This window comes from Schistocerca piceifrons, chromosome 11 (genome assembly GCF_021461385.2).
Source record: "Schistocerca piceifrons isolate TAMUIC-IGC-003096 chromosome 11, iqSchPice1.1, whole genome shotgun sequence".
NCBI classification, from domain to species: domain Eukaryota; kingdom Metazoa; phylum Arthropoda; class Insecta; order Orthoptera; family Acrididae; genus Schistocerca; species Schistocerca piceifrons.
The window spans coordinates 67,315,741-67,387,829 of record NC_060148.1 but is presented as its reverse complement, the minus strand read 5'-3'; the positions used below and the strand labels follow the sequence as shown (position 1 = coordinate 67,387,829).

At 41.0% G+C, this 72,089-nt stretch overlaps 1 pseudogene; it reads left to right on the top strand.

The window, feature by feature from the left end:
* The first annotated feature begins 18,202 nt into the window (after nt 1–18,202).
* On the top strand, nt 18,203–46,360 carry LOC124719700 (annotated as a pseudogene).
* Nucleotides 46,361–72,089: the final 25,729 nt, after the last annotated feature.

Genomic DNA, 72,089 nt, shown 5'->3' with positions numbered 1-72,089 from the left:
CAGTTCAGTTCATGGCCCTTATCATCTACATGTAACTCTACACGAGTACTGTCAAACAGGGTGATTTCGGAGGGTTTTGTTGTTATTTCGATTGTAACTTTTGTATGTATTCTTAGATTAAATTGATTGTTATGGAAATGGTTGGGTATATGTGTAACGAATAAAATATCCCAGAACCAGAAAGTCTATGTGTAGGTATATTTATCTGAGGCAGTTAAATAAATTGTCCGAAGACACCCCATGGATTGGGGTGATTTTGGACACGTGTTTTTTAAATCTCTGTCCAAAATTACAGTATATAGAGGGTGAATTCGGACAGTTACTGCATTTTTAAAAATTCTACATGCTTTTTATTTGATTTTGGTGACGTTTTACACATTTTAAGGCAGCCCTTTGTTATGAATAAGTGATATGGAATGATATAATGAATTTTATATATTACAGATAAGTTTTTATTTTGCAAGAATTTAAATAAACAGTCTCCTTGTTCACTTCTGCATGAGCTCATTTAATATTTTCGCTTAAGTGAACAGAAAGATCTTCTGACTGTTGTTTGAGGAATAAATGCACCCATTCTCCTCCTGGCAAATTATTACAAAATTTCTTCTCCTTTCGGCCAGATTTATCAAGGTAGCCTTTAATTAAATATCTAATATCCAATTCAGTGAAGGGAAATCCCCAACGTGCAGCCCTCAAGATACCTTGCTTCAACATTTCTTCTTCTTCTTCTTCTTTATTTAGAACTGGCTGTCCTCCCATTTTTTTCGGATGTGCTTCCTGCACTTTATTTTGTAGGGTTGATTTAAGTATACCATACAAATCACATGCTTTTCTGTATGATAATTTACCACTCTGAATATCACGAACAGCTTTATCTAAAAGTTCTGGGTCATAATTACACCGTACTGTAGCACCTCTCCTGCCCTTATACGTTCTTGGCATTGCCCAAAATCACCCCACACAGTACACAGTTTTACAAAAACCGCTGTTATTTTATAACCTTGCACGAGAAACTCGACAAACTTGTACAGAAGTTGTCTCAATGCTGTTAGGTACTGAGTGCGTCGACAATTATGGTTGCAATAACTTCCCGCTTGGCGCAACAATAGAAAGTTTCCACTTTACAATAATGGATGGATTTTTAACACTGAGACTGTTCGTCAGTTATTCACCTAGGGAAACAATTGACGCAAAATAAAAGTTGTGGAAAGTGATAAATGCAATCTTGCACTTCAAACAACTAGTGAACAGACGTTAAAATAAGTAACTGTTTGTTTCTATGCAGTAGCAAAGCGCAAATAAGCCATACTGTCCGAATTCGCCCCCGTGTCCGAAATCACCTGGTTTGATGGTACTCTGCAAATCACACTTAAGTGCATGCAGAGGGTTAATTGAATGATAATTCTCTATTATTATAATCACAAACAGCACAGGGAAAAAATGAACACTTATATCTTTCTGCGTGTGCTCTGATTTTCCTTATTTTATTATGATTGTTTCTCCTTATGTAGGTCAACATAAACAAAATATTTTTGCATTCGGAGGAGAAAGTTGGTGTAAACAATCTCTTTAGTAGATCTGTTGCATCTTCTAAGTGTTCTGCCAATAAAAAGCAGTCTTTGGTTCGTCTTCCCCACAACATTTTCTATGTGTTCTTTCCAATTTAAGTTGTTCATAATTGTAATTCCTAGGTATTTAGTTGCATTTACAGCTTTTGGATATGGCTGATTTATGATGTAACTGAAGTTTAACAGATTCCTTTTAGCAGTCTTGTGGATGATCTAACACTTTTCATTATCTAGGGTCAATTACTGATATGAGAAACAACAGAAGGCACATAACACCACCTTGGGGAACATGAGAGATCACTTCTGTTTTACTTGATGACTTTCTATCAGTTACTATGAACTGTGACCTCTCTGACAGGAAATCACAAATCCAGTCACATAACTGAGATGATATTTCATAACCGCGCAATTTGATTACAACCTGCTTGTGAGGCAAGGTCGAAATCTAGATCTGCTGCAATAAATTTCGAGTTTTTTGCGATTGACTGCTGTCATTATTTCAATTTAAATCTTCAATGATTTATCGACAAAAGTTTACCAATACTTAAGTGGAACATGAAGACTCTGCATGGCAATATACACTGAAGCGCCAAAGAAACTGGTATGACCATGCATATTCAAATACAGAGGTATGTAAACAGGCAAAATATGGTGCTGCGGTCAGTAACACTTATATAAGATGACAAGTGTGTGGCTCAGTTTTTAGATCTGTTACTGCTGCTACAATGACAGGTTATCAAGATTTAAGTCAGTTTGAATGTAGTATTGTAGTCAACGCACAAAAAATGAGAGACAACATTTCCGAGGTAGCGATGAAATGGGAATTTTCCCATACGACCATTTCACGAGTGTACCGTGAATATCAGAAGTCCTGTAAAAATCAAATCTCTGACATTGCTGCAGCCAGTAAAAGATCCTTGAAGAACGGGGACAATGACGACTGAAGAGAATTGTTCAAAAGTGACAGAAGTGCAACCCTTCCGCAAATTGCTGCAGATTTAAATACTGTGACATCAACAAGTGTCAGCGTGTGAACCATTCAACAACACATAATTGATATGCGCCTTTGGAGCCAAAGGGCCATTCGTGAACCCTTGATGACTGCACAAAACAAAGCTTTATGCCTCACATGGGTCTGTCAATGCCGACATTGGCCTGTTGTTGATTGGAAATATGTTGCCTGGTCAGACGAGTCTTGTTTCAAATTGTATTGAGTGGAAGGACATGTAAGGGTATGGAGACAACCTCATGAATCCATGGACCCTGCATGTCAGCAGGGGACTGTTCGAGCTGGCGAAGGCTCTGTAATGGTGTGAGGAATGTGCAGTTGGAGTGATATGGAACTCTGACGCATCTAGATACGACTCTGACAGGTGACATGTATATAAGCATCCTGTCTGATCACCTGCATCCATTCATGTCCATTGTGCAGTCCAATGGGCTTGGGCAATTCCATCACAATGTGACACCCCAGAATTGCTACAGAGTGGCTCCAGCAACAGTCTTCTGTGTTTAAACACTTCCGCTGGCCGCCGAACTCCCCATACATGAATATTATTGAGCATATTTGGGATGCCTTCCAATGTGCTATTCAGCCTCATACACTTACAGATTTATGGACAGCCCTGCAGAATTCATGGTGCCATTTCCTTCCAGCACTACTTCAGACATTAGTCGAGTCCACGTCACATCGAGCTGCAGCACTTCTGCGTACTCACGGGGCCCTACATGATATTAGGCAGGTGTACCAGCTTTTTGGCTCTTCAGTGTAGATCTGTAGTCCCTGGCATCAGAATACTCTGAAAGAAACCTGATTGGTATACAATCTGGATCAGAAGTCTTGTTTTTCTTAAGGACATTTACTTCTAAGTTACTCATGTTGACAGCTGTTCTTGATTTCATTTCATCAAGGACATTCTGTGGCTTGAGATTCAGCTAAAGCTGCCAATACAATCTGACTATGAAGTATTACTACTACATACATGACATGGACTCTAAATTATATTGTTAGCCACAAATACCAATTGACCATTGCAGATCTACAAAATTGTGCTTTGTGCTTGGGGCCCATATAGAAATGAATATCCAAGAAATTGGTAAGACAGCTTTTTGTAACTGTTCATATTTATAGTGTGGGGCTACAGATATAGGTAAAGTTAGTTCACCATAAGATTAACAGATGTCTCAGGAGCATGCATATATGTTACAATCTCAAAATCGATGACAGTAGGCTTTACACCACTATGGTTCTCAGTGCCTCATATATAAGAAACAGGGATATGACAGAAAAGATCATTTGAAGCAAAAATGTCAAATAAACATAAGCTCTAAAATACATACCTTAAGACCTACAAGCACTTCTTGATAGTCAGTACTGCAAAACAAAGCTCTTCTTCTGCAAGCTTTTTGATTTCCATATTTTGGTAGAAGGTAGTATGGAACAAAACAAAAAATTTGCCTAGAAAACAAGGGCTCTTCAAAACACATACCTTAAGAGCTAAATTTTCTAGTAAACATGGGCTTTAAAATGTGTAGATTAAGAGCTATGAGCACGTCTTCAGTAGAAGAGGTGTGTTTCACAATAGAAAATATGAACAAGTGCTCAAAGCTGTTAAGGTATGCATTTTAGAGCCCATATGTACTACACCTTTTTGCTTGGAATGATCATTGCTCTCATATCCCTGAATATTGACTATTGCTCCTGGGACATATTCTATCGCTGTCTTTCTGGAACTTATCCCTGATGTGGTCCAGTTATAGTTTTAGGCTTTCTTTGTCGGAAATCACAAGAGCTCTTTGGACCAGCATGTTTAGCACTCCTTCTGTATCTGATGGGTGATGACAGCTAGAGGTGTAAAGGTGTGGGTTTTCTTCTGATAGACACTGTGTCCCAGGGTTCTGTACAATTCTCACCATATCGGAACATCCCAGAATGACGGCCCCATGGTGAACTGAATTTGGTTGTGAATACAGTTCAGGTGTTGCAAGAATATTTGAATTTCATTTCTCACATAAGGCCAAATGAGAAACATATCGCCAACAAATCTGTGAAAGACTATTTTAATGGTGCTGAATCTAGTGCCTTGTCCTCAAAGTCTTTCCGCTCCCGGGATTGGAATGACTCCTTACCCCCTCCCTTAAAACCCACATCCTTTCGTCTTTCCCTCTCCTTCCCTCTTTCCTGATGAAGCAACCTTGGGTTGCGAAAGCTTGAAATTTGTGTGTGTGTTTGTGTGTTTTTTAGTGTCTCCTATCAACATACCAATGCTTTCGTTTGGTAAGTTACAGCATCTTTGTTTTATATATATATATATTTTTTCTCCACAGTTTGATTCAGTACTTCCTCATTAGCAGTCTTCCGTAACACCACACCTCTAATGCTTCTATTCTGGTCTTGCGTGAACTGTTCGTCACCCATGTTTCACTTCTGTCCCTGAATACACTCCACACAAATATTTTCAGAAAATATGTCCCAATGCTTAAATTTATGTTCAGTGTTACAAAATTTAGCTTCTTCAGTAATTTATCTTCTTCAGAAATATTTTATTGCTACTGTCAGTCTGCATTTGATATATTCTCTGCTTCGGCCATTGTCAGTTATTTTGGTGCCCAAATAACAAAAACCAATCTTCTACTTCTAGTGTCTAATTTCCTAATGTAATTCGTTCAGAATCACCTGATATAATTCACCTAAATTATATTACATTTGTTTTACCATGTCGATGTTCATATTTAAACGTATTTCCAAGACACTGGCCATTACATTCTACTGCTCTTCCGTATCTTTTGTCATCTCTGACAGAAATATAATGTCACCGACAAAACTTAAAGATTTTATTTCTGCTTTTGAACTTTAATTCTCTTTCCAATTTGTTCTATGTCTCCTTTACTGCCTGCTCAATTTACAAATTGAATAACATCAAGAATAAGCTACAATCCTGTCCCACTCTGTTATCAACTATTGCTTCTGTTTCATGTCTTTCAAGCCTTATTAACTGCAGTATGGTTCCTGCATAGGCTGTAAATAACATTTTGCTCCCTGTATTTTATCCCTCCTACCTTCAGTATTGCAAAGAGTGTTGTTCAGTCAACATTTTCAAAACGTTTCTCTAAATTTACAAATGCCATAAAAGTAGGTTTGCCTTTTCATAAAATGTCTTTTAAGAAAATTTATAGGGTCAGTCTTAAGTATACTAAAGCAAAAAGAGGAAAGATAATTAGTTGCCTATTATGTTAGTAAAATTGTATGAGGTGCATTGTGACATCTAGGAGGCATTGCATTTGTCATGGTGCGTAGTTGTAGGCAGCATTTCTTTGTAACATGCCCAGATGGAGCGGATGGCACTCTGCAGTCAGGTATGAGGCACAGTGACAGTGGGGTATCAGGAAGTCAAGTGGTGCAGTGAACTTCAGGTGAGTAGTTCCTTATAAGTGTATGTTGAAATACAAGTCAGTGGAGGATTCTGCTCATTCATTTTTATCAGGTTCAGCAGGACCATTAGAGCCAGGGCTATTTTGCCCTGGAAAGAATCAGTTCATAGTTTACATAATTCTAATTACAAACAAAAGAAAGTAGACTTAACCCTCTAGTGGGTGCAGCTATGTGTAAAATGAGTCAACCACAAATAAAATTGTTCTGCACCATTCCAATGTTCTTTCACAATCGTGAGCCCATACCTATTCCTTCATTATTCCTTCAGCAAACAGTTATAAACTGTGTTATTATACATCCAAGTGAGCACAAGTAATATAAAATAAACAGCGAACTATGTGAGAAAAATTTATGATCTGTGCAAGAAAATGACACAGATCCCAAGCTGGCAGCACAATTCCACAAATAGGTAGTTGACTACAAGATAATTAGCAATTGAATAAGCAGTTGGCTGGGACCTGATGCAACTTCACTGTTTAATGCTTCGAGTGGAGCATTACTGTGGGGTAACAGCTGTCCATGGCAACAGTGTGATATAATGTCAGTGTATTTCAGGGTATTGTTTAATTAAACAGGGCTTCATCTCATATTACCTAAATTTATTTTATTGTTACAGTATAATGAAAAGGATAGTTGCTACTCACCATATAGCAGACAGCTGAGTAGTAGAAAGGCACAACAAAAAGACTGTCACAAAAATAGCTTTAGATCAACAAGGCTTTTGCAAAATTAGACGGCATATATGCACACACACACACTCATGAAAACGCAACTCACACACGCATGCCCACAGTCTCTGGCAGCTGAAGCCAGAAAATTAATTAAACTAAGATTAAACTGTGGTTTCACTCACTCATACCTGTTTACCTCAGTAACATAAAGACAGCCATTCTCTACATATGGATGAAGCGTGCCACACACCTGCTCAAGGGTTAATGAAACACAAAAAAAACTGGAGAAAGTGTATGAATGAATAACACATTACAGGCAAAAGTTGTCAACTATTGCGAGGAACACCTGTACAGCATAGAAGGAGAAAGTACAAGTCTTAAATTGAGGCCACTGCCATGTTGTCACTGTTTGCCATGATTTATGATGGAAATGAAAGGAGATGTGTCAGGTGTATCAACTGCTGATTCTATGCAGCCAACGAGAGAGAGCAACAGACAGATGACATGTTGCACAGCAAGAGATGAAGGAATAGTGTCACATTCTCATGTCAGTATGGATTCGAAATCTGCTTTGTGGCCGAGAAAAAAAACAGTGATCATATTAGGAAGAGATAACAAAACATTTGCAACAGCAAACAAAGTAATTGTATGACACATAAGATATAGCCAAAATAAGAACCAATAGGCTTGTGAGACATGCAAAATTTTTGATTACTGACTGTCTTCTGAACACTTATGTAGACTCTTCAGCAAATGTAGCTCAGATTTGTGTCTTAATATCACATTCATTGGATTCTAGGATTTTCAGCCAAATTATTAACTTATTCGAATTTAGGCCTTGAGGTACACAACTTATCAGTCTGTCACCACAACTTTCATTCTGAGAGAAAGCTTCTTCTCACGTGACACACAAATTGGCAGCTAAGAAGAGAATAGTTCACATTTCAGCACTAGAAATACATTGCCTATACAGCTCTCATTGGTTACTTGAAACTATCATTTCATTTGTTACACAAAACTGATGCACTGCCAAATTATGGACAGTAGAGAAACACCACCATGACTGACATAGATCCTGATCTAAATTTTAGGTGGAGCATGCCGCAAGAAAACCTTTCAACTGGGATTTTAATACTTGGGGTCTTATCACACTGTTTTCATATTTCTGGTGGAAACTAGTTGAAAATGAAACCTGCTAAAAAATAGTGCACACCTTTCTGTACAAAACTTCGGGGCGTGTTATCCAAGTGCAAATCGTTTTTCCACCTAGTTTTCATGGAATGAATGATGCAATCTCTTCTGAATGACTCAATATTATTAACAACAAATCCCACAATGGAATGTATGTACAGGTATGGCAAAGTTAGAATCCTGAGGCACCTGAAGAGTGGCCTACATGAAGTTCATGAACTGACAATGCTGCTCTGCCTGACTTCGTTTTTCTGGGTGAGTTGCCCAAAAATATAGAACCATATGAAATAATAAAGTTCCTTCCTTCATAAAACAGAAATCTCCATTTTCTCTAACATAGGCAAGTGTCTATCTTTCTCCTTTACATGTGATATTTAACTTTATTCAAATAGAACCAACGTTTTAATTCTCCTTTGTAAAAGTGCACCTATAGCAGTTTTATTACTTGGGTAGGAGTGTTCTTTAAATCATTTATTAAATATTCTACCAGTCTGCCATGTATATTTTGTACCATCTACACATCTACATCTACATGATTACTCTGCAATTCACATTTAAGTGCTTGGCAGAGGGTTCATCGAACCACAATCATACCATCCCTCTACCATTCCATTCCCGAACAGTGCACGGGAAAAACAAACATCTAAACCTTTCTGTTCGAGCTCTGATTTCTCTTATTTTATTTTGATGATCATTCCTACCTATGTAGGTTGGGCTCAACAAAATATTTTCGCATTCGGAAGAGAAAGTTGGTTTCGTAAATAGATCTCGCCGCGCCGAAAAACGTCCTTGCTTTAATGACTTCCATCCCAACTCGCATATCATATCTGCCACACTCTCTCCCCTATTACCTGATAATACAAAATGAGCTGCCCTTTTTTGCACCCTTTCGATGTCCTCCGTCAATCCTGCCTGGTAAGGATCCCACACCACGCAGCAATATTCTAACAGAGGACAAACGAGTGTAGTGTAAGCTGTCTCTTTAGTGGACTTGTTGCATCTTATAAGTGTCCTGCCAATGAAATGCAACCTTTGGCTCATGTTCCCCACAATATTATCTATGTGGTCTTTCCAACTGAAGTTGTTCGTAATTTTAACACCCAGGTACTTAGGTGAATTGACAGCCTTGAGAATTGTACTATTTATCGAGTAATCGAATTCCAACAGATTTCTTTTGGAACTCGTGTGGATCACCTCAGACTTTTCATTATTTAGCGTCAACTGCCACCTGCCACGCCATACAGCAGTCTTTTCTAAATCGCTTTGCAACTGATACTGGTCTTCGGATCACACGAACAGCATCATCTGTGAACAACCTAAGAGAACTGCTCAGATTGTCACCCAGGTCATTTATATAGATCAGGAACAGCAGAGGTCCCAGGACGCTTCCCTAGGGAACACCTGATATCACTTCAATTTTACTTGATGATTTGCCGTCTATTACTACGAACTGCGACCATCCTGACAGGAAATCACGAATCCAGTTGCACAACTGAGACGATACCCCATAGGCCAGCAGCTTGATTGGAAGTTGCTTGTGAGGAACGGTGTCAAAAGCTTTCCGGAAATCTAAAAATATGGAATCAACTTGAGATCCCCTGTCGATAGCGGCCATTACTTTGTGCGAATAAAGAGCTAGATGCATTGCACAACAACGATGTTTTCTGAAACCATGCTGATTACGTATCAATAGATCGTTCCCTTCGAGGTGATTCATAATGTTTGAATACAATATATGCTCCAAAACCCTACTGCAACCCGACGTCAATGATATAGGCCTGTAGTTCGATGGATTAATCCTACTACCCTTCTTAAACACTGGTGCAACCTGCGCAATTTTCCAATCTGTAGGTACAGATCTATCAGTGAGCGAGCGGTTGTATATGATTGCTAAGTAGGGAGCTATTGTATCAGCATAATCTGAAAGGAACCTAATTGGTATACAATCTGGACCTGAATACTTGCCCGTATCAAGTGATCTGAGTTGCTTCGCAACCCCTAAGGTATCTACTTCTAAGAAACTCATGCTAGCAGCTGTTCGTGTTTCAAATTCTGGAATATTCCATTTGTCTTCCCTGGTGAAGGAATTTCAGAAAACTGCGTTCAATAACTCCGCTTTAGCGGCACAGTCGTCGGTAACAGTACCATCGGCACTGAGCAGTGAAGGTACTGACTGGGTCTTGATGCTTGTATACTTTACATACAACCAGAATTTCTTCGGATTTTCTACCAAATTTTGAGACAATGTTTCATTGTGGAACCTATTAAAGGCATCTCGCATTGAAGTCCGTGCCAAATTTCGTGCATCTGTAAATTTTAGCCAATCTTTGGGATTTCGCGTTCTTATGAACTTTGCATGCTTTTTCCGTTGCCTATGCAACAGCGTTCGGACCACAGTAGTGGCATGAAAACTTATACCCTCCTGAGCATTTGTACTTCTCTATCATTGGTAATTCAAGTCACATTTGTGTTTTAATGTTATTTATTGTTCTGACGGTGATATTTGTACTATTGTTTCAAAACAGCTTTAGATTTTCAGACTTGCATCTATATATTTCATGTAGTAAATTTTACTTTCTCTGTTGATCTAGAGTTTGTGAAGTGCTGTCTTTTTTTCATAATTTTGTCATGTTGTTGTTGTGGTCTTCAGTCCTGAGACTGGTTTGATGCAGCTCTCCATGCTACTCTATCCTGTGCAAGCTTCTTCATCTCCCAGTACTTACTGCAACCCACATCCTTTTGAATCTGCTTAGTGTATTCATCTCTTGGTCTCTCTCTACGATTTCTACCCTCCACGCTGCCCTCCAATGCTAAATTTGTGGTCCCTTGATGCCTCAGAACATGTCCTACTAACTGGTCCCTTCTTCTTGTCAAGTTGTGCCACATACTCCTCTTATCCAAAGTTCTATTCAATACTTCATCATTAGTTATGTGATCTACCCATCTAATCTTCAGCATTCTTCTGTAGCACCACATTTCAAAAGCTTCTATTCTCTTCTTGTCTAAACTATTTATCGTCCATGTTTCGCTTCCATACATGGCTACACTCCATACAAATACTTTCAGAAACGACTTCCTGACACTTAAATCTATACTCTATGTTAACAAATTTCTCTTCTTCAGAAACGCTTTCCTTGCCATTGCCAGTCTACATTTTATATCTTCTCTACTTCGACCATCAGTTATTTTGCTCCCCAAATAGCAAAACTCCTTTACTACTTTAAGTGCCTCATTTCCTAATCTAATTCCCTCAGCATCACCCGACTTAATTAGACTACATTCCATTATCCTCGTTTTGCTTTTGTTGGTGTTCATCTTATATCCTCCTTTCAAGACACTGTCCATTCCATTCAACTGCTCTTCCAAGTCCTTTGCTGTCTCTGATAGAAAGACAATGTCATCAGCAAACCTCAAAGTTTTTATTTCTTCTCCATGGATTTTAATACCTACTCCAAATTTTTCTTTTGTTTCCTTTACTGCTTGCTCCATATACAGATTGAATAACATCGGGGAGAGGCTACAACCCTGTCTCACTCCCTTCCCAACCACTGCTTACCTTTCATGCCCCTCGACTCTTATAACTGCCATCTGGTTTCTGTGCAAATTGTAAATAGCCTTTCGCTCCCTGTATTTTACCCCTGACACCTTCAGAATTTGAAAGAGAGTATTCGATTCAACATTGTCAAAAGCTTTCTCTAGTCTACAAATGCTAGAAACATAGGTTTGCCTTTCCTTAATCTTTCTTCTAAGATAAGTCGTAAGGTCAGTATTTCCTCACGTGTTCCAACATTTCTACGGAATCCAAAATTATCTTCCCCGAGGTCGGCTTCTACCAGTTTTTCCATTCGTCTGTAAAGAATTCGCGTTAGTATTTTGCAGCTGTGACTTATTAAACTGATGGTTCGGTAATTTTCACATCTGTCACACCTGCTTTCTTTGTCATATATAGAGTTGATTATTTTTGTATCATGTTCATTATTATGAACAGCCTGTAAGGCCAAGTTTCTCTGACTTCTCTTTAGGTACAACAGCTTTTTAAGTGTGTTATATTTTCTAGTTAATTATCTCTGTTTTGTTTTGTTGTTTCTCATTTTCAAAGAAAAATCTCCAACTTAGTGACTGGTAACTGACTAGATTATTTCTCCTGCTTTCATGATGCCTTCAAACTGCAAGAAGGGAAACAGTTCATGGTACATGCAGGGGAATAGTAAGGAATCTTATAAAAGTGCATGAATAGGAAGCTAAGACAGGAAATTCGCATTTGCCTAGTGAGACGGAGAAATCCGTGTGCTGCCAGTTGTTGCGTATTGCAAGAATTCTAAAAGAGGAATTTCCATTGATAAATCTTCTGTTTGTTATCCTGATGGAAGGCTTTCAAGGTTTCGAGAATCTATACCCACATTTATAGTCTGAAAATCACTGCCAGTTATATGACAGATGTACCTCCCATAGCACAAGGCTTAAGATTTCTTCTTGTTCCATTGGTGTATGGAGCATGGGAAGAATGAATACTTTAGTGGCACTGTGTGTATGTTGCAGTTACACTAGTCTTGTCTTTATAGACCCTAAAGGACTAGAGATCTGAAGTACATTCCTAGGTTCCTCAATACTGGTTCTTGAAAGCTTTTATATAGGCTTTAATGGGATAGTTTGTCTCTCTTCAAGTGTCTGCCAGTTTTGTTCTTACAATATTTCAGTGACAATCGCTTGTGGGTCAAACAAACCGTTGGCCATTCGTGCTGCCATTCTTTGTCTGTCTTCTTTCTTCTTGCCTTATAATGCATCTTCATGGGGTCAGCATGTCAATCTGGATTTGGTAATGTTAGTGGTAGAGTGGATGCCACTCCTGCTACCACACCAACTGCCGCTCCAGACAGAATTTGTATACCCTATGTGTCTGTATTTAGTGGTGGTATCTTAGACAAAAGTGTGAGAACTTTTATTGGAAAGTTTGTGATTCTTGTAACTGAAGTACGACATATAAACCAGCATGGCAATTACCTAGTGGGGTGTGCAAACCACCTAAAAACCATATCCTGGCCAGCTGGCACATTGGTGCTTGTCATTAATCCATCAGGTGGATTTGACCCAGGGATATGGTGTCTCCCTGAATCCCAAAGTGAAGAAGTGTTGCTATCTGACCAGTTGCTGTCATTCTTTGTAAGTGTTCAATGTCTCCTGCCAGTCCTATCTGATAAGGGTCCCATACGCGTAAGCAATATTCTAAGAAGACATGCCCAAGTGTTTTGTAACCAGTCTCCTTTATAGAGTGACCGAGCATTTTCTCAGTATTCGCTCAATGAAATGGTCTGGTACCTGCTTCACATACAACTGAGCCTAGCATCTGTGACTCGCTGATACTGTAGTCATAGGATACAACATTTCTTTTCTTTTCTTTTTTTTTTTTTTCATTTTCTGAAGTGCACAGTTTTGCAGTTACAAACAATTAAAACAAACTGGCAATTGTTGCACCAGTGTGAAACCCTATCAACAGGCTTACCTGGTTGAATATTTGAGCAATTTGTTCAGACAGTAGTTCATTACAGATAACTGCATCACGTGCGGAAAGTCTGAGGTTACTATTAATATTGTCTGCTGGGTCATGGATTCAGGGTGCAACAAAAAGGCATAGCCAAACTTACAGGAAACATTCACATGGCTCTGGAAATGCTTTATTTCCATGCTAGACCCCATTTTCTACTTCTCTTCATAATCAGATTAATCATGAAAAACACCGAGAAACAGTACATATCAGTATTACATGTTTTCTCACATGAAATGTTCAAAATACCCTCTTGGCTACATTTGATTAAAATGTATGGTAAGCTGTAATTCTTAGTTTCACTGCCAGTGTTTGCCGTTCAAATGGAAAAGTGGTAATGTTGACGTGTAACTCCCTTCATTGTTCGTGTCAATGTGCGACTAATCTCACTGCTCTACTAGCATCAAGCGTGTAGCATCAACTGTTTAGTGTTCATCATGGACTTTAATTCCAGTACAATTTAGTGGAAGTGTACACAAATGTGAAATTGACCCATTTGCTATATGTATTAGCAGATGGTAATGGCCATGGCACTCAATGCTTGTATTAGGAGAGATTTCCAGAATAATGGTGGCCTGGCAGGAGAATATTTCAAACAATTGATTGACATCTTAGGGAGCACGAGATGTTTAAGCCTAATCTCACAAGAGGCTTTTAATCAAATTGTGTGACTGGATTCATGATTTCCTGTCAGACTAACTGATGGAAAGTCATTTAATAAAACTGAAGTGATTTCTGGCATTCCCAAAGGTAGTGCTACAGGCCCTCTGTTGTTTGTTATCTATATGAACAATTTAGGAGACAATCCAAGCAACTTTCATATGTTGTTTGCCGATGATGCTGTCATTTATCATCAAGCAAAGTCATCATAAGATCAAAACAAATTGCAAAACGATTTAGAAAAGATATCTGTAGGGTACAAAAATTGGCAATTGCCCTTAAATAATGAAAAGTGTTAGGTCATCCACAAGAGTGCTAAAAGGAATCTGTTAAACTTCAGTTATATGATAAATCAGTCAACTCGGAAGGCTGTAAATTCAACTAAACACATAGGAATTACAATTACAAACAACTTAAATTGGAAAGAGCACATAGAAAATGTTATGGGGAAGACGAACCAAAGACTGTATTTTATTGGCAGAACACTTAGAAGATGCAACAGATCTACTAAAGAGACTGCCTTCACTACGCTTGTCCATCCTCTTTTGGAGTACTGCTGCACATTGTGGGCTCCTTACCAGATAGGAGGAGGAGGAGGACATTAGTGTTTAACGTCCCGTCGACAACGAGGTCATTAGAGACAGAGTGCAAGCTCGGGTGAGGGAAGGATGGGGAAGGAAATTGGCCGTGCCCTTTCAAAGGAACCATCCCGGCATTTGCCTGAAGCGATTTAGGGAAATCACGGAAAACCTAAATCAGGATGGCTGGAGACGGGATTGAACCGTCGTCCTCCCGAAGGCGACCAGATAGGAGTAACGGAATACACCGAGAAAGTTCACAGAAGGGCAACATGTTTCATATTATCGAGAAATAGGGGAGAGAGTGTCAAAGACATGATACAGGATTTGGGGTGGTCATAGTTGAAACAAAGGCATTTCTCATTGCAGTGGAATCTTCTCACACAATTTCAGTCACCAACTTTCACCTCTGAATGCAAAAATATTTTGTTGACGTCAGCCTACATAGGGAGAAACAACATGATGATAAAATTAGGAAAATCAGAGCTCACACAGAAAGGTATAGGTGTTCGTATTTTCCATGTACTGTTTGAGAGTGGAATAATAGAGAATTACAAGAATTAGAAATAATAGGTGGTTAGATGAAATGTCTGCCAGGCACTTAAATGTGATTTACAGAGTAGCCATATATATGCAGATGTAGATGTACTTGTGACTGGGAAAGGCCTAGAAGGATGAGACCACCTCAACTGGAGGAGGAACTTCTTGGTGCAGTTGACAACCACCCTAATGTCAGTGTAAGACAATTAGCTGCAAAAGTAATGTTGATCACATGACTGTCTGGAGAGTACTTCAAACATGAGAACCTGATGTATCCAATACCATGTATAGTGCATACAGGTACTACACAACTGGCCATTAAAATTGCTACACCAAGAAGAAATGCAGATGATAAACTGATATTCATTGGACAAATATATGATACTATAACTGACATGTGATTACATTTTCATGCACTTTGGGTGCATAGATCCTGAGAAATCAGTACCCAGAACAACCACCTCTGGCCGTAATAACGGCCTTGATACGCCTGGGCTACAGCTGCCCATGCAGCTTCAACACGATACCACAGTTCATCAAGAGTAGTGACTGCCATATTGTCACGAGCCAGTTGCTCGGCCACTGTTGACCAGACGTTTTCAATTGGTGAGAAATCTGGAGAATGCGCTGGCCAGGGCAGCAGTCGAACATTTTCTGTATCCATAAAGGCCCATACAGGACCTGCAACATGTGGTTGTGCATTATCCTGCTGAAATGTAGGGTTTCGCAGGGATCGAATGAAGGGTAGAGCCACGGGTCATAACACATCTGAAATGTAATGTCCACTGTTCAAAGTGCCGTCAATGCAAACAAGAGGTGACTGAGACATGTAACCAATGGCATCCCATACCATCACGCCAGGCGATACGCCAGTATGGCGATGACGAATAAACGCTTCCAATGTGTGTTCACGGCGATGTCGCCAAACACGGATGTGACCATCATGATGCTGTAAACAGAAACTGGATTCATCCGAAAAAATGACATTTTGCCATTCGTGCACCCAGGTTCGTCGTCGAGTACACCATCACAGGTGCTCCTGTCTGTGATGCAGCGTCAAGGGTAACCGCAGCCACGGTCTCCGAGCTGATTGTCCATGCTGCTGCAAATGTCATCGAACTGTTCGTGCAGATGGTTGTTGTCTTGCAAACGTCCCCATCTGTTGACTCAGGGATCGAGACGTGGCTGCACGATCCGTTACAGCCATACGGATAAGATGCCTGTCATCTCAACTGCTAGTGATGTGAGGCTGTTGGGATCCAGCTCGGCGTTCCGTATTATCCTCCTGAACTCACCGATTCCATATTCTGCTAACAGTCATCGGATCTCGACCAACGCGAGCAGCAATGTCGCGATACGATAAACCGCAATCGCGATACGCTACAATCCAACCTTCATCAAAGTCGGAAACGTGATGGTACGCATTTCTCCTCTTTACACGAGGCATCACGACAACGTTTCACCAGGCAACACCGGTCAACTGCTGTTTGTGTATGAGAAATCGGTTGGAAACTTTCCTCATGTCAGCACGTTGTAGGTGTCGCCACCGGCGCCAACCTTGTGCGAATGCTCTGTTAAGCTAATCATTTGCATATCACAGCATTTTCTTCCTGTCGGTTAAATTTCATGTCATCTTCGTGGTGCAGCAACTTTAATGGCCAGTAGTGTATCAGCAGATGATAGTACCTGTGTTGATTCAACAAGATGCCAATCCTCACTTTAGTGCAAATTTGCTGTTCACGTATGAGGTTCATTTCAGACAGATCAGATTCTAAATTTTTCACAATCAGCATGTACGGGCTGTCGAGAACCCTCAGAAATTTGTGTGTTGGAGTCATTGACACAAATTTTCTGTCAACGTCTGGGCCAGCACTGTTTGTGACTGTTAGAGCCTCATGTTCTTCCACCACGGTTCAACGGAGAAACTTACCTTGCTTTCTTAGAGAACACACTACATGTTCTGCTAGAATATGTGCCTTCACTAATGTGACAAAGGATGTACTTCAAGCAAGATGTAGCTCGTCGTCATTTCATTGGTAACATTCGTAGGCTTCTAAATAACAGATTCCACGACTGATGGATAGATAGAGGTAGACCAATTCCCTGGCCTCCACGGTGTCTGGACCTAACATCACTAGGCTTTTATTTGTGGAGGCATTTGAAAGCTCTTGTGTATGAAACCCCAATACAAGATGTACAGAGGCTTTGTGAATGTATTGTGGAAAGCTGTGAAACAAAACGTAATTCTGCACACCTACAGCAGCACATCAGGGACTCAATAAAGCAGAGGGTTGATGTATGTATCCTTACTAATGGAGGGCATTTTGAATGTTTCATTTAGATAAATGTTTCATACTGTTCTCATATGTTCTTTCCTGTGTCTTTCCCACGATTAATGTGTTGAGGAATTGTAAAAATAAATGTCCATGTAATGTATTTTCTTCCTTTACATGTGAGTATGTTTCCTGTAAATTTTGCCACACCTTTTTGTTACACCCTGTATACAAAACTAACAGCAAAGGTCCCAACACACTATCCTGGGGCACACTTCAAGATTCTTCTACATCAGTGAATAACTCCATCTGAGATAACACACCACATCCTTTCAACCAGTAAATCCTCAATCCGATCAGAAAGTTTGCTCAATATCCCATATAATCACACTTTTGTTACTAAGTGTAGGTACGATATTCAGAAATCAAGAAATACAGCATCCATCTGACTGCCTCCAGTGTGGCTTGCAGGATGTTGTGTGAGAGAAGATATTGCAGTGACGCGCAATTGAAAGCTCTGTAGCAATTGAGGAAGATCTCACCACATTGTCAGGTTCCCATTAACTCTACAGGAAACACTGTTGTGTGAATATATTAAAATATTGCTAATGTAAACACACTGAAAGATAAAATTGTTGATTTTTACCTGTTGTCTCTCTGGTGGGTAAGGTAACAGTGTCACCATCAATATTTGTAACTTCTTTCTTCTCTGTTGCAGAAACACCAGAGGACATGACCGTGTGAGAAATGTTGCCCCTGATTTACGTTCCAGGTTTCCACGACGAGGCGGCCGTGAAAGCGATGCGCTATAATGACCTCGGTACGACAGGTCTCAAACTGTCCCACCTGGCGCTAGGTGTCGGCGCACTCGGGCTATACGGGTGAGCGACACCTGTGAAACACAATTTGTTGTGCAGGAGACATGGCAATATTTACTGTGAAATCTTTTTATATGAATACTACAAAAGTTTTACAATTCTTTTTAGACATTTTTACTGTGAAGCAGTTACATGATCGATTTCAGTCTACAAAAAATATACAATTCTGTTCTTCAAATTGTGCAATTGTCATTCATTCATTCACTCACTCATTGTGTTCCATCAATCCTATCATTAAGGATAGCCTTCAATGGTAAGGAATGAGTCAAGTCATATACCGACAGGCAGGGGCAAACACTGCTGGCTACTTCTGTAAAGTATAGTGGCAATAATCTATGATTGGTACTAATCTGCTCAAAGTGATAATTACTTATAGATTACTTTGTATACACTACTGGCCATTAAAATTGCTACACCAAGAAGAAATGCAGATGATAAACGGATATTCATTGGACAAATATATTATACTAGAACTGACATGTGATTACATTTTCACGCAATTTTGGTACATAGATCCTGAGAAATCAGTACCCAGAACAACCACCTCTGGCCGTAATAACGGCCTTGATACGCCTGGGCATTGAGTCAAACAGAGCTCGGATGGCGTGTACAGCTACAGCTGCCCATGCAACTTCAACATGATACCACAGTTCATCAAGCGTAGTGACTGGTGTATTGTGACGAGCCAGTTGCTCACCCACCATTGACCACACGTTTACAATTGGTGAGAGATCTGGTGAATGTGCTGGCCAGGGCAGCAGTCGAACATTTTCTGTATCCAGAAAGGCCCGTACAGGACCTGAAACATGCTGTCGTACATTATCCTGCTGAAATGTAGGGTTTCGCAGGGATCGAATGGAGGGTAGAGCCACGGGTCATAACACATCTGAAATATAACGTCCAGTATTCAAAGTGCCATCAATGCGAACAAGAGGTGACCGAGACGTGTAACCAATGGTACCCCATACCATCACGCCAGGTGATACGCCAGTATGACGATGACGAATACACGCTTCCAATGTGTGTTCACTGCGATGTCGCCAAACACGAATGCGACCATCGTGATGCTGTAAACAGAACCTGGATTCATCCGAAAATGTGACGTTTTGCCATTCGTGCACCCAGGTTCTTCATCGAGTACACCATCGCAGGTGCTCCTGTCTGTGATGCAGCATCAAGGGTAACCACAGCCACAGTCTGCGAGCTGACAGTCCATGCTGCTGCAAACATCGTCAAACTGTTTGTGCAGATGGTTGTTGTCTTGCAAATGTCCCCATCTGTTGACTCAGAGATCGAGATGTGGATGCACAATCCGTTACCACCATGCGGATAAGATGTCTGTCAGCTCGACTGCTAGTTTATATGAGGCCACTGGGATCCAGCACGGCGTTCTGTATTACCCTCCTGAATCCACTGATTCCATATTCTGCTAACAGTCATTGGATATCAACCAACACGAGCAGCAACGTCGTAATACGATAAACCGCAATCGCGATAGGCTACAATCTGACCTTTATCAACGTCAGAAATGTGATGGTACACATTTCTCCTCCTTACACGAGGTATCACAACAACATTTCACCAGGCAACGCCGGTCAACTGCTGTTTGTGTATGAGAAATCGGTTGGAAACTTTCCTCATGTCAGCACGTTGTAGGTGTCGCCACCGGCGCCAACCTTGTGTGAATGCTCTGAAAAGCTAATCATTTGCATATCACAGCATCTTCTACCTGTCGCTTAAGTTCCGCGTCTGTAGCATGTCATCTTCGTGGTGTAGCGATTTATATGGCCAGTAGTGTATGTCTGTTAGGAGAAAAACACATATTAAAAAAAAATCCTCTTCCTCCTCATGCTACGCTGCTCAGCTGCTATTACTATCTAATCCTTCAAATAAAACTTTTTAACTTTACACAGACCACTATGACCTGTACATATAGTGGAAAAATCAAGATCTATCTAATATAAATATTAGAGTTCAGCAGAATTTACATTCCTAAGTCCAGCTATTCTGATAAACTGTAGAAGTTGTGACTGATGAGGTATTCTCTTACACTAGCTCGCTCCATGACTCCTTTGACACATGACGATCCTGCATTGCTCTCACTATCTGCCTTCAGTTCTTCCTGTCTTGTACCACTTCTTTCCATCCCTTTTCAGTCTGAGGTCACCTCATTGTGCTATCTACTTCTTGGCTGCCTTATGTCCTCCTGTCATATACAGGGTGTTACAAGAAGGTACGGCCAAACTTTCAGGAAACATTCCTCACACACAAAGAAAGAAAATATGTTATGTGGACATGTGTCCTGAAACGCTTACTTTCCATGTTAGAGCTCATTTTATTACTTCTCTTCAAATCACATTAATCGTGGAATGGAAACACACAGCAACAGAACGTACCAGCGTGACTTCAAACACTTTGTTACAGGAAATGTTCAAAATGTCCTCCGTTAGCGAGGATACGTGCATCCACCCTCCGTCGCACGGACTCCCTGATGCGCTGATGCAGCCCTGGAGAATGGCGTATTGTATCACAGCCGTCCACAATACGAGCACGAAGAGTCTCTACATTTGGTACCGGGGTTGCGTAGACGAGAGCTTTCAAATGCCCCCATAAATGAAAGTCAAGAGGGTTGAGGTCAGGAGAGCGTGGAGACCACGGAATTGGTCCGCCTCTACCAATCCGTCGGTCACCGAATCTGTTGTTGAGAAGCGTACGAACACTTCGACTGGAATGTGCAGGCACTCCATCGTGCATGAACCACATGTTGTGTCGTACTTGTAAAGGCACACGTTCTAGCAGCACAGGTAGAGTATCCTGTATGAAATTGTGATAACGTGCTCCATTGAGCGTAGATGGAAGAACATGGGGCCCAATCCAGACATCACCAACGATGCCTGCCCAAACGTTCACAGAAAATCTGTGTTGATGACGTGATTGCACAGTTGCGTGCGGATTCTCGTCAGCCCACACATTTTGATTGCGAAAATTTACAATTTGATCACGTTGGAATGAAGCCTCATCCGTACATACTGACTAAACTAAAATGAGCTCTAACACGGAAATTAAGCGTTTCCAGACACATGTCCACATAACATCTTTTCTTTATTTGTGTGTGAGGAATGTTTCCTGAAAGTTTGGGCATACCTTTTTGTAACACCCTGTATATGACTGACTATTCTGTCATGATCCATTCTGACACAGCCCACTCTTGTAAATGCCTCGCTTTAAGAGGTTTGTTGCGTAGCTTAAATAGTTCTTCATTGGATATGCAAACATACCTTTTGTTGCTTGGTCAAAAGTTGGCCCAAAAAATATCCTACAAACTATTTTCAAAGATTCAGGGTTGGTACCCTTCTCTTTTGGTCACACTTCACATTTCTGCTCTATACACCAGTTCTGGCCTGATGTTTGTGTTGTAGAGATTCAGAGTTTGGAGGACAGAGGGTTTTGGGGGGAAAAGTAAACACTGTGTGCTTTCGTTAGTCTAATATGGTATTGGACTCATCTTCTATTTCAGTCATTTGTATTAACACTGAGGTATCTGATGTTTGAAGTGATCTTGAAATTGTAGTTTTCTACATGAAGGTCATCACATTGTTATGTAGTCATGTTTTCTCTTTGCAAGTTCTTTTATTCTTTATTTTCTTCATTAATTTTTAAACATATTTTCATGATAGTTGCATTTAGTTTCTTGAACAGTACTTCAGTTCCACCACTGTGCCATCTGCATAGGTCATTATATTTAGTTGACTGTCATTTTTCCATTAGTTGCTTATCGGGTTTCTCTTACTTCTTTTTGAATGACAAGGTTGAAGATAACGAGCCACAGGATGTAACTCAGCTTGCTGCCTTCTCCGTACACATTTTGACCACACTTATGATTTTTTTAGGGATTCTGTATTCTGTCATGATTTCTCATACCATTTTTCTGTGAACAGAACTGTACACCCCCCAAAAGTCAATGAACAGGTAATGGACGTCCTTGTTTTATGCAGTGCTGTTTCATTGATGAACTTGCTGCAAAATATTCTGTCTGTTGTAGATTCATTTTGATAGTCCTCTATTACTTCTCAATATAAGGTGTCAGTCTTAGCAATATTATGCACGAAAATACTTTATGTGCTGTGACCAGTAGGGAAATTCCTCTATAATGCCTGCAATTTTGTTTAACTCCATTCATGTGTATAGGGTCAATGATTAATTCCATCCATTCACCCTGTATTTTTTCATCCCACCATATTTTAAGAATAAGACGTAACAATTTCTCATGTAGTTTATGATGACCATATTTCAGCATTCCACTGTTAATTTGTCTGTTCCAGCCACTTTGTAATTCTTCAGTTTTTTTGAACACTATGTTGGGTCACTGACAAGAGAAGCCTTCCTGATGGAGGGCTAGTTTTCTTGAGTTTGTTTTCTGGTTCAGGGCAGTTAAAAAATCAAAATATTATTTCCAAGTCTATATACCATCTGATCCAGTGATAATGTTACCACTGATATGAAGAGCTGCTGTCCCCATTTGATATCCCTCCATGATGTTATTTGTAGTACCATGTACTTTGCGGATGATGTACATGTTCACATTTTAAATGATTGATGTTATAAAACATTCTCTGAAAATGTCTATTTCAGAATTTTATGTATCCTGTACAAAAATTGCATTACATAAATAAGTTTTTGTGTACCTGGATTTGAAACTATTGAATTGACTGAACAGGAGGATCTGTTCACAAATTTTCAGTTTTTACAGAATTGTAGCATTGCATAAGTAATGAGATGAATTTTATCTTCTGCATTTCTTTAAATTACTTCAAATGAGGTTAGGTAATTATTAATATGTGTAACAGAAAGAAAAACAGTAGTGAGTATATATCAACATAATAAAAATTAGTGTGTTTTTCTACTCCTATAGGAATTAGTATCAGGTATTTCAGTAAGCAGTCGTCCCAACAAGCTAATTATATCTGAACCAGCTGTATGTCTGTAAGCAATGAAAAACAGACATATGTTATATAGAATGTTTTACTAGACTTACTCTGTACTACCACCTACTAAAATATTTACTCATCTGCCTGAAACACCCTATATAATATTATAATAGGCCAATATATGACCGACTGTATTAATGCACAGAGGTGAGACAGCTCACCTGCAATGACACCACATGTGCTGTTTTAGGGACTACCCTGAAGAGGATGCGATTGCTGCGGTGCATCAACTACATCAACACGGCACCCTTCTACGGCCTCGGGAGGTCTGAAGAAGTTCTCGGCAAGGTGAGGTCGAGCTGCAGTAGGCCTAATCCTTTCATCAAGGATGGAAGCTGCTGTTGCCAGTTTTTCGAGTCTGTGCAGTGTGCATGTGCTGTAGATTAGGTGGCTTTTGTAAGTCAATTTGAGGTTATTCTCCAGCTTGATAGATCCCAAGTCTCCTGTATTCAACTGTTCATCATAACTTCCCCTACACCACTGTGTTACTTTCTAAGCAATTATCATTTACACCCTGTATTGAAAAACATTACCTCTGTTGTATTTTGGATCAATTCTGGAATCCAGCATCCCTGAATTTGCAAGTGCTAATGTGATAATTAATGTATATTTTTTGGTAAAGCTGTGTACATATATTATTTATAACAACATATAAATGACATAATGAAAACCAGCTAATCTTCAAATAACCACTGAGAACACCCCTTTCAGTAATGCTCAATTTCATGCATAGTCACTGATAGGCGTTTTGTTTCCGAATGTGAAATAGATAGCTCAACAATATCCGGCGGGCCTATGGCGTATCGTCTCAGTTGTGCGACTGGATTCGTGATTTTCTGTTAGGAAGGTCGCAGTTCGTAGTAATAGATGGCAAATCATCGAGTAAAACTGAAGTGATATCAGGTGTTCCCCAGGGAAGCATCCTGGGACCTCTGCTGTTCCTGATCTATATAAATGACCTGGGTGACAATCTGAGCAGTTCTCTTAGGTTGTTCGCAGATGATGCTGTAATTTACCGTCTAGTGAGGTCATCCGAAGACCAGTATCAGTTGCAAAGCGATTTAGAAAAGATTGCTATATGGTGTGGCAGGTGGCAGTTGACGCTAAATAACGAAAAGTGCGAGGTGATCCACACGAGTTCCAAAAGAAATCTGTTGGAATTCGATTACTCGATAAATAGTACAATTCTCAAGGCTGTCAATTCACCTAAGTACCTGGGTGTTAAAATTACGAACAACTTCAGTTGGAAAGACTACATAGATAATATTGTGGGGAAAGCGAGCCAAAGGTTGCGTTTCATTCGCAGGACACTTAGAAGATGCAACAAGTCCACTAAAGAGACAGCTTACACTACACTCATTCATCCTCTGTTAGAATATTGCTGTGTGGTGTGGGATCCTTACCAGGTGGGATTGACGGAGGACATCAAAAGGGTGCAAAAAAGGGCAGCTCGTTTTGTATTATCACGTAATAGGGGAGAGAGTGTGGCAGATATGATATGCGAGTTGGGATGGAAGTCATTAAAGCAAAGACGTTTTTCGTCGCGGCAAGATCTATTTACGAAATTTCAGTCACCAACTTTCTGTTCCGAATGTGAAAATATTTTGTTGAGCCCAGCCTACATAGGTAGGAATGATCATCAAAATAAAATAAGAGAAATCAGTGCTCGAACAGAAAGGTTTAGGTGTTCGTTTTTCCCGCGCGATGTTCGGGAGTGGGATGGTGGAGAGATAGTGTGATTGTGGTTCGATGAACCCTCTGCCAAGAACTTAAATGTGAATTGCAGAGTAAACATGTAGATGTAGATTATGAAAAGGAAAGTTACTACTCACCACGTAGCGGTGATGCCGAGTCGCAGATAGGCACAACAAAAAGACTGTCACAAATAAAGCTTTCGGCCAGTAGGCCCTTCGTTAAAAATAGATGACACACACACACACACACACACACACACACACACACACACACACACACACATTCCTGCAAACGCATGTTCATCTGGAATAAACAATTTTAGTATCATGGGAATTTGTTTGAAATGCAGTTATCGTAAATTAGGAATGTTTCATTAAATAAAATGTTTTCGTATGAACTGAATGTACTGCTCTCATTGGCTGTCACTAAATTATAAAGTGAGTAACAAAGTTTAATAAAATAATACCTGAATAAGGATTTAGTAATTTCCTGTAGCTATTGTATGCATACTACTAATGAAAAGACGTCAGTAAACAAAAAAATTACATCGGCATTGGGAGTGTTACAAGAACAAATGGGGTAGCCCCAGCTTGCTCAGTTATAAACGTCTGCAAGCAACAATAAAAATGATAACATATTTCCTTCCCACAGAGATAAAGGATGTAAAACAGAAGTTGCTTGGTGAAGTTAGACAAACTTTGCAGTAGAAGATAGTGATTGTAATGTGCACTTTAGTATTTGTAAAATTTCCTCCCATAGCTTTCTCTCGTTACATTTGCATGTCAAAAATGATAGGGATTTCATCTGTCATAATATTGGTAGTTACTGAAGACTTCACCTGGCTGCATACTGCAAAATGTTTGAAATTACAGGAAATGCTCGGCTTTGTGTAAAAGAGTAGGTTGACCAGTGTTTACAGTGTTCCCAAAATTTGTCCACTGTTACCTGTTTTGCAGGCCTTAAAGGGCATCCCTCGGCAGGCATACTATATCGCCACCAAGGTCGGCTGCTATACGATGGACCCAGGCACCATGTTCGACTTCTCTGCGCAGAAGACGAGAGAGAGTGTCGCGAAGAGCCTCGAGCTGCTGCAACTGGACTACGTGGACATCATACAGGTGATTTCTCCGATGTTACAGCTACAAACAATGGGAGGAATGGTTAGAGCCTGGAGTGTGAGAATTATTAAATATGTGTGTGAATCAAGCTTCTTAGGTCATCAGTCCCTAGACTTACACACTACTTAAACTAACTTATGCTAAGAACAACACACACACCCGTGCCCGAGGGAGGACTCGAACCTCTGGCGGAGAGGGGCCACACAGTCCGTGACATGATGCCTCAAATCACGTGGCTACTCCGTGCGGCGGACGTAAGAATACTTGCATGTAGGGACAGGAATAACTGTTTTATTTTCTTGACAATTTTTGTGTTATTTTTTGACAATTTCAGTGCTATTTTTAAACAGCTTACTTTTGAAGTACTCTCCATGTGTTCGTTATGTCACTGTTTTTTACTATTATGCTAAAGCTAAAAATATAACTAAGTGTTACATGGTTAATTGACATAATATTTATTTACATTACTGAGAAAAGAAACGTTTATGTTGAATGTATTAAGTCTACTCAGGAAAGGAGAAATAGCTTTGCAACCACACACCGTTGAAAGTTTTTCAAAAGAAAGCACTGTCATAACTCTAAATTATCTGAGACATCATTCCACCAGTCAGTCAACTCTTCGCTATAGTGTGAAATCAGCCACTCAGAATTTATATTCAAAAGTGGAAGAAAAAGTGCCTTTAGCACAACAGCAGGGATTTGACAATGCCCACCTTTGCTGCTGATACAGAAAGTTCCTTATACACTATGTTCTGAAGGGATCTGTACCTTGGTTTCATCATCACCAAATAATTGATCCTTGCACATTAATGAAGCCATCTTTTAAATTGGAGTAGAGATAACAACTTTATCTGGTGACATCTCATTTCTCTAAACTTTAGCTCAGCAAATCATACTAAAAATGTCACTGTAACAGTTGTGTTTGTTTCGTGTTCCTACTTGGATTCAATGCAAATGTGCAGTTTAACTGATGCTTCATATTCAAGATCTGTGATAAATGTGTAATTTATGGCAAGATTTGGAGCAGAAATGTAACAGAACAAAACTGCAAATTCTAATAAACTTTATGCAGCAGCTGGTGGTGTATATAAACATTTCCTTCATTAAATAAATCACAGATGTGAAGCACCATTTTGCAAAAATATTTCATAAACCTGCGGGGGCAGGTTGCGACTTGTGTTTGGATACCTCGGTTGACAAGTGCTCGGTAGCAAAAGACAGAGCCAACAGGTTCCATTCCTGGTCTGACACACAGTTTTAGTCTGCTAGGAAGTTCCAGTATTTATGTTGTGTTTCCATGACATGACATTTGACCACAGTGAGTAACTCAAAAACTTTTCTCCTCTCACATTCCAGGTGCATGATGTGGAGTTTGCTCTGAACCTGGACATAATTATCCAGGAGACTCTTCCAGTGCTGCAGGAACTTGTGGCAAAGGCAAGGCGAGGTTCATCGGCATCATGGGGTATCCTCTCGAGCCGCTCCGAGAGATCATCGAGAAGAGTGGCAGCGTGAAGGTGGACACAGTGCTGTCGTACACCAGAGACACTCTCGTAGATGACACACTACAGCGGCATCTGCCATTCTTCAAGGTGTGTCCCTGCATCAGTTTAGTTTACTGTGCTTGACTTAAACCTTCGAATGCTGTTGATGAGTTAACTTGTGCTCCACTGATCCCCGTATATTGTTGACAAATTTAAGCGTGGCCTACATCTACATACATACTCCACAATCCACCATGCGGTGCGTGGCAGAGGCTACCTCGTACCACAACTAGCATCTTCTCTCCCTGCTCCACTCCCAAACAGAACGAGGGAAAAATGACTGCCTATATGCCTCTGTAAGAGCCATAATCTCGCTTATCTTATCTTTGTGGTCTTTCCACGAAATGTAAGTTGGCAGCAGTAAAATTGTACTGCAGTCAGCCTCAAATGCTGCTTCTCTAAATTTACTCAGTAGCGATTCATGAAAAGAACACCTCCTTTCCTCTAGAGACTCCCACCCGAGTTCCTGAAGCATTTCCGTAACACTCGCGCAATGAGCAAACCTACCAGTAACAAATCTAGCAGCCCGATTCTGAATTGCTTCTATATCCTCCCTCAATCCGACCTGATAGGGATCCCAAACGCTCGAGCAGTACTCAAGAATAGGTCGTATTAGTGTACTGCTCGAACGGTCTCCTTTACGGATGAACCACATCTTCCCAAAATTCTACCAATGAACCAAAGACAACTATCTGCCTTCCCCACAACTGCCATTACATGCTTGTCCCACTTCATATCACTCTGAAATGGTACGCCCAAATATTTAATCAATGTGACTGTGTCAAGTGCTACACTACTAATGGAGTATTCAAACATTACAGGATTCTTTTTCCTATTCATCTGCATTAATTTACATTTATCTATATTTAGAGTTAGCTGCCATTCTTTACACCAATCACAAATCCTGTCCAAGTCATCTTGTATCCTCCTACAGTCACTCAATGATGACACCTTCCCGTACACCACAGCATCATCAGCAAACAGCCGCACATTGCTATGCACCCTATCCAAAAGATCATTTATGTAGACAGAAAACAACAGCGGACCTACCACACTTACCTGGGGCACTCCAGATGATACTGTCACCTCCGACGAACACTCACCATCGAGGGCAACGTACTGGGTTCTATTACTTAAGAAGTCTTCGAGCCACTCACATACTTGGAAACCAATCCCATATGCTCGTACCTTAGTTAGGAGTCTGCAGTGGGGCACCGAGTCAAACGCTTTCCGGAAGTCAAGGAATATGGCATCCATCTGATACCCTTCATCCACGGTTCGCAAGATATCATGTGAAAAAAGGGCGAGTTGCGTTTCGCAAGAGCGATGCTTTCTAAAGCCGTGCTGATGCATGGACAGCAACTTCTCTGTCTCAAGGACAGTGTTATTGACAAGTTAGGCATCCATGCTGACCTCTTAGCACCAATGGCAAGTGTAGAGCATCACCACTCAGGTATCTGAGTGCTACTGAAAAGTGTAAGATTACAGCGGAACTTTTTACCCCTTCTCAGTAGCTTTTCAGTTTTGGCAGCTGTGGTCTGTACTGGTACATTGTGTGTAGCGATCTCCCCTTGCTGCATTCAGCTTCACTTTACACCTTACTGTTCATCTGGATTAGCATCACAGTGTTTTGTTCATCGTCTCTTCTGCAAAGGAAATAACGTGTTGCACTAAGCTTAGATTGTGGAGATACTCATGAAGAGCAACAGTGAGAATTAATCATTTGATGACAATGTGATAACTCCTGCAACAGTCAGGCTGTTTACTTCAACATGTTTAACACTATAGTTGAATTCTTTTATCTTGGCGGCTCTCGCATGCCCGCCCAGACGCGGGAGATTGCTGCGTTGCCAGTTGCACACGACGCACGCGCCAATAGAAGCAGCGCCATAGTATAGCATAGTTCGCAAGCTTACGTGTAGGGGGGAGTGCGCAGTTCATGAAGTAAAGCCACCACGGCCGCATTAACCCTTTCGCTGCTACAAAGACGTTCTCCTCACATTCCGCGCTGTGCGCGATTTTGTCATCACTGCACTGCTCGCCTGTGCAGACACATGGTGTTCCCACTGCTTTGACACACTTATCATTAGATTCCACAAAAACTATTTGGCCCAAAAATTTGATTTTTACATGTCTTCTTGACTGATACCTTCCCCCCATAAATGACTTAATTTTATTTCGATGTTCAACGCAGTTATTATGCAGCATTAAATGTAGTAAATCATTGCACGAAATTTTGAAGAGTTTGCAGAGGTAGAAGTCCATAGCGTATATTTCCGTATGGTCGATTTTAGTTGCCACAATGTTGAGAATGAAATGTGGACAAGATACCTAAATTTCATATAAAATTTACTGTGTAACAATATCTCATTTAAGTACTACATAGGTGTTGTACATAATATTGAGAAATGTTCCGTCTTTCGCAATTGTAACAAAAGTTTTATTTACACTGAGCACGTTTGGCTTTATTTTAAAGCACTTCAATGAATCAAAAGGAAGTAGACAAAATACATGAAACAAAACTGTGGACTTACAAAAACATTAGGACTTGAATATACCGTCTACCAGTGAAGTGCTCTGAGCTATGTCAAATATAATTTTTGTGTGTGGCACACACAAACATCTTTTATTTGCTAAAACACTGATCAGCCAACACAAATGTTGAATATTGTGTTACCGCAGCACAAAACTACGAAAGGTGACTTGACAATGGAGGAGACAAAATACTGTCCACTGAAGATGCTTCAAACGAGAGAAACGCGTCTGGTCTAAATAAGTCGCTCATTACAGTTGCAGAAGAGGGATATATTTCAGTACCATAGGTGAAACTGCGACTTTGGAACAAAAACAAGAAAGAGAACATGAGTACCATTGTGTATGTGCCATACCATCATTGATTGAAGTGCTTTAAAATAAAGCCAAACGTGTTCGGTGTAAATAAAACTTTTATTACAGTCGCGAAAGACGGAATATTTCTCAATATTACATACGACACCTATGTGGTACTTAAATTAAATGAGATACTGTTATACAGTAAATTTTATATGAAATTTAGGTATCTTGTCCACATTTCATTCTCAACATTGTGGCAACTAAAATCGACCATACGGAAAGTATACGCTATGGACTTCTACCTCTGCAAACTCTTCAAAATTTCGTGCAATGGTTTACTACAGTTAATGCTGCATAATAACTGCGTTGAACATCGAAACAAAATTAAGTCATTTATGGGGGGGAAGGTATCGGTCAAGAAGACGTGTAAAAATCAAATTTTTGGGCCAAATAGTTTTTGTGAAATCGAATGATAAGTGTGTCAAAGCAGTCGGAACACCATGTGTCTGCACGGGCGAGCAGTGCAGTGACGACAAAATTGCGCACAGCGCGGAATGCGGGGAGCACGTGTCTGCAGCAGCGAAAGGGTTAATGAAGAGACAAAGCACTAGAAATTTCAAAAAATTGCATTCAAACAAATATAATTCATGAAGTAAGGTACTTCGATATTGTTTTTAAATAATTAAAATCTTGAGTTCCACACAAGGTTTGAACTCATAACCTTTCACGTAGAAGTCCAACACCTTAACCATTACGCTAACACAGATCGTCTGCCTACAGAACACAGTGAGGAGTCTAACACGTTACACAAAATACTGACAAACACTTTTGGTATGACTATGAATTACTCACGCTTCGTCGAAGTACAATAGGAAATAAACAATTACCGCTCTTCTTTAGTGCGAAAAAGCGGCTCGTGAGAATGATACAAACACCTTTCCTTCCTATCGCCTGAATTAGGAGTCTTATTGCTTGTTTGGTTTAATTAATTAATAGAATATGAAGCAATTGGTATAAAGAACGCTTTTTCCAAACTTTCTATAAAAGTCTGCTATCAAGACATTGCTTTTGTTCTATTACTTTATTTATGATTGAACGTTTCTAATACTGAAGACACTCGTCCATGCTATGCACTGCAGTCGAGATCTGGCAACGTCGTTCTCTGTTCATTGGCTGACTGTGTTTTGTGACGTCAGATGCGCAGAACGAACCTAAACTCGGCCGCCAACATAAATGACGTGCACTTTAAAATATGTTTCAACAAGAGAAGTAATTGATAGTTTTTCAAATCCAAGGTATCTAGAAATGATAAGAACTTTCGAACTGGGTTATTAAAATCTGATTGGAAACTTCATAAGGAAAACCACCTTTCACCACTGCAGACTTGTAATAACTGTAAATTTGCAAAGAATCTTCAAAGTCAAAAACTTATTTTTACACCTACAGTAATGTTTGTCCTGGCAGTGACAAATCTTAGGGCAACAGAAGGTAACATTACAGAAAGCACTCCAGAACTATTAGATAAGTAGCAAGGGAGGCCACTTAGGTAACCTCAGCCCAGAGTGAAGCATAGATGCACGGTACTTGCGAGTAATAGTGATCCAACACTCATCTTGGAACATAGCGAACATGTTGGCAGAAGCCACCCATCACAAAAGATAAGAGACGTAAATTGATGCAGATGAGTAGGAAAAACAAATCCTTAATGTTCAAATACAGCATTAATAGTGTGCTGTGTGACACGGTCACATTGATTAATCTAGGCATAACATTGCAAGCGATAGGAAATAGAAACAGCAAGTAAGGACTGTAATAGGGAAGGCAAATTGTTGACTTGCGTTTACTGGAGAATTTTAGGAAAGTGTGGTTCATCTGTAAAGAAGACAGCACATAGCTTGCTAGTGCAACCCATTCTGGAATATTACTCGTGTGTTTGGCATCTGCCCCAGGTCAGATTACAAGAAGATATCAAAGAAATTCAGAGGCATGTTGCTAGATTTGTTATTGGTAGGTTCAAACTCATGCCAATTTTAAACTCAAATGGGATTCCGTGGAGGGAAGATTATGTTCTTTTCGAGGAACACTACTGAGAAAATTTAGAGAACCAAGCCAACCGTGGATCAATTCAACTGCTCCCAACATACATTTCACATAAGGACAATGAAGATAAGCACTCACTCCGTCTTTAGGCCATGAGTGGCCTACCGGGACCATCCGACCGCCATGTCATCCTCAGAGGAGTATGCGGATAGGAGGGGCATGGGGTCAGCAGACTGCTCTCCCGGTCGTTACAATGGTATTCTTGACCAAAGCCACTACTATTCAGTCGAGTAGCTCCTCAATTGGTGTCACGAGGCTGAGTGCACCCCCAAAAACGGCAACAGCGCATGGCGGCTGGATGGTCACCCATCCCAGTGCTGGCCATGCCCAACAGCACTTAACTTCGGTGATCTCATGTGAACCGGTGTATCCACTGCGGCAAGGCCGTTGCTGCAATGAAGATAAAGTAAGAGAAACTGGAGGTAGATAGTGGAGAGAGACATAGAACAGGAAAGGAAATGACTATTAGTGGTACAGGATACACTCTGCCACACACTTGTATGGTATAATGCAGAGTATGGATGCAGATTATTCCAACAAAATTGATGGCTCTAAAAAGTCAACTGCACTAGTAAGTATCACCTGTGGTTCTCATATCCATTTTAAGGAAAATCAGTGATATATTCAAAATATAGCATGAACGAATTCTGAGCAAATGTGTAAAAAAAAAAAAAAATCAAGAAATGATTGAATTTTCAGTCATAAACAGACATTCTACTAGTTTATTTTGAAAAATGGTCAATTACCAACATTAACAGCATTGCTTTCTAACTTTTTAGAAATAATCTCTAGATTTCACTTTTAAGAAGTGACTTTACTTGTGTCATTTGTCATCATTAAAAACATGACACCTCAGAAATTGATAGAGCAGTTTGTTTACAGTGACTGTCTGTAGAAATAGAAATTTCACATGATGCATTTTGTTGCATGCATTTTTTTTACAATTTTTGCAATTAATGGCTTAACTTGACGACGCTGCCTCAAATCACTTTGTTCAGCTTTTGGTAATCAGTCACATTCAAAAAACATATTTTACAATCCATTTGCAGAATTTAATTGTGGTCTTCCTTCTGTCAGTGGTGAATCTTATGAGGGTCGACTAAAATAGCTTGTTGTTCCAAAAAATATGGGTGCCGTATGCAACACTATTGAAAAGGTTTGATATCTGACTTACTGTGAGACAGAGGCATTTGTATGCCTACTGAAGACAGTAGCACATTTGATTTTCTGTAACTATTTAGCTGTGGAGAAGATATGTTCCCTGTTGATTCCACATGGTTTGACAGAAGCTTAAACAAATCTTGTCTCAATTGGTGTAAGGCTGGGGCGGCCAAGATTTTGGATTACTGGCTGTGTCCTGGCAGGAGCGCCATAGTTCTCAATCTGGCTGCAAACTTCCTCCTCTGCCACACTTTCTAAGTGTGAGCAGGGGGAGACTGCAAACATGTTGCATTTAAATGGCAATGCAGTTGCTCTGCATATGACCGTTTTATGTTTCAAATTTCTCAACAACATAGATCACAAACAATAAGGATTTTCAGTATTATTTCATTATTACTGGCATAATATAATCTTTATCTGGTACAAACTGCTGGCAACTGACAGACACAGACAATTTTACATGTTTTTGGCCTCAAGCTGTTACATAATCGTGACTTATTTAGTTTCATAACTAAAAAAAGGTCTTTCACACACACATATATTGATATAAATATTGTGGCACTTTTGCAACCTCGTTATGGAGGTGTGGAAACTACTTAAGGTAAGCATTATAGGTGTCCTGGCAATGTCAATATAGGTGTCCGGGCAATGTAGATGTCCTGGACAGGTTTAAAGTAAAAGGATTTGTCTCTGAAATAGGAATTATGTGATAGGCCTGTCAGTTACATTTGCACACGCACATGCACAACTAAATTGGCAAGCAAACACACAAACAGCTTGAAAACATACGTAAGATTGACAAAGTCCTCAGAACATTTCAGAAACTATCCTCGTAACTCTTTCAAGGCTGTAATGAATTCTTCAATCCGTGTATTTTCTTTAACAGCATTGAACTTAGTAACTAAACTGTGTTTGTCAGAATGTATGACTTCTACAAAGTCATTTTCTTTTTAAATGCCTCCCCACCAAATCAGAAAGAAGTTGTTTCTCATCTTGCAGTGTCTGTGGCCACTGTGCAGTCATGTCCACTTAAAATGCGAGGTCTTCAATCCATTCCAGGTGTTCTAATTTTCATTCCTGCACTCCTTTTTCCTTCACAAATTCAACGATAGTGAAAAAGCATTCCAGGCATGCTGTTTGACTTAACCAATGTATTGTATTGTATGTTAACCGGGGACCTAGAAACAACAGAGAGGCTCCGTCCCCACCACAGCCGCAGTGGTCCACAACCCCACGACAACTACCGCAGTCCACTTCACCCCTTCACTGCCCCACACCGAACGCAGGGCTATTGTGCGGTTCGGCCCCCGGTGGAACCCCCCCCCCCCCCCCTCCCGCCCACAGGGAACATCTCACACCAGATGAGTGTAACCCCTATGTTTGTGTGGTAGAGTAATGGTGGTGCACGCGTACGTGGAGAATTTGTTTGCACAGCAATCGCCGACATAGTGTAACTGAGGCGTAATAAGGGGAACCAGCCCACATTTGCCGAGGCAGATGGAAAACCGCCTAAAAACCATCCACAGACTGGCCGGTTCACCGGACCTTGACACAAATCCGCCGGGCAGATTCGTGCCGGGGACTAGACGCTCCTTCCCGCCCGGAAAGCCATGCGTTAGACCGCACGGCCAACCGGGTGGGCTAACCGATGTACTTTGCACTGATATAAAAAGTCTCCATTCTCTTCGTACTCCATACTCTTTGTTCATGACAAGACAATAAATTGTGCAACTTCAGAAATTTTGCTATTTGTACCACTAATTTCTTCATGCGCTACATGCTTGCAAATTTAGCACAAAGTGCTTCACGATGTACAGAACAATGAATCCCATCTGTCAATCATTGTAATTTTTTGCTCTTTCATTGTCAACTAAATCCAGGCACTGACAAACATATCAGACAGAACAATGCACAGTCAAATACTTTACAAATTTAGTAAAGTTCTACAGTTGGTTTGACTGTGTAGGGGGCCTTTAGATCCAGTATATTTCTGTCATGAGTGGGCTTCTGAACAATTTGTTGTAACTAGGTCTTAGAGAAGACATATTGTTCTGTTCCACAGGACTTCTTTTTTCATATCCATCATTTACAAAACTGTAATTATCCCCAGTGATTGTTGGATGATTAAAGTCTCCTCCGATGATGACAGTATGATTGGGGAACTTGTGTATTAGTGAATTTAGGTTTTCTATAAAGTTGTGGGTTACATTTCGAGGTGAGTCTGATAATCAATAATAATAATAATAAAAATAATGTATGGAAAACCAATTCCAAGGAAAAAAAATAAAAAAATAAAAATAAATTTTAAAAAAATTAGAAAAATATTAAAAAGAGTGAAATTAGTACAGAATTTTAAAACTTATTAAAGTTTTGTGTGCTATCTTTGCTAAGTCTGAGACTTTCACTTGAAAATGTTCTGGTAGACTTTAGTTCTGACAGTGTGATTTTGTGGCCTTTTAGGAAAAGACCAACCCAATTTTTATCAGCAATTTCACATTTCAAATGATACACAATGTTATTTTATTTCTTACTGCCATCCTTCCAACCCTTCTCCTTTTTTTAGAATAGTGCTTTAATCAGTCGCAATTTCACATTTCAAATGATACACAATGTTATTTTATTTCTTACTGCCATCCTTCCAACCCTTCTCCTTTTTTTAGAATAGTGCTTTAATCAGTCTTCCCCAAATTATTTGTTACAGTCTGCAACAAACAGCACAGAGTAAGATCTGGCCAAAACAAGTCTCATCTCGTGAAACAACTTGCATACCGCTGTTCAAAAACAATCGGGTAAGGGGGGGGGGGGGGGCAAAAAATTGCTACACACAATGGACATTTTTCACTATGAAGTAATTAATGATTGTCTGTCAAGGAACAATTGTAGCAGATAATGAACGTGCTCCACTGAAAAGTGGAGATCTAACATAAGTTAATAGTTACAGACTAGGAAAATGCATAGCTGGAAGACTGGGGTCAGTTTTATGTGGAGATTCCCAGATTTGGGTGTTTTGTATTATTTTCCTTATTTATTTAAATAACTATTTTTTTTTTTTTTTTTTTTTTTTTGGTAAGTTGTGAAACAGTGGGATTATTTTTTTTGGTAAGTTGTGAAACAGTGGGATTATTGTGCTTCTATTTGTCCTTTTTGGGCATGAAACTTATTTACAGTTTTCTTTACAGCCCTCTGTATGAGTAGTTTAGTGCCAGTCATAATTTGTTGTCAATATACTTTAGAGAAGTAGGGCGCAGTGGCCACACCTTCACTCCTTCCATATCCTCAAAGGCTCTTATTATTCGATTCAGTGTGTGAGCGAGTGAACAAAATGTCCCATTTTCATCCCTTCGGCAGGAGAAGGGCGTGGGCGTCATCTGCGCGGCAGGTACGGCGATGGGCCTACTGAGTAGCGTGGGGCCACAGCCGTGGCACCCGGCATCCCAGGAGCTGCAGGACGTGAGCAGGGTGGCAGCCGACTACTGCAAGGTGGGTGCGAGGCCAGGTAATGTAACGGCAGGATAAAGACGTGTCGGCGTGTAAGAAGCTAAGTGGAGGTAAAAGATGACACATACACTACTGGCCATTAAAATTGCTACACCACATGCTACAGATGCAAAATTTAACCGACAGGGAGATGATGCTGTGATATGCAAATGATTAGCTTTTCAGAGCATTCACACAAGGTTGGCGCCGGTGGCGACACCTACAACGTGCTGACATGAGGAAAGTTTCCAACCGATTTCTCATACACAAACAGCAGTTGACCGGCGTTGCCTGGTGAAACGCTGTTGTCATGCCTCGTGTAAGGAGGAGAAATGCGTACCATCACGTTTCCGACTTTGATAAAGGTCGGATTGTAGCCTATCGCCATTGTGGTTTATCATATAGTGACATTGCTGCTCGCGTTGGTCGAGATCCAATGACTGTTAGCAGAATATGGAATCGGTGGGTTCAGGAGGGTAATACGGAACGCCGTGCTGGACCCCAACAGCCTCGTATCACTAGCAGTCGAGATGACAGGCATCTTACTCGCATGGCTGTAACGGATCATGCAGCCACGTCTCGATCCCTAAGTCAAGAGATGGGGAAGTTTGCAAGACAACAACCATCTGCACGAACAGTTCGACGACGTTTGCAGCAGCATGGACTATCAGCTCGGAGACCGTGGCTGTGGTTACCCTTGACGCTGTATCAGAGAGAGGAGTGCCTGTGATGGTGTACTCAATGACGAACCTTGATGCACGAATGGTGAAATGTCATTTTTTTGGATGAATCCAGGCTCTGTTTACAGCATCATGATGGTCACATCCATGTTTGGCGACATCGTGGTGAACACACATCGGAAGCGTGTATTCATCATCGCCATACTGGCTTATCACCCGGCGTGATCATATGGGGTGCCATTTGTTACACGTCTCGGTCACCTCTTGTTCGCATTGATGGCACTTTGAACAGTGGACGTTACATTTCAGATGTGTAATGACCCGTGGCTCTACCCTTCATTCGATCCCTGCGAAACCCTACATTTCAGCTGGATAGTGCACGACCACATGTTGCAGGTCCTGTACGGGCCTTTCTGGATACAGAAAATGTTCGACTGCTGCCCTGGCCAGCATATTCTCCAGATCTCTCACCAATTGAAAACAAGCAACTGGCTCGTCACAATACGCCAGTCACTACTCTTGATGAACTGTGGTATCGTGTTGAAGCTGCATGGGCAGCTGTACCTGTACACGCCACCCAAGCTCTGTTTGACTCAATGCTCAGGCATATCAAGGCCATTATTACGGCCAGAGTTGGTTGTTCTGGGTACTGATTTCTCAGGATCTATGCACCCAAATTGCATGAAAAGGTAATCACATGTCAGTTTTAGTATAATATATTTGTCCAATGAATACCTGTTTGTCATCTGCATTTGTTCTTGGTGTAGCAATTTTAATGGCCAGTAGTGTACAATATACTGAGGTGACAAAAGTCACGGGATACCTCCTAATATCACAACGGGCCTCCTTTTGTCTAGTGTAGTGCAGCAACTCGGCACGGTACAGACTCGACAAGTCATTCGATGTCCCCTGCAGATACATTGAGCCACTCTGCCTCTAAGCCGTTCATTGTCACGAAAGTGTTGCCAGTCCAAGATTTTGTGCACAGACTTGACCTCTTGACTACACGTCCCATAAATGTTCAAGGGGAATTGTGTCGGGCAGTCTGGGGGGCCAAATCATTTCACTCAAATTGTGTACAACGTTCTTCAATCCAATCATGAACAAGTGTCGCCTGGTGACATCGTTGTATGGGAATGTGAAGTGCACAAATGAAAATTGTCTCCAAGTATCTGAACATAATCATTTCCAGTCAATGATCATTTAAGTTGGACCAGAGGTTCCAGTCCATTCCATGTAAACACAGCCCACGCCATTATGGGCACACCACCAGCTTGCACAGTGCCTTGTAGACAACTTTATTCCATGGCTTTGTAGGGTCTACCACTTTGTTTCAGGATCATAACTACACGCCCACAATTCACTGGCAGTTATGACTCTGGGCAGGAAATTTGGATCATCTCGAATCCTCGTTTACATTTGACTGTGCACCCAATCCCGACAGTCTCACTGGTGTACATTCTACCTCAGTGGTGTGCTTTCTACTTACGAGGAACGAAATTCGCTGCAATTTGTCTCTTTGTTCAATTCATCAGCTAGACACAGCTCGTATGAAATTTTAAACATGTACTATTTGTATTTTATCCTTTTTGATCTCTTTGTGCGCTTGAAAGATCATTTTGGGAGTTGTGTATTATGGCAGCTGGGCAGAGTGTTTGTCATCCTGTACAGGCTCCTGGGCATCTTAAAATCACTAAAACACTCAAATTTTCCTGCTTGCCCACCAGAATCATCATGTAGCACATGGTGGGTTCCAGCTGCTGTTCTGCTGAGCATAAAACAAAACTTAATGCATATTCTTTGTTCATTCAAGTTAGCTATTTTGAAATTTGCACACGCAGTAGAAAAAGGTCTAAAGACATCACCAAAAACTTTTGCACTCACAATGACTTCATATGGCACATTAGCAGTTGAAAAATGCAGCTAGGTACACCTACTGATGGAAGTTTATTACTGCTGATAATTTTGGATGCAATATTCAAATTCTTGTAACACAAAAATAATTATACATAACACAGTGCCATACGCATGAAAATTATAGCAAATTCAGTGTACTACAACATGCTACGTATCACTCACATTGAGATCATGAGGATAAGATCAGAATAAATACTGCACACACAGAGGCACTCAGTCATTCTTCCCATGTGCCATACGTGAATGGAATGGGAAGAAACCCTAACAACCAGTACAATGGAATGTACCCTCTGTGATGCACCTCACGGTGGTTTGCAGAGTACAGATGTAGCTGCAGATGTAAAAATGTGCTACTGGGAGCAGTCGCAGCTGGTAAACTGACCAGTAATCTACATCTACATATCTACTTACATACTCCGCTAGCCACCAAGCGGTGTGTGGCGGAGGGCAAAATTCGCGCCAAAGTCATATTTCCCCCCTCTGTTCCACTCGCGGATCGCATGAGGGAAAAACAACTGTCTGAACACTTCAGCACAAGCTCTAATTTCCCTTATCTTTGAATGGTGATCATTACACAATTTGAAAGTTGGTGGTAATAATATGTGCTCTACATCCTCAGCAAAGATCAGATTTCGGACTTTAGTGAGCAGCCCCTTCTGTTTAGCGCCTTGTCTATCTGCAAGTGTGTCCCACTTCAAACTTTCAGTGAGATCTGTAACACTCTCGTGATGGCTAAATGTACCAGTCACGAATCTTGCTGTTCTTCTTTGGACATTCTCAATCTCTTGAATCAGACCCGACAGGTAAGGATCCCATACAGACAAACAATATTCTAAGACTGGACAAACTAACATATTGTAAGCTATTTCCTTTGTTGAAGGACTGCATCGCTTCAGGTTTCTACCAATAAACCGCAACATAGAGTTCGTCTTGCCCGTTATTTGTGTAATCTGATCATTCCATTTGAGATCATTTCAAATAGTCACATCCAGATACTTGGCGGATGTTACCACTCCCGTCTTGCCCATTATTTGTGTAATCTGATCATTCCATTTGAGATCATTTCAAATAGTCACACCCAGATACTTGTCGGATGTTACCACTTCCAAAGACTGGGCATTTATTTTGTACTCGGACATCAATGGGGATTTCCGCCTTGTTATACACAGTACATTACACATACTAATATTGAGAGATAACTGTCAGTCATTACACCAAGCATTTATTTTCTGCAAATCCTCATTGATTTGCTCACAACTTTCTTGTGATACTACTTTCCTGTAGATTACAGCAACATCGGCAAACAGTCTAATGCCACTGTCAATACCATCAACCAGATCATTTATGTAAATTGTAAAAAGCAGTGGTCCTATTATGCTGCCCTGGGGCACACCTGAAGTTACGCTTGTTTCTGTTGAAGTCACCTCATTCAGAATGACATACTGCTCTGTCTGTTAGAAAACTTTCTATCGAACCGCATGTCATCGGATAGACCATAAGCACACAATTTTTTGGAGCATGCAACAGGTGAAAGTCGAGTAATATAGCATCACCCTGGGAGCCGTATCTAGAGCCTGTTGTATATCATGCACAAAGAGGGCCAGCTGTGTCTTGCAAGACACGGTGCTGGTTTCTGCAGAAGAGCTTCTCAGAGTCAATGTACATTTTGACAGCTTACATCTCATCCACATCAAATGCTCCCATCCCTACAGCCTGTGCAACATATCTGTTTTGCCACTAGATCCCTCGACACCTACACTAGTGACCTTTCTTAGGCTTTTCTCTCCCGCAACTACCCCAAAGATGTTAATCAAAAAAAGAATTTCCTCCTCATACTCTCTGACTAATGCAGCTTCCACTTCCAAAAATCTCAGTAGCATTCCTCTCATCACCCATTTTGAGTGAGGTTATTATTTTTTCAAGTTGACCCCCTGAATCTGATCCTCTCCCCCTGATATCCTTCCCAGCTGACCTCACAACCTCCAAAACATCGTAGTTAAATGTTATTATCCTCCCAATGTCTGTCTACACAGCTGAATGGTGAACGAGACAGATCCTCGTTTGGTATTGCCAGAGATTTTTCCTTTGCGGGAAAACAGGACTTGGGTACTCTCAGCCTCATGATGTCAGCTGAGGAGCTACCTGATCGAGAGGTAGTGGCTTCAATCTCAAAATGTTGACAATGGCCGGGAGTGGGGTGTGCCGACCCTGTGCCTCTCCATACTGTATACGGCAATGAATGACAGAGGATAACACAGCAGTCTGTCGACTATTGTGTGGTCTTCAGGGCCTGACAGCGAGTTTTCTTTCCTTTCCTCGTAAACCCTACCTCAGAGGTTCCTCCTTATTCAGTTGTGTTGAATATTAAACACAACATTATTCCTCTTGATGAGTAGATAATGACAGCATTTTGAACTCAATCGCTAATTACAAGAAATACTGAAAATCAAATTTTTCGTGCTCCTGGAAGCTGTTAGATAGTTGGAACTGAGTACCGAGATTGTTGATTGCTAATATAGATTACAGAGTGAAAAACTTCATCTTCACACAAGATAACTTCACGCGTTACAACGTGACTGCCCTCGTGATGAATAAAATGTTAACACAGTAATTGCAGCGAAGACAGCTACTGCCCTACAACTTTTTATTGTTTATTTATGGGATGAATGTGGGCGCAGCAGAAATCACTCTGCAGTACTATTATACCGTATATACTCCAATAATCCGCGCATGTTTTCTCCCGAATTTTAGGACGAAAAACTGGGGTGTGTGGATTATTCGAAACATTGTTGGTACTGCTCCGCCTCTAACAATACATCCCATTATACTACTGCATTGTTGTGGCCTCAGTCTGTGACGCATCAGTAGCACGTTAGGGGTGAAGTATTAACGTCTTCAAACTTGTTAATTATGGCTACAAGTTCTCATTATTGCTCGTACACTGCTAAAGAAAAAGTGAAAATTACTGAAGAAGCTGAGAATATTGCAAACCGTGCAGCAGAAAGAAAGTACGACACGAGTGAGAGTTGTATTCGTGGCTGGCGAAAAAATAAAATGCAGCTTCAAGAAACTAATAGTAATCGCCGGGCTTTTCGCGGCCAAAAAGCGAAGCATCCAGACCTCGAGAAAAGGCTCTGCGATTATGTAGATGAGAAGCGACAATACGGATGTGCAGTGACAAGTGAAATGTGCCAACTTAAAGCATTGTCTTTAGCCAAAGAACTAGGCATTACCAGTTTCAAAGGTAGCCGGGGCTGGCTATCAAGATTTTTCAACCGAAATGGATTCCGGAGGAAAACTACTATCACTCAGCGGCTTCTAGGCGATTACGAGGAATGTTGTTGTTGTTGTGGTCTTCAGTCCTGAGACTGGTTTGATGCAGCTCTCCATGCTACTCTATCCTGTGCAAGCTTCATCATCTCCCAGTACCTACTGCAACCTACATCCTTCTGAATCTGCTTGGTGTATTCATCTCTTGGTCTCCCTCTACAATTTTTACCCTCCACGCTGCCATCCAGTACTAAATTGGTGATCCCTTGATGCCTCAGAACATGTCCTACCAACCGATCCCTTCTTCTAGTCAAGTTGTGCCACAAACTTCTCTTCTCCCCAATCCTATTCAGTACTTCCTCATTAGTTATGTGATCTACCCATCTAATCTTCACCATCCTTCTGCAGCACCACATCTCAAAAGCTTCTATTCTCTTCTTGTCCAAACTATTTACAGTCCACGTTTCACTTCCATACATGGCTACACTCCATACAAATACTTTGAGAAACGGCTTCCTGACACACAAATCTTTACTCAATGTTAACAAATTTCTCTTCTTCAGGAACGCTTTTCTTGCCATTGCCAGTCTACATTTTATATCCTCTCTGCTTCGACTATCATCAGTTATTTTGCTCCCCAAATAGCAAAACTCCTTTACTACTTTAAGTGTCTCATTTCCTAATCTAATTCCCTGAGCATCACCTGACTTAATTAGACTACATTCCATTATCCTCGTTTTGCTTTTGTTGATGTTCATCTTATATCCTCCTTTCAAGACACGATCCATTCCGTTCAACTGCTCTTCCAAGTCTGTTGCTGTCTCTGACAGAATTACAATGTCATCGGCGAATCTCAAAGTTTTTATTTCTTCTCCATGGATTTTAATACCTACTCCAAATTTTTCTTTTGTTTCCTTCACTGCTTGCTCAATATACAGTTTGAATAACATTGGGGAGAGGATACAACCCTGTCGCACTCCCTTCCCAACCATTGCTTCCCTTTCGTGTCCCTCGACTCTTATAACTGCCATCTGGTTTCTGTACAAATTGTAAATAGCCTTTCGCTCCCTGTATTTTACTCCCACCACCTTCAGAATTTGAAAGAGAGTATTCCAGTCAACATTGTCAAAAGATTTCTCTTAAGTCTACAAATGCCAGAAACGTAGGTTTGCCTTTCCTTAATGTAGTTTCTAAGATAAGTCATAGGGTCAGTATTGCCTCCCGTGTTCCAATATTTCTACGGAATCCAAACTGATCTTCCCTGAGGTCGGCTTCTACTAGTTTTTCCATTCGTCTGTAAAGAGTTCGCGTTAGTATTTTGCAGTCATGATTTATTAAACTGATAGTTCGATAATTTTCGCATTTGTCAACACCTGCTTTCTTTGGGATTGGAATTATTATATTCTTCTTGAAGTCTGAGGGAATTTCGCCTGTCTCATACATCTTGCTCACCAGATGGTAGAGTTTTGTCAGGACTGGCTCTCCCAAGGCTGTCAGTAGTTCTAATGGAATGTTGTCTACTCCCGGGGCCTTGTTTCGACTCGGGTCTTTCAGTGGTCTGTCAAACTCTTCACGCAGTATCGTATCTCCCATTTCAACTTCATCTACATCCTCTTCTGTTTCCATAATATTGTCCTCAAGTATATCGCCCTTTTATAGACCCTCTATATACTCCTTCCACCTTTTTGCTTTCCCTTCTTTGCTTAGAACTGGGTTTCCATCTGAGCTCTTGATATTCATACAAGTTGTTCTCTTTTCTCCAAAGGTCTCTTTAAAGTATGAGGAAAAAATAGTGAGTTTTTGTCGTTATGTGATAAATCTGCACCGAAACAGTCTTATATATTATCGCAAATTGGTAATGCGGATCAAACGCCAGTCTATTTTGAGATGCCGCTCGACAACACAGTGGACAGGAAAGGAGAATCCAGCATTGTGATACGAACTGGCGGCAGTGAGAAACAAAGATGTACAGTGATGTTGTGTGTAGTTGGCGATGGATGAAAGCTATCTCCTTAAGTGATATTTAAAAGAAAAACTATTCCGAAAATATCAGAGCGAATCTGAAAGAGTGGATGGACAATGAACTTATAATTGACTGGGTGACACACGTTTGGTAACATCGTCCTGGTGCGTTACTGAATTTACGCAACAGGTCGGTCCTGGACCGGCTTCCGCGGACATACAACTGAGGAAGTGCGAGACAAATTACAAAAAGGGAAAACTGACTTGGTCATTATCCCTGGAGGCTGAACATCCATCCTACGACCACTAGATGTGTGTATAAATCGGCCATTCAAAGCTGCACTTAAACAGCAATATACGCAATGGATGGCTGATGAAAACCATAAGTTCACACCTAGTGGAAAAATCAAGCGGCCGGATTTGTCCCAGATTTGTGAATGGGTGAAAAGTGCACGGCACTCCATTCCACAACCACTGGTGGAAAAATCCTTCAAAAAATGTGGAATTACAAATTCAGTGGATGGAACAGAGGACGACGCTCTGTGGGAAGATGGTGAAGACGACAATGATTCTCCCACTAGTGATGACGATGAAAGTGATGAATAGAGTGGTAAGAGAGGAAACGTACCGGTATTGACTAAAATATTTTATTGCACATACCCTATTAACAAATTCTTAAACAAGATAATTCACATTTCTTTTTTTGCTATTGCAGGTACGCATAGAGTCCCGGATGGCGGTGGTAATGATCCCCGGTCACCTGTCCGCCAGTTGGCCAGCTGCACGCCACTGAATCGGTTGCGTTTTAACGATGTATCAATGTGTACAGCAGCGTTGCTTCAAACCAGTAGTTATTATACATACTTTTGAACACATCATAACGTTGCAACAATTATTTTTGTAAATAAAACAAATTAAAGCAAAAAATAATTTTTCCCCCCTCTTCCTCAGAATTGGGGTGCGCAGATTATTCGAGGGTGCGGATTATTCGAGTATATAAAGTATTAAGACTTTAATGCTACAAAACTAATAACTTTTTAATGGATGTCACACTCTTGTTTACTGACACTGCCAGTGTGAACTGATAGCCTGTCTCATCTTCGTAGGAGAGGGGTGTCGAGCTGGCCCGCCTGGCGATGCACCACGCCCTGACACGTGAGGGCCAGGCGACACACGTCATCGGAACCAACAGCACACAAATCCTGCGCTCCAACCTGCAAATCCTGCGTGATGGGCTGACTTCTACAGAGCAGGAGGTGCTGCGTGACATCCGACAGAAGTAAGGCCGCATTGCTGCGTGCTTTATGTTTTCCTCTGACCTGTCTTGGTTGAGTGACTGTGCTGTCACATTCTAAGAAAATGGGCTGACTTCTACAGAGCAGGAGGTGCTGCGCGACATCCGACAGAAGTAAGGCCGCATTGCTGCATGCTTTATGTTTTCCTCTGATCTGTCTTGGTTGAGTGACTGTGCTGTCACATTCTAAGAAAATGGCTGGCCACACAAGCTGCAGCCACATTTGGCAACACTGCTGACCACTGTTGCACAGCAATGTTTGCATCCAGCTGTTTCGCAGCCACAAGAGTTTACACAGGTGACAGTATGGCTGTGGAGTGGACGGAAGGGAGCTAGTATACATGAATGTGCCTCTGCTGCCTGCATTCCACAAGAAAAATGTTAGCAAGGAAAAATACAATTCGGGCACTGAGGATGTGTTCTTTCTCAAGTATGTGGACGGCTTCCAAAACTTTTTAAATTGTGAACTGATTTTGGATACATGTCTGTTCCAGAATATCAAATCAAAACTTTAAATATAGCAGTATTGTAAAGCTGTTGGTCTGAGAATTGGTAAGATCACTACCAAAATGAAAGAGTGTATACTGTCAGCTGGGTTTACCTTACACAACCCGACTTACATCACACTATTCCCATTAAGTTCTAGCGAGCACCATACATGGTCAGTTTTGGAAGTTCTGAGCACAATGGCTGCTTAGATACGACATTGTGAACTTTACTGGATGACAAATGCCATTAAATGGACATGAGTCTCGTTATGTATTTTACATTGCCTTGAAACTTTCATTGCTATGTCATAGTTAGAGGGTGGCATTTATTGAACTATACGAAAAAATGTAAATTACTAACAAACTACAGTGTGCACACACTTTATTAAACATGTAAGTGTCACTACAGATATTCAGATTTAGGTAATGACATGTTCGATATGCCTGCTGTCATTGGCGATGATGAGGCGCAGACGAATAGTGAAATTCTGCACGACCCGCTAAAGTGTTGGAACATCGATGCTGTCGAAGACTTCTTGAACGGCTGTTTTCAGTTCAACAACAGTTTTGGGGTTATTGCTGTACACCATGTCTTTAATATAGCCCCACCAAAAGGAGTCAAATGTGTTCAGATGTGGAGAATATGGCAGCCAATAGAGGCCCATACCAGTGGCCTCCGGGTGCCCCAAAAGAAAGAGTGAGGTCCCCAAAGTGCTCCTCCAGCACATGAAACACTCTACTACTTTGATGGGGTTGACCTCTGTCTTACATGAACCACATCTTGTCTAAATCAGGGTCACTTTGGATAATGGGGGTGAAATCATCTTCCGAAACCTTCACGTACCGTACAGAAGTACCAAGCGAGGTGGCACACTGGTTTGCACACTTGACTCACATTCGGGAGGACGATGGTTCAATCCCGTGTGCAGCCATCCTGATTTAGGTGATTTCCCTAAATTGCTCCAGGCAAATGCTGGGATGGTTCCTTTGAAAGGGCATGGCCGACTTCCTTCCCCGTCTTTCCCTAATCCGAAGAGAAAGATGACCTCGCTGTTTGGTCTCTTCTCCCAAACAACCCAACCCAATAACCCATACAGCAGTCACCATCAAGGAATATCACACAATTGTTCCGTGACTTGAAACTGCACACCACACAGTCACCCGTTGAAGGCAGAGAGACTTCTCTATCACGAAATGTGGATTCTCAGCCCCCCAAATGCATCAATTTTGCTTATTGGTGAACCCATCCAAATGAAAATGGGCTTCATTGCTAAACCAAACCATACAGCGCATACTAATTCCCATCATGCCGCAATGCCAACTACGCAGTTTGAACATGCTAACACAAACCATTCAAAAGTTATGACAATTTTATTTCATATAGTTCAGTAATTGTCACCCTGTATGTTCTAATTGTTATTCTTATTTGTAAGAGTAATTCAATAAGGCATCAAGAGGTGGAAACTGTAGACCAGAGTCATTTTCTTGTTAAGGTACGTTACTAGCAAGCAAAAAGCAACTGAAAGTGAATGATTTACGATTGGGTGGAGCTAACTTTACACAGTCTGTTAGGTGGGTTGTGGTAAAATTCAGCTCAGAGAAGAAAAATCACCTGCCACCCTACCTAAAACCTCTTTCCTCATCACCTTAGCCAGCTTCATCCTGACCCACAACTTCTTCACTTTTGAGGGCCAGACATACCAACAATTAAAGGGAACAGCCATGGGCACCAGGATGGCCCCCTCGTACGCCAACCTATTCATGGGTCGCTTAGAGGAAGCTTTCTTGGTTACCCAGGCCTGCCAACCCAAAGTTTGGTACAGATTTATTGATGACATCTTCATGATCTGGACTCACAGTGAAGAAGAACTCCAGAATTTCCTCTCCAACCTCAACTCCTTTGGTTCCATCAGATTCACCTGGTCCTACTCCAAATCCCATGCCACTTTCCTTGATGTTGACCTCCACCTGTCCAATGGCCAACTTCACACGTCCGTCCACATCAAACCCACCAACAAGCAACAGTACCTCCATTATGACAGCTGCCACCCATTCCACATCAAACGGTCCCTTCCCTACAGCCTAGGTCTTCGTGGCAAACGAATCTGCTCCAGTCCGGAATCCCTGAATCATTACACCAACAACCTGAAAACAGCTTTCGCATCCCGCAACTACCCTCCCGACCTGGTACAGAAGCAAATAACCAGAGCCACTTCCTTGTCCCCTCAAACCCAGAATCCCCCACAGAAGAACCACAAAAGTGCCCCACTTGTGACAGGATACTTTCCGGGACTGGACCAGACTCTGAATGTGGCTCTCCAGCAGGGATACGACTTCCTCAAATCCTGTCCTGAAATGAGATCCATCCTTCATGAAATCCTCCCCGCTCCGCCAAGAGTGTCTTTCCGCCGTCCACCTAACCTTCGTAACCTGTTAGTTCATCCCTATGAAATCCCCAAACCATCTTCCCTACCCTCTGGCTCCTATCCTTGTAACCGCCCCCGATGCAAAACCTGTCCCATGCACCCTCCCACCACCACCTACTCCAGTCCTGTAACCCGGAAGGTGTACACGATCAGAGGCAGAGCCACGTGTGAAAGCACCCACGTGATTTACCAACTGACCTGCCTACACTGTGATGCACTCTATGTGGGAATGACCAGCAACAAACTGTCCATTCGCATGAATGGACACAGGCAGACAGTGTTTGTTGGTAATGAGGATCACCCTGTGGCTAAACATGCCTTGGTGCACAGCCAGCACATCTTGGCACAGTGTTACACCATCCGGGTTATCTGGATACTTCCCACCAACACCAACCTATCCGAACTCCGGAGATGGAAACTTGCCCTTCAGTATATCCTCTCTTCTCGTCATCCGCCAGGCCTCAATCTCCGCTAATTTCAAGTTGCCGCCACTCATACCTCACCTGTCTTTCAACAACTTCTTTGCCTCTACACTTCTGCCTCGACTGACATCTCTGCCCAAACTCTTTGTCTTTAAATATGTCTGCTTGTGTCTGTATGTGTGGATGGATATGTGCGTGTGTGCGAGTGTATACCTGTCCTTTTTTCCCCCTAAGGTAAGTCTTTCCGCTCCCGGGATTGGAATGACTCCTTACCCTCTCCCTTAAAACCCACTTCCTTTCGTCTTCCCCTCTCCTTCCCTCTTTCCTGATGAGGCAACAGTTTGTTGCGAAAGCTTGAATTTTGTGTGTATGTTTGTGTTTGTTTGTGTGTCTATCGACCTGCCAGCGCTTTTGTTCGGTAAGTCACCTCATCTTTGTTTTTATATATAAATAAAGAATTGTATTAGACAAAGTGATATCTTGTGATGAGAGACAAGTGAAGTTTGTGGAGATGACAGATGAATCAGTATACTTTATTTTGGGTGCAAAAACAACTAAGATCATAAACATTCACATCATAACCTTACATAAGCAAGAAGTAAAAGAGCTTAAAAGTGACTATACGTTAAGCCCAGTCGACGGAAGGAAAGCGAGCTAAGAAGAAGCACTTCCTCACGGAGAAAGGCCCACAAAATAAGCTGTAGAGACAGCAGAGGTCCTGAGCCAAAGATGAAATGTTCTTCGCCATATTGCTACAATGGATAAAAAGTAAAACGCTGTTGACAGCCTGTGCTTCGTTCGCTGAAACAGCCAATACCTCAGAAGAATGTAAGTGGTCCTGGGTACTTCATTGCACCGCGAAATACGAGTAAAAATTTTTTCCGTAAGTACCTCCTTTCCTAATGCATTCAAATGAAGACGGTGAACTGTATGGAGCCTTCGCTCCAAACTGTTTATGCCAATAACGTCTGTATTTACAAAGTGAGTACATATTTCACTGAAACTCTTGTTTGCAGCATGAATTTCACTGTTCACACACAACCACCTCAGTAAATCGTGACGATGCGGGATATTTACGAGTACATTCATGTGAGATAAATTATTGAGGCATTTTCTCAATTCTGTGCTAGCCCTGAATGACTCATTTCTATATACGTCATTTGATCCTCTCAGCAATACAACAATTGGCATCGGTCAACTCATACAAATTTCTGCGCATAGCAACTAGTAGTGGCGTGAAATGAAATGGTGACACAGGCTCAGTAGTAGGCCAAGGAGATACACAAAGTTATTATTATCCTAGAATATTACTCCAGCATGTGAGCCCACACCACATATATTTAATAGAGAATGTTGAATGCATACAAAGATTTAAAAACAAAAAATTAAAAACGCCAGATGGGGTCCTAGCCCATGATCTTTAGCATGTCATGGATGTGTCCTAGCAACTACACTATTCCACTGTGCTGAGTAACACTTATTTTTAAGGCTCTAGAGAACGCCAAAGTACATTTCAAACTTTTGCGGTACCACAGCATGTGATTTTTCTCTAGATGCAAGAAAGCAAACACATAAAGTACATACAGTACTTTGTTTTATTACAGAATGACTCAGAGGTACAAATTTTACAAATTTATTATATAAAATTTTGTAATAGGAACATTACTGATAAGCCAAAACATTATGACCGTTGTACACCGTGACGATGGAATGTGACATAGTAACAAAAGTATGTAATCAGAGCAGACATAGATGAGGGATCACCCTAATGAATATAAGGGCTGCAAATGGGGAAATCCATTGAGATAAGCGACTTTGACAAAGGGACAATTAATATTACACTGAGCACGTGAAGGAGTAACTCGAAACTGGCAAAGCTGGTTGAATGTTCACATGCTACTGTCGTGAGCATCTACAGAAAAAGGTAGAAGGACATTAAAACTAACTCTAGGCACTAAATGGTTGGATGTGGGGTTCGGAGGCAGCTTGTCTGTTCAGTAAAGTAGGACAGAAGGGGATCAGTGACATCTGTGCTGAAAGAGCACTATGCTAGTGCACCCAAAAGCATTTTGGAGCACACCGCTCATCGTACATTGTCGAACATTGAGCTCCATAGCTGACCACCCCTGTGTGTACACATATCGACCCAACAACATCGTCAATTATGATGCAATGGGCATCAATGGAAATGTGTCAGCTCTTCAGGTGAATCACATTTTTGCTACACTAGGTCAATAAACGTCTGCGCTAAGACCATCATCAAGGGGAATGGTTCCTCAAAAAAAGCAGCATGCCATGGATGGAGGTTGGTGGAAGCAGTTATGCTATGGGAGATACACTCCTGCATTTGCATGGCGGCTGTGGTAGTAATCCAAGACATGCTAACAGCTGCAAACCACCTGCATACCTTCATGCTGGATGTCTTCCACAACGACAATGTCATCTGTGACTCTTCAAGCTTTCCCAGTGCTTTTTTCTTTTTTTTTCCAGTCTACTGACTGGTTTGATGCGGCCCGCCACGAATTCCTTTCCTTTGCTAACCTCTTCATCTCAGAGTAGCACTTGCAACCTACGTCCTCAATTATTTGCTTGACATATTCCAATCTCCGTCTTCCTCTGCAGTTTTTGCCCTCTACAGCTCCCTCTAGTACCATGGAAGTCATTCCCTCATGTCTTAGCAGATGTCCTATCATCCTGTCCCTTCTCCTTATCAGTGTTTTCCACATATTCCTTTCCTCTCCGATTCTGCGTAGAACCTCCTCATTCCTTACCTTATCAGTCCACCTAATTTTCAACATTCGTCTATAGCACCACATCTCAAATGCATCGATTCTCTTCTGTTCCGGTTTTCCCACAGTCCATGTTTCACTACCATACAATGCTGTACTCCAGACGTACATCCTCAGAAATTTCTTCCTCAAATTAAGGCCGGTATTTGATATTAGTAGACTTCTCTTCGCCAGAAATGCCTTTTTTGCCATAGCGAGTCTGCTTTTGATGTCCTCCTTGGTCCGTCCGTCATTGGTTATTTTAGTGCCTAGGTCACAGTCCATGTTTCACTACCATACAATGCTGTACTCCAGACGTACATCCTCAGAAATTTCTTCCTCAAATTAACGCCGGTATTTGGTATTAGTAGACTTCTCTTGGCCAGAAATGCCTTTTTTGCCATAGCGAGTCTGCTTTTGATGTCCTCTTTGCTCCGTCCGTCATTGGTTATTTTACTGCCTAGGTAGCAGAATTCCTTAACTTCATTGACTTCGTGACCATCAATCCTGATGTTAAGTTTCTCGCTGTTCTCATTTCTACTACTTCTCATTACCTTTGTCTTTCTCCAATTTACTCTCAAACCATACTGTGTACTCATTAGACTGTTCATTCCGTTCAGCAGATCATTTAATTCTTCTTCACTTTCACTCAGGATAGCAATGTCATCAGCGCATCGTATCATTGATATCCTTTCACCTTGTATATTAATTCCACTCCTGAACCTTTCTTTTATTTCCATCATTACTTCCTCGATGTATAGATTGAAGAGCAGGGGCGAAAGGCTACAGCCTTGTCTTACACCCTTCTTAATACGAGCACTTCGTTCTTGATCGTCCACTCTTATTATTCCTTCTCGGTTGTTGTACATATTGTATATGACCCGTCTCTCCCTATAGCTTACCCCCACTTTTTCAGAATCTCGAACAGCTTGCACCATTTTATATTGTCGAACGCTTTTTCCAGGTCGACAAATCCTATGAAAGTGTCTTGATTTTTCTTCAGTCTTGCTTCCATTATTAGCCGTAACGTCAGAATTGTCTCTCTCGTCCCTTTACTTTTCCTAAAGCCAAACTGATCGTCACCTAGCGCATTCTCAATTTTCTTTTCCATTCTTCTGTATACTATTCTTGTAAGCAGCTTAGATGCGTGAGCTGTTAAGCCGATTGTGCGATAATTCTCGCACTTATCAGCTCTTGCTGTCTTCGGAATTGTGTGTATGTGCTGTAAATAGTCTTCACAGGTTTGCCACCAGATCACATTACACAAATTCCACAATATTCCCTCAGAGAAACTGTCTGACATCTTCAGGTGGCTCAACCTTGCTGGTGACTGACGGTATCTGCACGTCGACGCCCCATTTCTACAAACAGCGCATCGATGTGTGGTACCGTCAGTCGTACATAGCGACCAGCAAGGTTGAACCACCTGAAGATGTCAGACAGTTGCTCCGAGGAAATATTGTGGAATTTGCAGAACATGATCGGGCAGCAAACCCGTGAAGACTATTTATGACAATTTCATCTTTCAGGAGTATAAATGTCTGTGTCTTGGAGCCAGAACCGTGCTACAGATGTTTGAGGAGCATTATACTGAACTCAAATTGATGTCTCGGCGACCAATTTCGCCTGATGTAAATCCTATGGACCCTGATCTAGGTCACTTTTGGGCACCTTCACCATCTACGCAAATCAGTGAATTACATGACCTGTGTATAGAATCTAATGCCACATACCTCCACAAACCTACCAACAAACTGTCGTATCGCTGATGTGCAGAATCAGTGATGCATTTTGTTCCAAAGCCAAACAAATAAGCCATTAAGTAGGTGGTCATAATGTTTTGGCTCATCAGTGCATTAACATAAAAATAAGGCACACAATAAAAAAAACTTATTACTCTTAAGCGAGGACACACACCAATGTGTTGCGATACGGTGGCCGAGAAATGGTGCTCTAGAGTATCGTGTGAAATTCTTTTTTGTCAATTACTCTCAAACAAAAGCTGTTGGGGTGAATGGCTGCAGGTGGATGATACCTGGGACCCCAACCCACACCACCACATAGATGGTTCCATAAAAATGGTCCCTCCCCTTGTAAAATACCAAACTTGCTGCTTAATATGCTCTAGCGAACTTCTCAATTCTTAAATATTTTCTCGTAATTTACATTTCTTGCCTCCTGCACAATGAGTGTGGCTCTTCCTATGATTGTATCTGTTTTTGCTCTCCCTCCCGAAGTCTCTCTAATCACTTAAAATGCCAAAGTTTACAGTTTCTTTGTTATTCAATAATACTTTGTAGTTAAGTTTCTTTTGCTCCTCTCCATGTATCTTTTCTCTTTGGTTTCTTCTTGGCAAATTTGTTAAGGATATACATCTTGTTCTTCTTCATAAAAATGCAACTGAGGTATGACTTTAGTGATTTCTGTTACCATACTCGAAGCTTAATTCTTTAGTTTTTACCCTTCTTCCACATAAAAATCTCCCATTATATCTTATTGTAGTGGAATTTGCTGTCATTTATCAACACATCTTTCTTTTCCTACAGATCTTTTACCTTAACATGTTGGTGCAGAGCCTTGAATGATTCCCATGGAATTGTTTTTGTTTATTTTTAATACTAATCTGACTGTTCTGTCTATGATTCCACGATTGTCTGTCAGTGCTGCTTTTAATCTCCTCTTTTACAATAACTCTTGTATCAGTATTTGTCCTTAGCTCTGTTCATTTGCAGTAAAGTAGTGCATATGTCTTGATTACAGATCTGTTTGATCTTCGTTTTTCTGGCACACTTCTGACAATCCTATTACATCCCATTTGATGTGATTTATCTTCCTATGCAACTCCACTAAATTGTCTGCTAATCCTGAAGTGATGCAGTTAAATACCTCTGTATGAAAAATAGTAAAAGCAGTTGTGTTTTTAATGCTCTGATTATTGTATGTGTGTCCAAACATGGAGTCGTAGTGCGACCTCTGAATTAGTCTACTGCTGCCAGTTGTCTCTCACCCGGATTGGAACACCGACATCCCAAGAAATTGTAGCCTCTGACAACCCTAAGCACAGCACACTAGCATGCCAAAACCTGAAGGCTATTTTCCCCCTTCCATATCCCTCTCATTTCTACTTTACTTCAATTCCATAATTTCTTTATCCTTTCAAATTTTCATTTCCTTCCTCTTTTAACCCAAGCTTACTACTCACTTGCTTCCTTCAATCATCATGTGTACTGAAGTGGAGATAGTACTTACCAATGTGCCATTTTAATCTAAAGATAGCAGCTTTTTCAAAGTAGCAGCTTTCTTTGTAATTTACTGAACAGATGCAGACACCATTAGTACGAATAGCATTAAGCAGTCAAGTGATAGTTTCTTGTTAGTATATTGTACATATTAAGTTTCCGTGATGACTTTGTCTTATATTAATGTATACCTTGACTTGTTCCACATGTAACACTACCTAATGACTCTTGAAAATATAATGTAACTGAATAGGTAAAAAAGTCTACTCACCAAGTGGCAGCAGGATAACACACGCATATAAAGGTTAAGGAAATCTGCAAGCTTTTGGAACCAGTGGCACCGTACTCTGGCAGAAGGACTGAAGGCAAATGAAGAGGACTGAAGGAAAAGAACTGGCGAGGATTAGGAAATGGGGAGAGTTTGAAACAGTTGCTTAGAACTCTGGGCCAGGGGAGGCTTACCAGATGGGATGAGAAGGGAAGACTGATTGTTGGGCACTGCACTGGATGAGATTTCATAAATTGAGAGCTCAGAGATGGAAGATACTTTAATAACTAAGTCAGAGATTACTGACAAAAAAATCACAGTTAATAAAAGCAGACAGCTAAGTGTATTTTATGTGGTAGATGTGAGGGTGGGGTGGGAGACAGGTCAGAAAGTAAAAGATATACAAAATCAAAAGGGAGTGAAGAAAGGAGTAGCTACTGAGAAGAAATGCTGAGACTGAGGAAATTAACATAAATTAAGGTCAGGTGCACGGAGAGAACCAAGGACATGTTTTAATGCCAGTTACCATCGGCGGATTTCTGAGAAGCTAATGCCTGGAGGAAGAATCCAGATGGCATATGTGGTGAAACAGGCACTGAAGTCACAACTGTCATATTGTAGAGCATGCCCTGCAACAGGATATTGTGTGTTGTCAGTGTACACACTCTGCCTATGACCATTCATCCTAATTTATCACTTGGTGATAGTCATGCCAATGTAAAAGGCCAAACATTGTTTGCATAGCAGCTGGTACACAACATATATTGCTTCACAGGTGGCTCTCTCATTGATAGCGTATGTTTCAACAGTTACAGGGCTGGTATAGGAGATGGTAGGAAGGTGCATAGGGCAAGCCTTACAGGGAGGACAGTCTGACCAGAATATTGCTGAGACTGGGAGGGGGCGGAGGCATGAAATATTTTTGGTGTGGTGGCAAAAATGTCTGATAGAATGGACCTCATTTCAGGGAATGATTTTAGGAAGTCATAGGCTTGTCAAAGCAGCTTATTAATACATTCAAGACAAGGATAATGCTGAGTTGAAGAAGGTGTATTCTTAAGTTTTTTATTTGGAGGGCTCAACAGTACTTGAATTGGATCTGATGGCCTGGGAAACCTGATTTTGAACCAGGCTGGTGGGGTTAATTACATCCAGTGAAGGCTGAGGTCAGAATAGCGGTGTATTGCTCCAAAGAGTTTGCATCTGAACACACACTATGTGATCAGAAGTATCTGGACACTCCCAAAAACATACATTTTTCATATTAGGTGCATTGTGCTGTCACCTACTGCCAGGTACTCCATATCAGTGACCTCAGTAGTCATTAATAGGTTCCACAACGAAACATTGTCTCGAAATTTGATAAAAAATCCAAAGAAATTCTGGTCGTACGTAAAGTACACAAGCGGCAAGACGCAGTCAATACCTTCGCTGCACAGTGCCGATGGTACTGTTACCGATGACTGTGCTGCAGAAGTGGAGTTATTGAACGCAGTTTTCTGAAATTCCTTCACCAGGGAAGATGAATGGAATATTCCAGAATTTGAAACACGAACAGCTTCTAGCATGAGTTTCTTAGAAGTAGATACCTTTGGGGTTGCGAAGCAACTCAAATCGCTTGATACGGGCAAGTCTTCAGGTCCAGATTGTATACCGATTAGGTTCCTTTCAGATTATGCTGATACAATAGCTCCCTACTTAGCAATCATATACAACCACTCGCTCACCGATAGATCTGTACCTACAGATTGGAAAATTGCGCAGGTCGCACCAGTGTTTAAGTTGGTAGTAGGAGTAATCCATCGAACTACAGACCTATATCATTGACGTCGGTTTGCAGTAGGGTTTTGGAGCATATACTGTATTCAAACATTATGAATCACCTCGAAGGGAATGACCTATTGATACGCAATCAGCATGGTTTCAGAAAACATCATTCTTGTGCAACGCAGCTAGCTCTTTATTCGCACACACTGGACTCGCATTCGGGAGGACGACGGTTCAATCCCGTCTCTGGCCATCCTGATTTAGGTTTTCCGTGATTTCCCTAAATCACTTCAGGCAAATGCTGGGATGGTTCCTTTGAAAGGGCACGGCCGATTTCCTTCCTCATCCTTCCCTTACCCGAGCTTGCGCTCCGTCTCTAATGACCTCGTTGTCGACGGGATGTTAAACACTAATCTCCTCCTCCTCCTCCTCCTCCTCTTTATTCGCATGAGGTAATGGCCGCTTTCGACAGGAGATCTCAAGTTGATTCCGTATTTCTAGATTTCCGGAAAGCTTTTGACACCATTCCTCACAAGCGACTTCTAATCAAGCTGCGGACCTATGGGGCATCGTCTCAGTTGTGCGACTGGATTCGTGATTTCCTATCAGGAAGGTCGCAGTTCATAGTAATAGACGGCAAATCATCGAATAAAACTGAAGTGATATCAGGTGTTCCCCAGGGAAGCGTCCTGGGACCTCTGCTGTTCCTGATCTATATAAATGACCTGGGTGACAATCTGAGCAGTTCTCTTAGTTTGTTCGCAGATGATGCTGTAATTTACCATCTAGTAAGGTCACCGAAGACCAGTATCAGTTGCAAAGCGATTTAGAAAAGATTTCTGTATGGTGTGGCAGGTGGCAGTTGACGCTAAATAACGAAAAGTGTGAGGTGATCCACATAAGTTCCAAAAGAAATCCGTCGGAATTCGATTACTCAATAAATAGTACAATTCTCAAGGCTGTCAATTCAACTAAGTACCTGAGTGTTAAAATTACGAACAACTTCAGTTGGAAAGACCACATAGATAATATTGTGGGGAAGGCGAGCCAAAGTGTTTCATTGGCAGGACACTTAGAAGATGCAACAAGTCCACTAAAGAGACAGCTTACACTACACTCGTTCGTCCTCTGTTAGAATACTGCTGTGCGGTGTGGGATCCTTACCAGGTGGGATTGACGGAGGACATCGAAAGGGTGCAAAAAAGGGCAGCTCGTTTTGTATTATCACGTAATAGGGGAGAGAGTGTGGCAGATATGATACGCGAGTTGGGATGGAAGTCATTAAAGCAAAGCCGTTTTTCGTCGCGGCGGGATCTATTTACGAAATTTCAGTCATCAACTTTCTCTTCCAAATGCGAAAATATTTTGTTGAGCCCAACCTACATACGTAGGAATGATCATCAAAATAAAATAAGAGAAATCAGAGCTCGAATAGAAAGGTTTAGGTGTTTGTTTTTCCCGCGCGATGTTTGGGAGTGGAATGGTAGAGAGATAATATGATTGTGGTTCGATGAACCCTCTGCCAAGCACTTAAATGTGAATTGCAGAGTAATCATGTAGATGTAGATGTAGATGTGAGAGAGCAGAGTAGGGTGCTCCACAGAACTCACGGACTTTGAAAGTGGTCGGGTGATTGGGTGTCACTTGTGTCATACGTCTGTACACGAGATTTACACACTCCTACACATCCCTAGGTCCACTGTTTCCATTGTGATAGTGAAGTGCAAACATGAAGGGACACGTACAGCACAAAAGCGTACAGGTCGACCTCTGCAGACTGACAGAGACCACTGACAGTTGAAGAGGGTTGTAATGTGTAATAGGCAGACATCTATCCAGACCATCACACAGGAATTCCAAACTATATCAGGATCCACTGAAAGTACTATGACAGTTAGGCTGCAGGTGAGAAAACTTGGATATCATTGTCGAGTGGCTGCTCATAAGCCACACATCACATCGGTAAATGCCAAATGATGCCTCACTTGGTGTAGAGTGTAAACATTGGACAATTGAACTGTGGAAAAATGTTGAGTGGAGTGACAAATTATTGTACACACTGTGGTGATCTGTATGGTGCCAACAGTAAAGTTCGGAGGCAGTGGTGTTATGGTCTGGTCGTATTTTTCTTGGAGGAGGCTTGCACCCCTTGTTGTTTTGCATGGCACTATCACAGCAGAGGCCTCAATGATGTTTTAAGCACCTTCTTGCTTCCCACTGTTGAAGAGCAATTCAGAGATGGCGACTGCACCTTTCAACACAATCGAGCACCTGTTCATAATGCACAGCCTGTGGCGGAGCAGTTACATGACAATAACATGCCTGTAATGGACTGGCCTGTACAGAGTCTTACCTGAATCCTACAGGACACCTTGGGGATGTTTTGGAACACCAATTTTGTGCCAGGCTTGACTGACCGATGTCGATACCTCTTCTGAGTGCAGCACTCCATGAAGAATGGGCTGCCATTCCCAAAGAAACCTTCCAACACCTGATTGAATGTATGCCTGTGAGAGTGGAAACTTTCATCAAGGCTAAGAGTGGGCCAACACCATACTGTATCCCAGCATTACCAATGGAGCGTACCACGAACCTGTAAGTAATTTTCGGCCAGGTGTCCGGATACTTTTGATTGCATAGTGTACGTTCACTTCTAATGCCAAGGCTGTATGGGAAGAAATGTTTGACATGTGAAGGACTGCAACTGTTGTTTGTTAGTAGAGTTAATGTTAACAGAAGTGAGTCGCTGACATTTGGTGAGGATGAGGTCAACATAAAGGAAAGTGGCTTGGGATACAGAATAGAACAATGTGAAATTTAATTGGGAGAATATATTTACTGAGATTCTAAGAATTTTAACATGTAAACCTCACTGAGGGTCCATATGGCAAAGATTTCATCAATGTATCTCTGGCGGGTTATGGATCCCAGAAAGCCCCTCCAAGGGACTCATGAAAAGATTGGCATAGGAAGGAGACATCCTGGTTCTATGGCCATGCCCCTGATATATTTGTATGTCTGCCCCAGGGGATAAAGCAGTTTTGGTACATGTAAAGCCTAGTAAGGTGAATATCTAGTGGGAACTGGCATTACATGATGTCCTTCATTCTCGCCACTCACCTGGCCTTAATTTACGTTAATTTCTTTGGTCTCAGCGTATCTTCACAGTAACTATTCCTTTCTTCACTCCCTTTTAGTTGTTTTCTACATCATTTATGTTCTGACCCCACCCCTCTCCCCATACCCTCTTCCACATACAATGTACTTAGCTTTCCACTCTTACTAACTCTTGCATAGTGTTCCATCAGTAATCTCTGTCTTGATTATTACTGTATCTTCACTTCTAAGCTCTCAGTTCGGTAAGTCCCCTAACCCAAGGTTCTGGGCAACTTTTCCAAACACTTCCCATTTCCTAAACCTTGCCAGTTCTTTTTCTTCATCCCTCTTCCTTCCCCTTGAACCCCTCTGCCAGAGGAAAGAGTCAATGGGTCCAAAAGCTTGCAAATTTTCTTAACCATTTATGTGTATGTTCTCCTGCTGCCACTTGGTGAGTAGTTTTATCATCAACCCAGTTACATAACATCTAACAACTCTGTAATTCATGTGCTATTATTTTTATAAATTTTGATCCTGTCATGTTATTAATGGTTCGTTTAGACAATCAGACTTAGTTATTTGTGTCTGATACACACCTTAATCAGGATAAACATAAAAGAAAGCAAATTGTGAAATGTATCTGTTAGGTAGCACAAAGTTGTTGCCAGTTGTAGCGGTGTAATATTATGGTTGCCAGCCCAAGTTGGATAACATTTTAGTAAACAAGGTAATCATAATCTTTAAATCCACAATATCAATAATCAAATAAATTTCTTCATTGTTTCATGAGAAAACTATTTCATGGAATGAGCTTCCCACTATAACAGATTTCGCATTTTAGTATGGGACAAAAATTTACAAGAAAACCATACGTCCACATTAACCATTACGAAAATAATGTGGATGGATGTGAATAAAGCAACATATAAAGTTATCATGGAGCAGAATATCAAGTAGACTGAATGTAGACTAAGTTGGAGACTATTTAACACGATATTTTTAGTGCCCCCTCTTTTTTATAACTTTCTATTTCATTTTTATTCATTTTTAAAGTCTTGCCTGTTTTAACTGAAGATGATTGCCTACTCTTAAAACACAGAATGACTTATCATGAATTTTTTCAAATTTAGGTTTTCTGTGATAACTCTGAATCATTTAAAATTAATGCTGAGATGGTCTGACTGAAAAGGATGCAACAGATTTCCTTCCGCACGCTTCCCCTTCAGGAGTGTGCACACACACAAACAATATTGCCATCAATGAAATGTGAAGCACACTGATTCTCCCGACCAACAATGCCATTTTGCAGGTTCTTCGCTAAGCTGCCAATGCATCATTGGGAAGGCGTGGAGCTGGCAAAGATGAGAGAAGAGTGGCAGAAGCTGGGGATGATCTGAGCTGCTGAGGCCATTGTGAAATGCGAGGTCTTGAAAGCTGCTGGTGTTGACTTCCTGCTGTCAAACCCATCCTTCAAAAACTCACTGTCTGCCCCTCTGTCAATGGCTGGTGCCACTGCAGCTCCTGCACATTGCAGTTGGCATTCTAAACGGGCCGTGCTCTATCATCCGCAGGAGTTTTGTTCAAACTCAAGTTGAATTTTTTAAAAGCTGTCGTTTGGAATGTATATCCTGCATTTGTATAAAGGTGTATTCACAACTAATGTCAACAGCCTTGATAGCCTTCACAACATGTTAATTTTCTTAAGTGATAACATTGCCAACAGTGTTTCCTCATTTCTTGTCAACAATGCAGATTGTCTGAACTATGTACGGCAAGAAAATTTCTAATTTTAGCAGAAAGTGTGTACTGCTATACTTTGATTGCATTTGTTGTAATTCATATGATTTTATATTTTATTTCCTTTCTTCTTTCATTCCTCTCAACTTTAATATCTATGCTTTCTGTAATTTGTTTTTATTTCAGTCCATACATGAAATCAAACATCAGCACAAAAAGAGTAAACTACACTGACTAAAACTACACACCTGCATAAAAAAGAAAAAAATTGTTCTGTTACACTATATTTATAATTCCTCACTCTTAATCCAAACATTTTTCCTGCTCAGTCATTTCAGTGCGTCACCAATATGTTACAATCCCTCACGTGGAATAACTGAAGCCTTCTATATAGCTTTGCCATTTCAGAACCAAACTATCACATTTCAATGTATCCTAGACCTTGGCTACACTACCGGTCAATCTGTCACCACAGCCTACATTCCAAAATATTATACAGATGGAAAAAAAGAGTAATAGTCAGAGTTTTGTTCTCTCCCTTTTTGCGCACGTATGCTGTCACACAACACAACATCATTACAGCAAAGCTACATTACATTTATCGTTTTCCATGGATCCCTTGGAGAGGGATGCGGAAAGAGTCAAAGTTTTTTTAATTTTTTTTAAATTCAGGTACATGGATTTTGTACAATTCTAATGCAGATGGACGATGGAATAGAAGGAGTTGGCCAACAGGAAGTCCTTTAATTCACTCTGAAACTGATTTTTATCACTTACAAGACCTTTGATGTGCTCTGATAAGTTATTGAATATATGAGTACCCATGTATTTGACTCCTTTTTGTATTAATGTTAAGCTTTTATAGTCCATATACAGAATGTTTTTGGTTCTGGTATTATAATCATGTTTTGCACTATTTTGTGTGAAAAGAGACATGTCGGAAATGACAAAGGACATCAATGAGTATATGTAGTGATTAGTTAGAATGCCAAGTTTCTTAAAGAGGTCTCTGCATGGTGATCTATGACTGACACCAGATATGATTCTAATGACTCGTTTCTGAATCTTGAAAATGTTCTCTCTGTGAGAGGAGTTTCCCCAAAAGATGATTCCATAAGTCATTAGTGAATGGAAGTAGGCCGAATAAACGAACTTCTTCATTTTTAAATCACCTATTTCTGCTATCATGCATGCTGCAAATTTAGCTTGATTAAGGCGTTTCGTTAAGTCTAGAGTGTGAGTTTTCCAATTTAGGTTGTGGTCTATTTGTACCCCTAAAAATTTGACACTGTCTACAGTTTAATTTCATTGTTTGAATACATTACACTTATAGGGTCAGGTATTCTTTGTGAGGTACTAAACTGTATGTACTGGGTCTTGTCAAAATTCAGTGACAATTCATTAGGTGTGAACTGATACTTACAAATATTGCGTTAGCCGATTGCTCAGTGAGATCACAGGTATTGTTTTTTATACCAACACTTGTATCATCTGCAAATTAGACAAAATTTGCATTTTGTGACACTGCATATGGAAGGTCATTAATATATGATAGGAACAACAAGGGCCTGGAGAACCCCTTGTCTGGTGGTTTCATATTTTGAATGACTATTGTTATGTGGTAAGCCTGATACAGACACACACTGTTTTCTATTAAAAAGATGAGAACAATGAGCCTGCTACTCCTGTTATCCCATAATATTTTAACTTTTGTATAAGGATATCATGCTTAACACAATCAAAAGCTTTAGCCAGATCACAGAATATGAGGTGCATTCAAGTTCTAAGGCCTCCGATTGTTTTTCTCCGGACTGGAAAGAGATAGAAACATGCGCATTGTTTTAAAATGAGGCCGCGTTCATTGTCAATACATCCCAGAGATGTCAGCACTGTACGGCAGATGGGATTTTACCGCCAGCGGCGAGAATGAGAACTGTTTTAAATATTTAAAATGGCAACGTTTTCCTTACTTGAACAGCGTGCAATCATTCGTTTTCTGAATTTGCGTGGTGTGAAACCAATTGAAATTCATTGACAGTTGAAGGAGACATGTGGTGATGGAGTTATGGATGTGTTGAAAGTGTGTTCGTGGGTGCGACAGTTTAATGAAGGCAGAACATCGTGTGACAACAAACCGAAACAACCTCGGGCTCGCACAAGCCGGTCTGACGACTTGATCGAGAAAGTGGAGAGAATTGTTTTGGGGGATAGCCGAACAACTGTTGAACAGATCGCCTCTAGAGTTGGCATTTCTGTGGGTTCTGTGCACACAATCCCGCACGGCGACCTGAAAATGCAAAAAGTGTCATCCAGGTGGGTGCCACGAATGCTGACGGACGACCACACGGCTGTTCGTGTGGCATGTTGCCGAGCAATGTTGACGCGCAACAACAGCACGAATGGGACTTTCTTTTCGTCGGTTGTGACAACGGATGAGACGTGAATGCCATTTTTCAATCCAGAAACAAAGCACCAGTCAGCTCAATGGAAGCACACAGATTCACCGCCACCAAAAAAATTTCGGGCAACTGCCAGTGCTGAAAAAATGATGGTGTCCATGTTCTGGGACAGTGAGGGCGTAATCCTTACCCATTGTGTTCCAAAGGGCACTACGGTAACAGGTGCATCCTACAAAAATGTTTTGAAGAACAAATTCCTTCCTGCACTGCAACAAAAACGTCCGGGAAGGGCTGCGCGTGTGCTGTTTCACTGAGACAACGCACCCGCACATCGAGCTAACGTTACGCAACAGTTTCTTCGTGATAACAACTTTGAAGTGATTCCTCATGCTCCCTACTCACCTGACCTGGCTCCCAGTGACTTGTGACTTTTGGCTTTTTCCAACAATGAAAGACACTCTCCGTGGCCGCACATTCACCAGCCGTGCTGCTATTGCCTCAGCGATTTTCCAGTGGTCAAAACAGACTCCCAAAGAAGCCTTCGCTGCTGCCATGGAATCATGGCGTCAGTGTTGTGAAAAATGTGTACGTCTGAAGGGCGATTACGTCGAGAAGTAACGCCGGTTTCATCGATTTCGGGTGAGTAGTTAATTAGAAAAAAAATCGGAGGCCTTAGAACTTGAATGCACCTCGTATTACAAGTGGTAATAACTTTTGATTCATCAATTCTAATATATCACCTGTAAAAGTGAATATAGCTTGATCAGTTGACAATCTTTCCAAAATCCGAACTGATTGTGAATGAGAATATTTTTCTGTACTAAGTGTTTATAAAATCTATTTACATAACCCTTTAAACACTTTTGAAAATATTGCCAATAATGAAATGGGACAGAAGTTTTCCACTGATGATTTGTCTCCTTTTTTGTGTAATGGTTTGACAATAGCATATTTAAGCCTAACATCCAGTATCCGTAGTTTCACTTTAACCATTTATGCAGCCTTATTTAAAGATAATGTAACACTTTCATCACAATGGCAGCTTTTCTGAAACAGCAAGCTCACTGCATCTGCATTATTAAAGACATATTGTATAAACAAAAAGTTTATTTATAATGTGGGACTCACCTCTTTTATTGACTTAGTATCTGTATTCACCAAATATACATAAATGTTAATTCTCAATACAGTCTGCAAATCTCAGAACTCAGACTGGAGTGTGCTTCAGTATTGCGCCTCTGCAGTTCCGCTCAAACAATGAATGTGTTGTTTTTCCTTAACAAACAAAAGAGTGACAAAATTAACCTTCATGTATGCCCTACATCCAGTGATTAAACTGCTCATTTCATGCTAACAACTTCTTCAAATCTGACAGACTACTGACGTTATGAGATACCGTCAATGATATAAGAAAGTCAGAATACAGAATCAGAACTAAGGAACTAGCAGTAACAAAGTCTACTAATGACCAAAGCTAAAATCATAAAGCATGTTCTTGACTGAAGTTGTGTTGTGAAACCTCTACACAGTTAAGGGATGGTATAATAGAGGAAGTGTCATCCAAACATTTCAAAATGTCATCGTTTATTTGATTTAGGAATATATATGTACAATCAAAACAAAAATATTTACAAGGTAAAATATAGCATATTTATACTTTTCCTCTCTCTCTCTCTCTCTCTCTCTCTCTCTCTCTCTCTCTCTTTCTTCCCCCCTCCCCTTTTTTCCTAGCTGCCAAAAAAGTCATGAAAACTTGTATTTTTCTCTTGACTTACTGTTTCACTATTTTAAAAAAAAGATAGCTAACAAAATTTATTTGCTCTTTCTAGGTTCCTGTTGATGCACAGTGAAGGCTCTTTATTTATCTGGGTACTGTACAAATTAAATTGTGTTCTGTTTCAACTTGCAGGTAAAAAGTCCAAATCCTCCTGCAACCTTTCAAAGGTGTCACAAAAGGGAAGCAAATATTAAAAGTAAAATTTAAGAAGGCAAAGAATCCACTACTGGATCACAAACGAGTGGTGAGGTTAAATTAATTTTCAGTTTTAGAAGGTAACGCTTCCATCCCACTACCAATGTCAGCCTCAAACTCTTCACAAAAATACTTGACTTGACATTCTGTTGTGACCCATTCTGATACATTCCATTCCACTCTGCCAGGGGTTCAATGTTATCAAACTTATGTAGGCAGAGTAATAGTTACTTAAGATTGTAAAAATCAAAAGAGTGACATTTTCAGTCATGGAACTTGTGAGAAAATTTTCAATCCTTGGTCAAACTTATCAGTATACAATCATAAGGCCACATTGAATCAATAATAGCTATCATAATGTATTCTAGTTTCCCCAGTTTGTTTAAGGCAAATGCTGGATCAGTTGTAAGTTGCCCACTCATTTGATGATTAAGCTGCTCATCAGCTCTGTAAGACATCTTCACCATTTGCTGCCGTATTGATTGTGTTGAACTATCTGTAAAGAGCATTTTCAGTCAACTTACAGCTGAGGTATATGTATCACAATATCTTCCATAACCGTGTGCCCACGTGACATATGTCCCTCAATGTGCTACTGCCACTCTTCCTATTACTAACTCAATAAACATGCTATGATGAAAAGGGAGCTTGAAATTGGATAGTTTACAATTAACACTGAGTGTCTTATGTCTGGAGTTCATGAAAAGGTCTCTACATTGATCGAAATTCCACTCATAGTACATGCACACACTCTGCCCTCCATCCACCTCCACCATACACAGGCATGAGGGCGTGTGCGCGCATGCGTGTGCGCGTGCGCGCGCGTGCGCACACACACACACACACACACACACACACACATTCTATCTGGCTGCGGTATAGAAAAATATACTGTTCCACATTGCACAGTAACAAACTTAGACTATATACTGGTAGGAGAAACTCTAAAGGCATTTACCATTTACAGATGCTTCCGACAGCCACTGTGCCGAGTGTCAGGTTGGATTATTTCACACTCCTACTTGTACCAATGCTTTCTGGGCCCATATTTGTTCTTGTTCACTCTAAGAACTGACCTCTCACATGAACTACCTATACATCTTTTCTGTGGGCTTCAAAATATCACAGGACATCCCCACACCACATGTGATCTCGGATCCAGCAGAGATGGGTAAAGGTAAGATTCGATACACTGTTGTGGTATAAATATTTGTGCCCTTAAAGTTTCCTTTGAAAAGGATACTTGACATTTCCTTCCCCACTCAAGAGCTTGCAATATGTCAAATGACTTCATTGTCGACAGGATGTTAAATGCCAATATTCCTTCCGCATTTCAGTGTGTATGTTTAGCGATACTGTGCTGAGGTTTAGTTTTATGTATGTGCTTGCAGTTTTGGAAGTACAGAGAGGGAGGCGAATTCCGAAATCAGAGTCTTCATTTCTAGATTATATGATGAACTCTTGCTCCACAGAAGGTTGTAGTAGATCCTCAAGGACAAACACTACGAAAATTGACCAGATTTGAGAGAACAAACAACACACAATGCCATCAGTTTCTGAACATGTGCTTGGCATATCCTCTTGTCATCTTTGTTCTCTTACTGCTTCAAACTACAGTATAACATGTAAGGCTGGTTTGGACACAGCACATCTATGCAAAATAAGTCAATATTCAGCCAGCCAGATTTAGGTTTTGTGTGTTCTCTAAAATGTTTCTTCTTCTGTAAATCTACATCTGTACCCTGCAAGCAACATTATGGTGTGTCGTTGAGGTTACTTTGTGTACTCTTTCCTGTTTCAGTCACAGACAGTGAGCAGGAAGAACAGTCATTTGCAAGCGTCCATGCCTGCTCAAATCCCGGTAATTTTACTTTCACGGTGTTCTTGTGGGATATACGAATGAGGAACCAATACATTTGTTGAGTCTTCTACGAACATAAGTTTTTGGAATTTCAATACTAAGTCACACCATGATGCACAATGCCTCTCTTCTAGTGTCTACCACTCCATTATTGAGCATCCCCCCGTTGCTTTGCACTTACTGAACCAGCAACTGGTGAACTCTTCTTTGGATGTTCCCTACTTGCTACATTAATCACAAGTGGCAATGGTCACAGTGATGGATGAGTAGTATTTGTGAATCGCTGAGTTTGAAATGGCTTCTCCACTGAGGAGTGAACCTACTCCTCCCCCACCTATTATCAGTCTGGCCCTTGCCCCACCTGTAACAATGCCTCGATTGAGAGAACATTAAAGTCGCAGCTTTCCTTCTTTCCTTCCCTCCCTCCCTCTTTCTCTTCTTCTTGTTCTCCTCCTCCTCTCCTTCTTCATCATTCTCCTCCTGCTGAGTGGAGTGGTGGAATGGGCAATGCCCAAGACTGGTACTCAGTACGCCATGGGATTTAGGTTTTCACCAAGGGGTGTGTGAAGCAGTTAAGGTGAATACCAAGATGGTTCCTTTTAAAGGGACAGAGCCAGTTTCCTTCCCCAACTGTACTGGGCCCATATATGTGAGGGCAGCAGTTGTAATCGTCATCCGGCCATCCAGAATGAAGTTTTCCATGCTCCCCCTAAAATGTAAGGCAAATGCTGGGATGTTTAGCAATCCTATCTGCAGGTCACCACAGTGTGAGGATTTTTGAGTGCAAAGCTTTTGGACATGAGCTTTCTGCTTATCAACATCCTGGTTCCACCTATGTTTATTATCCACCGTGATACCCATGAACCCTCATCCTGAGTAAGACCATTGATCTCTACTTCTAGCTCCCATGAATGGGGTCCCGGGTTCGATTCCCAGCAGGGTCAGGGATTTTCACCTGCCTCGAGATGACTGGGTGTTTATGTTGTCCTCATCATTTCATCATCATTCATGCAAGTGGCGATATTGGACTGAGCAAACGTTGGGAATTTGTACGGGCGCTGATAACCATGCAGTTGAGTGCCCCACATTCCAAACATCATCATCATCATCTGTTTCTGGCACCTTTAAGACTTGTTTGTTTCGAACTTCATTATGAGAGTGTTTGTAAGGTTAAGGGTTAGGCTCCAGAATGAATTCACATTGCAGAAGTGTGTGCACTAATTATTTAAACTGTGTGCTGGACTAGGACTCAAACCTGGGACCTTTGCTTTTTGGAGGAAAGTCCTCAAGCAGCGCGACTCATTCATGGCTTTTTCTTTTGCCAGTACCTCTTTTCCGAACTTCCAAACTAGATAGTTCTGGATACAATGTGGGACTAGCACTCCCAGAAGGAAAGATAAGCAGAGAAGTGGTGTAACCGTAGCCTAGGCAACTGTTTCACTCTACTGCAGAATTGGGAATGTTTCAGAAATCACTAAACACTAGCCCTACAATTTAATGTGCAGTCAAACATCCAAACTGCAGTGCATCTTGGCAACACTGTGAATGTATTTCACAAATGTGTGGTAGTGAAGTTCTCATGGATGACTCGAGTACAGCCATTAAATCTGCAGTTCTGCTGAGTGCAGTAGTGAGACACTAAGAAGCTGTGTTACATCGAGTACATTTTAAATGGCAATGTCAAAAATAACTTGTCCATAATAAGGTAAAACATTTTATCGAACAGTTAAAAATATGTGAACAAATTTTTGTCCAAATATAAATCCTTATTTGCAATTATCTGTATATCAGTGGTCCTTTGTACGTGTTTGGGGTTCTTTTGGCATTTGTTCTGGCATGGAGGAGACACTGTTCTCAAAGTTGTTGACTGTGGCCCCTTGCTGTTCACATATTTATGCCATCCTCACCTCTCTTGTTTTTACCAGTCATGTGGCACAAAACAGATGCCTGTTTAAATGAAGGATTCCAACTTGCAGTAGTCGCAGGAACTTTAGTTCACATTCTTGTCAGTCTCCAAATAATTTAAGGAGTAAGGATAACCACTTATCGAATAGTAGAAGTGCTGAGTTGTCATAAGGCACATAAATGAAGAAGAGAACTTCACTAGCCTTCATATGAATTCTCCTCCAGAGCTACACAGGGCATGCACATACACACATGCACACACTCACTATTTCATCCTCCACTTGCCTACTCCACCCAATACAGCCCTTCACCCCAGTCGAACTGTTATGTATGCATGGGCGTGGGGAGGGGGGGGGGGGGGGGTTGGAGGCTATATAGTTGTGAAGAATATGGCTGATATGGCTGGAAGCTAGGGAAGTCCTCTCTTTCCTTTATGTGCCTTTTAACAATTCAGTGATCTTTTACCCTTTTTGCTTGAATTATTTACATTCCCCCAGGACCTTCCTTAACCCGTTTTGTCAGTTTGGACTGGTAAGATGGGGCGGGGAGGGGAAAAAAGTATCTTGTACAAATGTGGCCAGCATAAAATTGTCATTGCTTTTATCCACTGCCCATTTGCAACTGAGTATATACTGAAGTAATTTTCAGAAATTAGTGGTAGGTCAGCTATCGATATTCTAATATGTGCTCTGTTTGAACTAAACAGATCTCTTTCCTGTAATGTTTGCAGTAAAATGAAAGTTCAAAAAAAGAACTTGAAGTAATTGGACACCGAGTGTGAGCAAAGACTGGCCTCTACTTGCCCAGAAATTAAAAATAAAATAAAATAAAATGTAAGTTTTATACATATTGCTGAACGTCTGGCCTGTTTCATCACCAGTAACTGGTTTTTCCTTCGTTTTGCCTCTGCAATCACTTTTCCAAACATTTGATAATTCATGTTGATTGCAGTGAAGAGGCGATTCTGCTGTGTTGTTGAAACTGTATTCCATCAGTCGGCTCTTACTCTTTGCCAGAGGCAGTACGCACAATGTGAGCACTGTCAAGAGCACAAGAATCGCTACGAGGCAGCTGGTATTGACTCCTTTCCACCCAGTGCTGAACTTAGCAGATGGTATTGTCTGTGGAATCAGTGTATATTAGAGTCTTGTAATTTTTGCTTCAGAGGTTGCAGTTTCATCTTTACAAAACTGTGTAAGCAGCCATTACCTCTGTGTCTCAACTTTGCTCCTGCAGCACAGATATTTGGTTGCTTTGAATGCTGCCTGTAGTGTTTGTGGGCAGTGGGTGCTCCCACCCCTCCGCCCCCAACATTCTTGCAGACTGCCATTCATAGAGGGCAGTTCATCATTTCCACAACCACAAAAGAC